Raw genomic sequence first — 72,089 nt, 5'->3', positions numbered from 1 at the left:
AAACCGTGCGCGATGACGTGAACGGCACGTACGACGGGACGAAAAATACGACGTCCTATACACTGCATTAGAACTTTCGGCGTGTAAATCCTTTCTGAGCATGCGCGGAACTTAGTTTGTCGAACAAGCCTACACACGAGGGGACTGTTCGCTGAAACGGAAAAACCTTGTTCAGCGGACTGTTCGCTGAAACTGTCCGCTGAACGCCCACACACGGGCGGACTGTCCGCCGAAACACTGTTCAGCGGACAAAGTTGGCCGAACAGTCCCCGCGTGTGTACGCGGCCTTATGTTGGACAAAAATGTTTGTGTCTAATCTGCTTGCAATGTTGATGTGTAAAACTGCAATTTTTTTTAAATTGTTTGACTCCACAGTTTCCTTCCACGCCACAGGAATGGCAGACTGTGGCCTCCCACTTTGCCACCCATTGGGACTTTGCCAATTGTGGAGGTGCAATTGATGGGAAACACGTCCGCATCGTCCCACCCCCCAACTCGGGGTCCTAATATTATAATTACATGGGGTATAATAGTATAGTGATGTTGGCAGTGGTGTCAGCTACCTACGAGTTCCTGTATGTGGACATGGGGAAAAATAGTTGGATGTCGGACGATGGTGTGATCGCTCAGACGGAGTTCTACTGGCGTCTCCAGAGTGGCAGTTTGGGCTTGCCTCCTCCAGAGGAGAATGTGGAAGGAGTCCCCTTCGTGTTCGTCCTGGATGAAGTGTTTGCGCTGGGGGGGCCATCTTATGCGGCCATTCCCGATGAGGACCCTCACCCCGGACCAGAGGATTTTTAATTACCGGCTGGCCAGAGCCAGAAGAGTGGTGGAGAACGCTTTCGGGATAATGGCCAGCCGGTTCCGCCTATTTTTGACACCCATGCACATAGTGGAATATAAACTATACCATATAGTGCTTTCCTGCTGCATTTTGCACAATTAAAAAAAAAAAAAAAAAAATATGTTACTTACCGGTAACGTTCTTTCGCAAAGTCTTTCAGGACAGCCACCTGAGAGACCTTGGCTCCTCCCCTCTGTAGAAACACCTGCGCCAGCCTTCTATAAATTTCCTCCTCCCCTGCTGCTCCTCAGTTCTTTAAAGAGCACCTCCAGTTTGCTGGGGAGACACAAGAACATATCATACACATAATTATATCACATTTCCTGTAAGGAAATCTTTATGTCTTGATATACATATGGGTGGGTACCCGGCTGTCCTGAAAGACTCCGGGAAAGAACGTTACCGGTAAGTAACTTTGTTTTTCCCCTAATCGTCTTTCAGGACAGCCACCTGAGAGGATAACCGAGCACTTACCCTTAGGGCGGGACCACAGCTTGCAAGACCTTGCGTCCAAAGGTCTGATCTTTAGCTGACCATAAGTCCACTCTATAGTATTTTACAAAAGTGGTAAAGCTGGACTATGTTGCCGCTTTACAAATCTGTTCAAGCGTTGCTCTAGCTCTCTCTGCCTGTGACGCTGCCATTGCCCTCGTGGAGTGTTCCCTGATTCCCTCTGGAATCTGCATACCTCCTAACTTGTAAGCCTGTTCTATGGCTTCTCTTAGCCATCTGGCTATTGTGCTTCTTGAAGCTTTGTGCCCTTGCCTAGCTCCAGAAAATAAAATAAATAAAGACACCACATCTTTCTAATTGTCTTTGTTGCTTCTAAAGAATGTAAGATGTATCTTCTGACGTCTAAATTATGGAATTTTACTTCTTGTTCCTGAGAAGGATTTGGACAAAATGATGGTAACACAATTTCTTGGCCTCTAGGAAATCTTGAGGCCACTTAAGGCAGAAATCCCGGGTCCATTTTAAAGACTATACGATCCGGGAAGATCTGGCAAAAGGGGGGTCTGATTGATAGTGCTTCTATCTCGCAGACCCTTTTGGCTGTAGTAAGTGCTACCAAGAAGATTGCTGTAAGTGTCAGCATCGTCAGGCTGCAATCCTTTAGTGGTTCAAAAGGGGTCTGCTGTTATAGTTTGCAACACTGGTGACAGGTCCCACTTTGGAAAGGCCATACCCCGTATCAGCCTCTGTCTGCTCACGGATTTAAAGAGTCTAATTATCCATGGATTTGAAGCTAAACTTCTTTCCTGGTAAACCAACAGTGCTGACACTTGACTCTTTAACGTACTTAGGCTTAGTCCTTGGTCTACACCACTCTGTAGAAATTCTAAGACTGCTACTGAGCTCTGTGTTTTGAAGTTGTTCTCTGTGCACCATCTGCTAAAACATTAGCATACTTTCTGGTATATATTACGTGTCTCAACCTTCCTACTTTTCAGCAGTGTTTCTACCAAACAGCTTGAGAACCCTTTTGCTTTTAGCAGCTGCTCCTCAGATACCAGGCGGCTAATTTCCACCTTTCCACCTGTGGACAGTACACTTGGCCCTGAGATAGTAGGTCCTCCTGGACTGGTAGCAACCAAGGGGGCTCTATGGCGAGTTCATTGAGCATAGAGAACCACGGTCTCCTGGGCCAGTGAGGTGCTATGAGAATTAATGATGTGTTTTCTGTACGTAGTTTTCTTATTACTGCTGGTAGTAGCACTGGTGGGGGAAAGGCATAACATTTTCCGAATGCCCACTTCTGCGCTAATGCGTCTACTCTGAGCGCTCCATCCTCTCTTCTCAGGGAGAAGAATGCTTGAACTTTCCTGCTTTCCCTTGAAGCAAATAAGTCTACCTGAGGTATTCCCCATTTTTTTGTAATCTGGTCGAATACCTCCTGTTTTAGTACCCAGTCTCCTTCTCTTACTTTCCTCCTGCTGAGGAAATCTGCCACTTTGTTTAAATCCCCTTTTAAGTGGACTGCTGAAAAAGAGTATGTTTTTCTCTCTCCATTTCAAGATTTCTTCTGCTAAAGACCATAGAGCTCTGCTTCTGGTTCTCCCGTTTGCTTTTGTAGGCTACTACTGACGAGTTGTCTGATCTGATATGTATATGATGTCCTCTCAACTCTTTCTGGAAGGACTGAAGTGCGAACCATACTGCCTTCAACTCTTTCCAGTTGGATGACCTCGTCCACTCTTCCTTCCCCCAAGTCCCTTGTGTTATCTGGGAGTCTAAATGTGCTCCCCACCCTGTGCCACTTACATTTGTGGTTAGGATTCGGAAAATGGGTAGGATCCATAGCTGTCCTTTGTTTATGTTTTTTGCCCTTCTCCAGTACCATAGGGTCTTTTTTACCTTTGCTGGCACTAACACCTGCATATCCAGCGACTCCTGCCTGTGATCCCATATCTTTAATAGGAACATCTGCAGTGGCCGAAAATGTAGACTTGCCCACTGTACCGCTGGGATTGCAGACATTAGCAACCCCAGTGTTGACATTATTTTTCTTCTTGAACATGGTAGATTGGCCTGCATTGTTCTTATTTCTTTTTGAATTTTCCCTATTTTTTCCTTGGGTAAAAAAAACTCTTTGTTGGACTGAGTTTATTATATATCTCAAATACTATTTGTTACGTGGGTTGCAAGTTTGATTTTTCTACATTTACCAACCAACCTTTCTAAGAATGTCCGTGTGTAATTAAGGTTTTCTAATAACCTCCCGGGAGTTTTTGCAAAAAAGGAGAAGGTTGTCTAAATAGGCAATGATGGATATTCCCTTTAGTCGCAATGGTGCCAGAGCTTCCTCTGGAATTTTTGTAAAAATTCTGGGCGAAGGTGATAGGCCGAAGGGTAGAGCCTGGAACTGAAGGTGTATGGTCTCCTTTCCTGTTTCTATTGCTAATCTTAGAAACTTCTGACAACTTTGATGTATCGGTATATGTTGGTACACATCCTTTAAATCTAATGAAGCCATATAACAGTCTGGGGGTAAAAGAGCTTTTACTGAGTATATGGAATCCATTCTGAATCTTTTGTAAGTTATGGATAAATTTAAGGTTTTGGAGGTTGAGGATTGGCCTGACCTTTCCTGAGGGTTTCTGTACTCCGAATATGTGGGAGTAGAAGCCTTGTCCTCTTTCTTATTTTGGTACTTTGATGATTACACCTTGTTTTCTGAGATCCTTTATGGACCTCCTTAAACCTCTGGCTTTTTCTCAGTTTTTTGGAAGTTTGGTGGTGTAAAGTCTTTTTGGGGGTATTTTGAGAACTCTAGAAAATACCCTTCTCTTATTGTCCTTAAAATAAACAGATTGGACGATATTTTTTCCCATTGTGAGATGAAGGCCCCCAGTCTTCCTCCCACTGAGACGACTATTGTTTTTTGCGAGTTTGCTCAGGAGGATAAAAAAATCGCTCCTCCCTTGCTTTTCCCTCTCTGGATCCAAGGTTTCCTTTGGTTATCTGCCTTGGGTGTTGAGAAACGGGATTTTGTGTTCCCTCTTTGCCTCTTTTTATTTTGTTGAGGCTGACTCCAAGCTGCTTTCTGCTTTAGCACCTTCTCTAATCCTGGCCCGAACAGCAGGTCCCCTGTAAATGGGATCCCGCACAGTTTGGCTTTGGAAGCGCAGTCCCCCTGCCATGTCTTTAGCCATAGGGCCCGTCTGGTAGAATTGGCTAGCGCCGAGGATCTGGCTGCCATGCGTACCAGCTCTGCCGATGCATCTGCAATATATGCGATGCCTCGTAGAAGAGTGGGAAAAAAGAGGATAAAATCTGCTCCTTTGCAGTTCCTTCCTCGATATGTGTCTGAATACTGTTTAACCAAAACTCTACATTTCTGGCCACCACCATGACTGCCATTGCTGGCTTTAGACTTCCCACTGTGGAGTCCCATGACTTTTTTTAATAGAGAGTCCATTCTCTTATCCATTGCTTCAGATAAGACTCCCATATCCTCAAAAGCTAAATCTGTGTGCCTGGAAACTTGTGAGAAGGCCACATCCAGCTTTGGGGTTTTGTTCCATACTGATGATTTGTCATCTGCAAATGGAAACCGTCTCTTTAAGGCCTTTTTAAAAATGGCTTCCACCTTTCTATACTGTCTATTGAACCCTGTAACGAAGGCTGTCGCTCCTTTATATTCAGGTTTAGCTTTTGGTATCAATAAAGATTTTCTATCCATCTGAGACACTTGTGTCAACACTTTTGTTAGAGTCTTTGAGGAATAGCCTTTTTCTAGGAACCTACTTGTTAATATCGGGGCTTGTGACTGGAAGTCATTTTCGTTTGCACAATTGCATTTTAATCGCATATATATTCTCCCTCCGGGACTGCTCCTACCCATTGTGGATGGTGACAGCTATGTGTGGGTACAAAGTCATTGCTATCAGTAGCTTTGAAATATGTTTTTGTAACAAAACACTTTTGGCTTTTGTGATAGTCAGGTCCAAATAGTTCACTTCTACGCTGCTGTGTTCAGCAGTGAACTTTAGGCCATAAAAATTATTATTCATCTGATTTAGAAATTTCTCAGGCTACCTTTCCAGAAGAGGATAACATCATCGATGTATCTTTTGTAAAAAAATAAGGGATTTGTTCACATTGTTATAGATGGTTTCAGACTCCCATTTATTCAAGACTACATTGGCTACACTGGGGGCATATCGTGCCCCCATGGCCACTCCTCCTATCTGATTATAGTACTCATTATTGGCCCAAAAAAAGTTGTTACTCATTGCTAACATTGACAACTGAAAATCAGAATTAATGAACATCTTGCGAATATTAAAAAGGGATTTCCCAACCATAGCGTATCAAGGCATTTCAAATCACATCATAATAGTGACCCCACTCTGTACAAATTCTGTGGGATTGATAAAATTACAATGCATTGGAGAGGGACATATATGAAAAGGGAAATATCAAAAAACTAAACGAAATGGATACATAGATAAAGAACAATGTGTCAGGGCTGGCTTAGCCCTTCCTTCTCTGGGCTTGCCGCTCAGCTGTCGGCTAATTGCCAGCTCTCTTCTCTCTCCACAGTTACCAGCTGTACCTGATGATGCTCATCTGACCTGCCTACTTAAAGCTGTCCAGCTCACTTCACCTCTGCCTTCGCCTTGGTCACATCACTGAATCCATCTCCTGCGGTTTGTTTTAAGACTGGCTTGCTGACATCCCTTCTGGCTCCTTATCCTGCTTGTTGTGCTCTACTTGGATCCCTGACTTCTGGCCTGGCTGACTACCCGATCTGGTTACTGGACATTTTTCTATTTAACTTTTTATTTTTATTAATAAACAAGTGGGATTTAATTGTACTTCTGTCTCAGCCTGATTCATGGTTTCTGACACAATGCAACCGTTAGGTATGAATATAGAGTGGGATTTAAATAGTTTTCTGTCCAATGATTAACGTTTCACCCTATGTTTGACATAGGTGAAAAATAGTTTTTCCCAAAATATAGGAAGACAATACTAATCTATATGCAAAATCATTTTTTTGCCATAAATGTATAAGTACAGTTGAAAGGGTTATTTCCATTCCAATTGGAAGATGGGGTGCCAAATTAGTATTTATGCACCCTCCCACTACAAAATATAAACAATTATTAAGTCATTTGAGATTTATTTATCCATGGGAATTCCAAACTTCCGGTGTGCCATTGTAATGCATATTTGAGATGGTGGAATCACCCATCGGAAGGGGGGAATACTAAGGAGAGGAAATTGGATGGAGATTCCCATTTCATATTTTACATTGAAGATAGGGATTATGGTTATTACATTTTAAATATGTTAATCAATTAAATCTTCAAGAAAGAGAGGAGAGACATATTTATAATGATAAAAAAACGTCATTAGTGTATACTAAAGATTTATCTAAAAAAACAAAAAAAAAAAAAAAAATTTCCTACTATTTTCTTTCATATCAAAATTAAGGAAACTAGTGGGGAATGAACTGATAATTTCCTAATCCACATCAGCTATATCAGTAGGGTATTATGAGAATACTATGTATGACCTATGTTTTATAGCTGAATATTCAAGATGATATCTAGAGGAATATCATGGTAATGATAGTTGGATAAACATTTTATACAGATCAAGATATTGTGATTTGTTAGCTAATGGCAACTAGAGTTTGTTTTGTTTTCTTTGGTATTAAAGTTGTTTTCAGAATTTGTAAAGGTATTTAATATGAACGATAATATAATTCTTAGTTGCTTTTTATTTATGGAGCATAGGAGAACTATGTAGTGAATGGTGGTTCGTTTTAAAGCACCTGAGTGGGACTGAGGCTGTGCACAAATCTATGTCTCCAATTGGCTTTTGACGGTGATTGGCACTATAAAAAACGGTGACCCCGTGATCAGGTACGCTTCCTGAGGCCGTGTAAACGAAATGTACGTCGGGCGGGTACCTGGTCATGTTTTTGACGCAATTTCTGGCCTGCCTGGTTGTCGGCTGCACCCGGTGGAAAGCACGCCGTATACAACAATGATTAACGAGGAAACCTAAAAGCGAGCAGCCCTAGTGCCAGGTCGGGCACTGTGCAATGTAAGCAGCCCTTTGGCTTTATGTTTTAAATAAACAATATTACGCTATGGCTATTTGTTCTTGTATGCCCTGTTTGAGTCTATGAGGAGGAAGTGATATCTATAGATTCCATGTCATACCATATTTGAGCAGGCATAAACCTGCTAAAGCGCAGCCGACTCTCTTTTTAATTAAAGAAGTAAAAGGCAAAAAAAATAAAAATAAAAACACACACCCTGTAAGGCAAAGGCATAATAAGCTAGTATGCATAGCATACTGCTCATTATGAATAACTTACCTGAGAACGAAGCCCCCGAAGAGGTCCTCCGTCTTCCTCTTCGCCACTGCCATGTATCCACATGCGCCGTAGACAGAGGTGGATGTCTTCGGGTAAACCGTGTAGGTTTAGGAGATATTTCTTGGACCTACAGGTAAGCCTTAATCTAGGCTTACCTGTAGGTCAAAGTGGTTTGTAGGGGTTTACAACCACTTTAAAGTAGTCAATGCAGTCTGGTTAGATCATCACTATTGGGTGCATGCGTGCTGAATTCTGTGGTAAAGGCATCTCTAAACATAGACTTTACTGTATTCTGGATACTATATGAATTGGAGTATATCACAATAATACCCTGTGGAGTTTAGTCATCTGCATGGACTTTTGATACATGTTTTTTTTCTAAATGATCTAAATGGCACTAGATTATTAATTTTTGTTTTTTGTTGCAATTGTTATTCGCTATATATACACGTATTATTGGTGCTAATATTTAGGTTGGTGATATTGTAGAAGGTGCTAATATTGCAGAAGTTTTTACAGTAATAATTATATGAATTAAATACTGTTCACAGGAGTGCCCCAAAAACCTTTAGTTCTTCGTCCGTGCCCTCTGTTCCCATGAGAGACTGTGTTATCGGATGTTACCATTGCAAAATAAAACCTCTCAAAAAGGACTTTGTCAGAATTCAAGTTGTTGGGTATCAGCCCTGGGAACCCCTAGACGTGGAAGAACCAGCCAAGCGGAGGTAACCGGTAAGCCCAATAAGTTAAGGCCGCCCTACAAAGGGTTATGGCCGCTACATATACAATTATATAGATCAGACCAAAATGAGGGACAATGGAGGAGGAAAGAGGGACAGGGGAACATTTTTCCAGATGAGGGACAGTCCCTCGAAATCAGGGACAGTTGGGAGCTATGCTTATGTCTGGTATTGACCGTGCCTACCGCTGAGTCAGCCCCATTCAGGCCAGAGAGGTGAGTGAGTCACGACTTGGCACCTGAATCTTTCCTGATGTAGATATAATATTCAGTACAAAGATCACAGCTCTGAGACATTCATAAGAGAACAACCGAGCCACTGAGAGCCAACACACAGGTACCGGGCACCAACTACCAGACATCGAGACACTGTGTCACCATATACAGGTAACAGGGCCTAAACTGCCAAATACCAAGATACCCCACCACCATATACAGGTACTGGGGCACAAACTGCCAGATATCAAGACACCCCACCACCATATACAGGTAATGGGGCACAAACTGCCAGATATCAAGACACCCCACCACCATATACAGGTACTGGGGCCCAAATTGCCAGATATCAAGACACCTCACCACCATACACAGGTACTGGGGCCCAAACTGCCAGATATCAAGACACTCCACCACCATATACAGGTACTGGGGCCCAATTTGCCAGCTATTAAGACACTCCACCGCCATACACAGGTACCAGGGTCCCAACTGCCAGATATCAAGACACTGCTGCACAATATACAGGTACTGGCGGCCCAACCGCCAAATAACTCTGGCAAATTGAATAGAGATCTGTACTCTGACTCAGATATTCCAGGACTTTATCATAGTATTTAAGCAGTTTGGGCTTTATGCTCACAATCATTGTCATGCTTGAAGACGAATCTTCTCTCTTGGCTCATGTTTCTTTTTGACTGGATGAGGTTTTTCCTTCAGGATTTTCTGGCAGTTTTCTGCATTCATTCGTCCCGTCTACTGGGCTGGGTCTGGGGGGGGTCTCTCTTTCCAAAGAAACACATGCACTACTCCACTTAGCAGTGCCAGGACCTAGGTACTCCCACTGCCAGTGAGTACCTGGGTCCTGGCCCTGCTGAGTGGAGTGGTGCATGTTTCTTTGGTAAGAAGGCCCAGCCCAGATGTATAAAGTGGCAGTGGGAGTACCTGGGTCCTGGCTCTGCATAATGACACACGTGTTTCTTTGGTTCAGTGTTAGGCCGCGTACACACGGGCGGACTGTTCGCCCAACTTTGTCCGCTGAACAGTGTTTGGGCGGACAGTCCGCTCGTGTGTGGGCTTTCAGCGGACAGTTTCAGCGGACAGTTTGACGAACAAGGTTTTTCGGAAATTCCGTAAAACTGTCCGCTGAAACCTTGTTTGAGCGAACAGTCCGCCCGTGTGTGTAGGCTTGTTCGTCAAACTAAGTTCCGCGCATGCTCAGAAAGGATTTACACGCCGAAAGTTATAATGCAGTGTATAGGACGTCGTATTTTTCGTCCCGTCGTACGTGCCGTTCACGTCATCGCGCACGGTTTCAGCAAACTGTTCGTTCGTCGTGTGTGGCCATGTCCATCCATGCTAATTTTGAGCGGACTGTTTGCCGAAACTGTTTGACGGACAAAGTTGGGCGAACAGTCCGCCCGTGTGTACGCGGCCTTAGAGCCGGTGGGGGACAGATGCAGCATCCACCTAGGTAAGTAGGATTCTGAAAAACCCATTCCCATGCTTCTCTTTTAACATTTTTTACTCAGGGGTGTGGAGTTTGCTAAGCATCACCACTTGTGATACTCACATATTGAATTAATTGGGGCCAAGCAGCAACCGCATGCAATTGTGCTGTGTTAGTGCAGCATTATAGGGTTAAAGGTTAAAGTGTTACTAAACCCAAAACAGTAAAATCAGTCTATATAGGCAGTAAAGCATGCTTGTTATACCCGCTGTGGAACCTAAGGGGTTAATCCTCCGCATTGTGTTAAAAGTCAGTTTGATCGCGTCTTCTCTTAACCACCCCTTCTTCCACAGTACCCAACCTATCTGCTGATAGTACAGAGCATTGGGGGCACTGTGCACATGCTCAGTTTGGTGTGTATTGCTAGACAGTTTGATCAGCACAGAGCCAATCAGCACTGTCCAGAGAGGGGGTGAGGGGTCCTGCAGCCTCATAGGTCAATCAAGGGAGAATAAAAACGCCTCCTACAAGCTTTAACCAGACACTGATAGAAGTCATAAGACTGCAATATATTGTTGATGAGAAAAGATATTTAGCAGTTAGTTTACTAAAACTATTGGATTTCCATATTCTGTGTACTGTGGGAGATCAGATATAGTGACTGCAGGCTCTTGGGTTTAGTAACACTTTAAATCAGAAGGTGAGGAAGCGATAGGACACCTCCTCACCGCCTGCCAAATTTCCTCTGGAAATCACTGACTGGAAGGAGAGTCTGAGATGGGTACAGCAGGGATTTCTGCAGTTGCTTGTCTGGAGTGAAGAACAGCTGCATGGCTACCGGGGTTTGCAGCGTGCAGGCGCTAACATAGGAAGAAGTTGGCCGGGTAGCATAGTGGCTGGAGATGGTGGACGTCTTGCAGACAACGCTCTCCTGCCAAAACCAAGCCTTCCTGCTGTTTCACTTAACTCCTTGGGCTCCCTTCCTCCAGTTCTTGCAGCTCTCTGCAGGGAAATCTGTCAGTGCGCCTCTCTGAGCCACCGAGGAAGCCAACAGGCTCAGAGAGGCAGACAGGGACAGCCCAGGGCCAGATGTGGCCCTGGGGCCGCAATTTGCCCAGAGCTGGTTTACACACTGATCTGATACACAATAATTAACCTTTCAGCTGGTCAGTACTTATTTCTTTTTTACTGTATGTTAAGTTTTTTTAATTTCACTCCACAGAGTACTGGATTTGTCACATGTCTCGATATTCATTCATCGGCTATCATTTCCTTCAGCACCATTGCTCATTTGGCAGCCAGTCACCTTTGAGGCTTGATGCTTTATGATCACATTTGTGCTTAATTTTTCCTGATGTTGCATTTTAGACCATGTTTTTTGGTGTTTTTGGAAATTTGGAGTCTCATGGGAAATTTCGAGGGGTGTTGATAACCTTGTCATATTTTTAGCTACATAGTGGGTTTTTCTTTTTTAGACCGAGGGTGTCATGCAAGTAGGGATTATTATGGTTGTCAGTTTGCCTCCCTAACTAGTCTCTGTCTTGGTTGCCTCTCTTACTGGTTTTCTTCTTGCTGGCCTCCCTCATTGGTTTCCCTATTGGTGGCTGCCCTCACTGGTCTCCAGGTTGATGGCCCCCCTCACTTGTCTCCCCCTTGGTAGCCTCCATCACTAGTTTCCCTCGTAGTGGCCTCCCTCAAAGGTTTCACTTTCTTGGTAACCTCCTCAGTAGTCCCCCTCTTGGTGGCCCCTTTCAATAGTCTCCTGCTTGGTGGCTTCTCTTGTTTGTCTTTTTCTTGGTGGCCTTATTCGCTTGTCGGCAGATTGGTGGTCTCCCTCAATAGTCTCCTCTTTGGTGTTTTCATTCATTAATCTCCTGCTTGGTGGCCTCCCTTAAAGCTGGGTTCACACCTATGCAAATTGAATGCGGGTTTCCCCATATCCAGTTTGCAAGACAGGAGAATGTGACTGGCTCTCTGTGGAGCTGGTTCACATACAGTATCTCACAAAAGTGAGTACACCCTTCACATTTTTGTCAATATTTTATTATATCTTTTCATGAGACAACACTAAAGAAATAAACAAAGATTTGGAGGGGACACCCTAAAAAAAAAATGCATAAAAGATGGTGCAGCCATAAAGCTGGCCATACACCTATTCTATAGAATATCTGCAGATTTTCTATGGTTAGATGTAAAAAGTGCAACAGATTTCTCCATGGATGTTAAACTATGTGGATGGAGGAATTTCCCACTGGGCCAAGCTTCAGTATCTTGCTAGTCGGCTCCGCTGGCTCTCAACCTAAACAATACCTGCACCCTATCAGAACGTTCAGGTATTGTGAGAGCCAGCGGGGCCGACCAGCAAGATATGGAAGCTTGGGCCAGTGGGAGATTCTTCCATCCACGCAGTTCAGCATAGATGGAGGAATCTGTTCCACTTTTTCCATCTGACCATAGAAAATCTTCAGATAATCTATAGGGTATGGCCAGTCTTAGACCATACAGACAGAAAAAAAAAGGATTACAGCACACACATACAAAAATGGCATTTAACTCCTGCAAGGCTATTTAAAAACACCTGAGCATATTCAGAAAATATGGGGATTTAGTTACACCATATGGCCATATAGTGCTAAGCCCACTACTACGTCAAAGCACCACAATAATCTTTTTCAACACTGAAGAAATTACACTTTGCTACAATGTAAAGTAGTGAGTGTACAGCTTGTATAACAGTGTAAATTTGCTGTCCCCTCAAAATAACTCAACACACACCCATTAATGTCTAAACCGCTGGCAACAAAAGTGAGTACACCCCCTAAGTGAAAATTTTCCAAATTCTGCCCAATTAGCCGTTTTCCCTCCTCGGTATCATGTGACTCTTTAGTGTTACAAGGTCTCAGGTGTGAATGGGGAGCAGGTGTGTTAAATTTGGTGTTATCACTCTCACTCTTTCATACTGGTCACTGGAAGGTCAACTTGGCACCTCATGGCAAAGAACTCTCTGAGGATATAAAAAAAAAAAAAATAATGTTTGCTCTACATAAAGATGGCATAAGCTATAAGAAGATTACCAAGACCCTGAAACTGAGCTGCAGCACGGTGACCAAGACCATACAGTGGTTGAACAGGACAGGTTCCACTCAGAACAGGCCTCGCCATGGTTGACCAAAGAAGTTGAGTGCACGTGCTCAGCGTCATATCCAGAGGTTGTCTTTGGAAAATAGACGTATGAGCAGGGCCGCTGATAGAAATCATTGGGCCCCCTACAGCCCACCTGACGGGGCCCCCTTTAGCCCCACCCCTGGTCCCTCCTTCAGCCCCACCCCTGGTCCTGCCCCTGGTCCCTCCTTCAGCCCCAGCCCTGGCTGCTTCCCAGTGAGTTAGGACACACAGGGGTCTCAATATAAGGAGTTAAATCTCCCCCATCCACATAACATGACAGGGGGTCGCCCATTATGAGCACACTGTTCGCAGGACACACAGGGGGCCCCCCATTATATGAAGTACAGTACACCTCTTCATACATGTTCTATCACTGTACACCTATTCACACATGTGCTGTCACTGTACACCTCTGCACACATGTTCTATCACTGTACACCTCTTCACACATGTTCTGTCACTGTACACCTCTTCATACATGTTCTATCACTGTATACCTTATCATACATGTTCTATCACTGTACACCTCTGCACACATCTTCTGTCACTGTACACCTCTTCACATATGTTCTATCACTGTACACCTCTTCACATATGTTCTATCACTGTACACCTCTTCATACATGTTCTATCACTGTACACCTCTTCATACATGTTCTATCACTGTACACCTCTTCATACATGTTCTATCACTGTATACCTTATCATACATGTTCTATCACTGTACACCTCTTCACACATGTTCTATCACTGTACACCTCTTCACACATGTTCTATCATTGTACACCTCTTCACACATGTTCTATCACTGTACACCTCTTCACACATGTTCTATCACTGTACACCTCTTCACACATGTTCTATCATTGTACACCTCTGCACACATGTTCTGTCACTGTACACATGTTCCATTGCTTTCCCCTCATGTCATGTGTCATCGCTACACATGTGTTCCCTCAGTGCACCCCTCTGCCCACATGTTCCATCACAGTACACCATTGATGGTAAACAGGGTTGAGTGTACAGCTATAACAAGTGAGGCCACTGGCTCTTACCACTCTTGCTTCAGCAGACATTTAAAGAGGAAGTAAACCCTGATGGGTTTACTTCCTCTTTTTTTCCCTGCAAAGGTAAAGCATAATGGACTACTATGCATCGCATAGTAGCTCATTATGTGTCACTTACCTGACACAGGAGCCAGCGAAGTCGCCGCTGTCACCTGTAGTCCGCCGCATCCATCTTGGTTGTGGCGTCTCTCGCAGCTCCGACGAATGACAGCGGAGAAGCCGCGATGACGTCACTCCCGCGCATGCGCACGGGAGTCGCGTCTCGGAGCTCCGACGCTGCCATTCGGCGGAGCCGCGATGACGTCACTCCCGCGCATGCGCACGGGAGTCGACAAATTAGGCAAATCCATTCTTGGACTTGCCGCATTTAGTGCGCCTGCGCGCCGCTGTCTACGGCGCATGCGCCGTAGACAGCGGTGCCCATTTTCGGGCAAATATCTCCTAAACCATATAGGTTTAGGAGATATTACTTGGACCTACAGGTAAGCCTTAATCTAGGCTTACCTGTAGGTCAAAGTTGTTTGGAAGGGTTTACTTCCATTTTAAATCTCCAGGCTGCACATTGTATTTCCTGCACAGACTGGAGGTCAGGAGGAGGCGGTGCAGCTCTGAATGACAGAGCAGCAGACCAATTGGTTTGACATCCTGCTGGGAGGCAAAAATCTGTAGATAGCAGTGTAGGAGAGGCTTCCATGGTGCTGTTCTCCTCACTGACACAAGGGACATGAGCAGAGATGTGAGTGGAATGTGAGCAAGTCACACATGCAGGCTACCTGCCGTCGGTGCTGTTAAACTGAAGTCAACCCCTGCCTTGAGTTTACTCACTGTCTGGAAAGTGTTCTCCTCCTCCTCTCCAGCCTCTGAGTGGCGCCTGCCGCTCCTCACCTCTCCGGTGGTCAGACTCATCTCGTGCTGGCTGGAGAAATATATATATATTTTTTTCTTTCATTCTCTGCTCAGATTGCCCGGGCCCCCCCTGCTGGCTGGGCCCGGTACAACAGGGCCAATTGTACTGGCTTATCAGCGGCCCTGCGTATGAGTGCTGCCAGCATTGCTGCAGAAGTTGAAGGGGTGGGGGGGGTCAGCCTGTCAGTGCTCAGACCATATGCCGCATGATGCATCAAATTGGTCTGCGTGTCTGTCATCCCTGAAGGAAGCCTCTTCTAAAGATGATACATAAGAAAGCCCGCAAACAGTTTTCTGAAGGCAAGCAGCCTAAGGACATGTATTACTGGAACCATGTCCTGTGGTCTGATGAGACCAAGATAAACTTATTTGGTTCAGATGGTGTGAAGCGTGTGTGGCAGCAACCAGGTGAGAAGTACAAAGACATGTGTGTCTTGTCTACAGTCAAGCATGGTGGTGGGAGTGTCATGGTCTGGAGCTGCATGAGTGCTACCGGCACTGGTGAGAGCTACAGATCATTGAGGGAACCATGAAAGCCAACATGTACTGTGCCATACTGAAGCAGAGCGTGATCACCTCCCTTCAGAGACTGGGCTGCAGGGCAGTATTCCAACATGATAACAACCCCAAACACACCTCCAAGACGACCACTGCCTTGCTAAAGAAGCTGAGGGTAAAGGTGATGGACTGGCCAAGCATGTCTCCAGACCTAAACCCTATTGAGCATCTGTGGGACATCCTCAAATGGAAAGTGGAGGAGCGCAAGGTCTCTAACATCCATCAGCTCCGTGACATTGTTGTGGAAGAGTGGGAGAGGACTCCAGTGGCAACTTGTGAAGCTCTAGTGAATGTCATGCCAAGAGGGTTAAGGCAGTGCTGGAAAATAATGGTGGCCACACAAAATATTGACACTTTGGGCCCATTTTGGACATTTTCACTTAGGGGTGTACTCACTTTTGTTGCCAGCGGTTTAGACATTAATGTCTGTGTGTTGAGTTATTTTGAGGGGACAGAAAATTTACACACTTTACATTGTAGCAAAGTGTCATTTCTTCAGTATTGTCACATGAAAAGATATAATAAAATATTTACAAAAATGTGAGGGGTGTACTTACTTTTGTGAGATACTGTATCTCCGGGGTGGCTTTTGGCTCAGTTTTAGGGCCGAATACAGGCAAAGATTTGGCCCTGATTCATCCCTGAAATAGAGAACAGGGATGCATGGCGCTCGTGTGGGATCCGCGGCCGTCTTAGGTGTGAACCCAGCCTTAGCCCTTGTACACACGATCGGCCGACTGTGTGTGGTCTCCATCGGACTGTTTCCGTCGGAGTATCCGACGGACCAAGTTTTCCAACAACATGATCCAATCGGACTTTGTCCGATCATGTGTAGAGAATTCCGATCGGACAAAGTGCCACGCATGCTCAGATCAAATTCCTACACCAAAGCTGAACGTAGTCCCGTCGTAATGAAACATTCGATCAATCATCACGTTCTGAACGATCGTATTTTCCAACAAATTTGTCCGACCGTGTGTATGCAACAGTGTCAGACAAAATCCGACGGATTTGGTTGTCGGAATGTCCGACCGTGTGTACAAGGGCTAAGAGTATTCCTCTTGGTGGCCTCCCTCACTTGTCTCCAGCTTGGTCATCTTTATCTCCTGTCTCTCTCTTGGCAGACTCCCCATTAGTTTCTTTCTCAAAGGCCACCTTCAAAGGCCACCTTCATTAGTCTCCTCCTTGGTGTTCTCTTTCATTAATCTCCAGCTTGGTGGCCTCCCTCACTTGTCTCCTACCCTCATTAATACGGAAAGGTTTCTTCACAGTAAGAGCTGTGAAAATGTGGAATAGACTCCCTCCAGAGGTGGTTCTGGCCAGCTCAGTAGATTGCTTTAAAAAAGGCCTGGATTCTTTCCTAAATGTACATAATATAACTGGGTACTGATATTTATAGGTAAAGTTGATCCGGGGAAAATCCGATTGCCTCTCGGGGGATCAGAAGGGAATTTTTTCCCCTGGTGTAGCAAATTGGATTATGCTCTGCTGGGGTTTTTCGCCTTCCTCTGGATTAACTGTGGGTGTAGGTTTGTGTATATGGGATTATATATTTTTTTTGGTTGAACTTGATGGTCTTTTCTAACCTGATTAACTATATATTAGTCTCCCTTATAGTGGTCTCTCTCTCTCCGGTACTTTCCTGAACATACCAGTACACACCAGTACATAGCAGTAATCACTGGTACGGACCAGTACATAGCAGCACACATTATTAAGGCCCGTACACACGGTCGGACTTTTTGACAACAAACATGCAAATTAGCTGTTTTGGAGCAACATCCGACTGTGTGTACGCTCCATCGGACAAACTTTTTCTGTTTTCATCGGACTTTTGTTGGCTCTGCGAACGGACAAACTTTTTGACAACAGAAGTCCGATGGAGCAAAGTCCGACCGTGTGTATGCAAAAGCATCGGACTTTTGTACAAGGTACAAACACGCATGCTCAGAACCATTGCAAACGATCAGACTACAATACAGAAGTTGACCAAAGGTGGCGCTGGAGTCATTGAACGTCCTCTTTTGAAGCGGCGTCAGTACGTTGTGACGTCATTACGTTCGTGTTTGTTGTCAAAAAGTCCGACCGTGTGTATGCAATACAAACTTGTGGACAACACACTTTGTACAAAAGTCCACGGAAAAGTTTGTACAAGTCCGACCGTGTGTATGGGGCTTTACTTACCAGTAAGCACCAGTGCATACAGGAATACACCAATATATACGTACCTGAATATACCAGTATACTCCAGCACACTGCAGTATTTATCAGTACAGAACATGGGTACATACAGGTATACAGTGGTATTTACCAGTACATATCAGTATACACAATTAGATATCAGCATAAATCAGTATACAACAGTACATAGCAGCAGCATATATATAATTTCATATCAGTATACACAAGTACTTATAGAGGTACAGTTCAGGACATATCCTCACACAACATTACATACCAGAACAAATCACTACATACCAGTACCTACCACTGTCCAGCATACACTAGAACAGTGGTGTCCAACCAGTAGCAACGCGGAGCCCTCTTAAGTGGCCCGCGACCTCCTGCTCTGGGATAGAATAGAAAGAATATGGTTATTAACCACTTAAGGACCGAGCCTCTTTTTCAGATTCAGTGTTTTCTAGCAAAAAAAAAAACAGTTTTAAACATGTAAATTACTTAGAACCCCCAAATATTATATATTGTTTTTTTTTCTAACACCTTAGAGCAGGGGTAGGGAACCTTTTTGGCTGAGAGCCATGAACGCCACATATTTTAAAATATAATTCCGCGAGAGCCATACAATATGTTTCGATTAATCGACTAATTTCAATTATAACTGTAATATCCACGTCATCTCCCCCACTGTAATATCCACATCTCCCCTACGATTGTCTGCTTGCTTACCACTACACAGGCAGGCAGATCCACGAGCAGTTGAGGCGGGTGACGATGAGGTCAGCGCGCCACTCAGCTAGGCCGCCGCAGGGTGTACCAAGATGGCCGCAGCTCCGGAGCTAGGCTGAAGCTGCGGCCTTTTCTATGGGCTCAATCCACGGATCGGCACACCACGCAATCCGCGAATTGAGAGGTGAGAGCCAGATGCAGCCATCAAAAGAGCCACATCTGGCTCGAGAGCCATAGGTTCCCTACCCCTGCCTTAGAGAATAAAATGGCGGTCATTGCAATACTTTTTTTCACACTGTATTTTCGTGGCGGTCTTACAAGCGCACTTTTTTGGAAAAAAATTCACTTTTTTGAATAAAAAAAATAAGACAACAGTAAAATTAGCCCAATTTCTTTTTATATTGTGAAAGATAATGTTACGCCGAGTAAATTGATACCCAACATGTCACACTTCAAAATTGCATCGCGTGGAATGGCGTCAAACTTTCGCCCTCAAAAATCTCCATAAGCGACATTTAAAAAAAATGTACAGGTTGCATGTTTTTTACAGAGGAGTTCTAGGGCTAGAATTATTGCTCTCGCTCTAGCAATCGGGGTGTGTGGTTTGACTACCGTTTTGCAGATGCGGACATGGACATGCCATCCACTCGGTCCGCTAATTGTGGCCCTGCGACTGGTTACCAAGTCGCTTAAGTGGCCCTCGCTCTTCAAAAGATTGGGCACCCCTGCACTAGAACATACCAGTGCCCCCAGTACATACTAGGGTGACCACAAAAGATTATTTTTGAAATTTTTTTTGCCAATTTTTGAGGCAGGGGTGTATGAAATCAGCGGGATGCACATGGGGATGCATGGGGGGACAGGGGGATGCATGGGGGGACAGGGGGATGCACGGGGGGACAGGGGGATGGACAAACACTCTGAGTTTCTTTGAAGTGCTGAAAGTTCAGCACAGAACTCTGCCTGCTGGGGGAGAGCTGATAGGATTATAACCCCGATGGATCTGTCATGTTGGCGAGTGCTCTGCATTTTACTTGCCTTTCTACCATCTCTCCTTTTCCTTTGTGCACTGCAGTCTGTCTTAGAAGTTTCTTCTATATGCCGCTGCCTGGCTGGACTCGAGAACATACAGGCAGGAGATGGGTGGGGCTAAATCTCCTCTGCTGTTTTAGGTCTCTGCCTCTCTCCTGCTCGTGACATCACTGGTTGTTACACGCCAAGCAGGCGGCAGGTATAGGGTTGCCACCTTTTCTTCAAGCCCTACCTGAACACTTTAGCGGCGCACGGGCATTGGCGAAATGCTGCAGACTCTGGTGTAAAGGGGAATTCTGATGAAAGGGGGTTTCTGCTCACCAAATCTCCCACTTACTTTAGAGTTCCCAGCATTCCCCCTTAAATCATAGTTTCCAAATCCCCCTTACAGCAGAGTCTCCCTTACCTTAGTGTACTATCTCGCTCAGAGGCAGGAGAGAGAAGGGAGGAATGGGGGAGAATTCAGTCACAGACAATGGAGGGTGATCTCACTCTCACTGGAGGCTCAGGTACCGACAACTTTCATCCACAATGTATCTGCCGGCTACTGAGCTTCACATTTCTAGCTCATCCATCCCTTTCCTGAGGCACAGAACACTGGGGATTGGAGTGTGGGTGGGCAGACAGAGGGGTAAGGGTGGGAGGAGGAGAAGCAGATTGAGCCCCCTCTTCTCTCCTGTCTGTGTATGGGGGTGGGGCCCGTGTGCACATCTATGTACATGGCGGTTGTGGTACTCAGTTATTTGGGGAACGTGCAGTCCATTCTGAATAGTGTTTCCGGGTTTCAGGCGGTCTGAAACCTGTACTGTCCGGGTCAATCCCGGACAGGTGGCAAACCAGCAACCAGTTTGGGCACTGAGCCAACGGCGGTGGTGAAGGGTCTCTGCCAGCTAGGGGTCCACCACAGGCTGAGACAGTGACAGACAGAGACCATGCAAAGACTATTTTAGGGGGCATTAGATCGGCCCAGGGCCGGGTGCAATTCCGGGACACTGTAATGTCCTGGAATGAGGGTGCCCGGGACCGGGACAGAGCTGGCAATTGCGGGATTGTCGCAGGACATGTGGGCACCCCAGTGCATACCAGTATACACACCAGTAGAGCTGGAGGGCAGGCTTGGTATTAAGGATGAGCTCCGGCGCGTTCGTATGCTCCACGTGCAGAGCCTGCCAGGAAGTCGGCGCATCGCTAATCACAGGCAGACATTGTCCTGATACGTGGCTGCAGAGATCGGGCAATGTCTCACTGCCTGTGATTAGCGCAGCACTGCGCCGTCTTCCTGGCGAGCTCTGCAGGTGGAGCATGCGAACACTCCTGAGCTCATCCCTACTTGGTATATGACAAGCATTTTCATTATTTTTAAACATTCAGCTTTCATTAAATGAATCCCTGGTGATCCTGCCATGAAGGTCCTTGTTTCCCAATTGTTCTCCTGAATTGTCACCCCGTCACACAGGCTTCTAACGGAGATTACTAGTGGCCATTTCAATACACATGACGCAGGCATGGCTCACTGTTGTCACCATCAGGAAAACTGCTCTGAGAAATGCCATACAGACTTTGCTGGGGTGCATGTAGATATGAAATGGCTGAAAAAAGCCAGCTGCCGGAGATCGGTATCACCGATATGTAACAAGGAGTGGAAAAAAGTTCAAACAACAATTTTATATATATATATATATATATATATATATATATATATATATATATATATATATATATATATATATATATATATATATATATATATATATATATATTTTTATACATTTAAATTATTTATGGCTGAAAAAAATGACAATTCTTTACAATACACAGAGACAGAGCAAGCAAAAACGTCAGCCAGTTGATGTTTACAGTTCCCAGCCATTGCACACACTGACCTCCGCCCTGTAGATGTCGCCTATCATTTCGCAGCTCCCTTTCTCATTCGTGCGGACGCTCTGTACTCGGCTCCTCTCTATGATTAGCCACATGTCCGTGCGTTTTCCTGTCCCCGGGAAACGTTTCTCCCATGATTGGTTCCGCTTCCCGACGATGCTCTTTTGGCAGGAAAGGGAGTGAGGTGAGGGCACACAAGCAGTTGGTGGGGGGTTTCTCAGCACACAGGCAGTTTTATATGTCAAATTTCGGCCAGTCGCAGCTTATTTTGAGCTCCATACTAATAGGAGGTAAAATCCTATTGGTTGCTGCACTTCCAGTTTTGATTTGCATACAAATTCATTCTGATAATGTCTAATACATGGGTAAGCCCAATTCAAGGCTACATTACAGTTTGAGGTGGGGTGGAGAAGCATAGGGTCTCGGTTAGGTTCTTACTGCTGCCCCTTCTGGAGAGATTTCCCCTCACTTCCTGTTTCAATGATGGCTGCCAGACAGAACAGGAAGAGGAGAGAAATCTCTTTCGATAGACTGCAGATCCAGCCTTCCTTGTCCCACCCCAAACTGACAAGACGATTTGGCTGGAGTCAGGCTCCGCTATGGCACAGGAAGTCATGGTCCAGGCCGTATAATAACCATATAATGCCTATAGATCAGGGATATGCAATTAGAGGACCTCCATCTGTTGCAGAACTACAAGTCCCATGAGGCATAGTGAGACTCTGACAGCCACAATAATGACACCCAGAGGCGGAGGCATGATGGGAGTTGTAGTTTTGCAACAGCTGGAGGTCCGCCAATTGCACATCCCTGCCTCATAGTGTCATGCTGCCTATGAGCAGTAGAGATGGGCTCAGGGGAATGCTCAAAATCCCGCCCGGAAGCCGACACCACACGCGGCTAATCACAGGCGGTGAGTGAGACATTACCCGATTGGCAGCTGCACAAGTCGGGAAATGTCTCACTTCGGGTTGCCACCTTTTCTTTCAGCAAAAAGCTGGGAGTAATTGTAACTGCCAGCCTTGCAATGCCTCATGGGAAATGTAGTTCCCCAACAGCTGGAGGGCCCCAGGTTGTCTACTAGGGATGAGCTCTGGCGTGTTCGCATGCTCCACGTGCAGAGCCCGCCAGGAAGTCGGCGCTGCGCTAATCACAGGCAGTGAGACATTGTCCCGATCTCTGCAGCCGCGCATCGGGGCAATATCTCACTGCCTGTGATTGGCGCGGCGTGGCGCTGCGCCCACTTCCTGGCGGGCTCTGCACGTGGAGCATGCGAACACAGCATGCCGGAGCCCATGCTTATTGCCTACCCCTGCACTATAGTATTATGAAAGACCTGGGACACCTTTGGGTGGCCCAAGGATAGAAGTACTGCAGCTCGCGTAGTATGCTGTGGCGAACAGTACTTGTGACCAAATTGCTCTTGCTGACTTAATACTTAATTGCCCCCCCCCCCTCCAGTGATGCTGAAGCTGCCCGCAGACAGCTGCCCACAGCTCTCAGATGGCAACACATTTTTATGCGACTATCTGGGTTACTTGGGGAGCCACAGCCCTGTCTGAATAATAATGTGTCCGGGTTTCAAGCGGACTAAAATCCCGGACACATGATTCAAAACCCGGTGAATCCTGGATAGGTGGCAACTAGAGCTTCGCGATTAATCACTAAGAATCGTTGTAGCAATATTTTTTTTTCCCTGTTGCGATTTTGACAAAGTATTTTGGCGAAAGAAAGGAAAACAAAAACAAAAACGGGCAGTCTGCCAAGAATCACAACATTCTTTAGCAGTGGAACTTAAAGACGGATTCCACTGGAAAAAAAATTATTAAAAGCCAGCAGCTACAAATACTACAGCTGCTGACTTTTAATAAATGGACACTCACCTGTCCCAGGGTCCAGCGATGTCGGCAGCCGAGGCCGATCGATCGCTCGGCTCTCGCCTGCTGCCGCCGCCATTTTCGGTAAGGGAATCAGGAAGTGAAGCATTGCGGCTTCACTTCCCCGTTTTCTACTGCGCATGCGCGAGTCGCGCAGCGCAATGGGAATGGTCCGCGCTGTCTCTGGGACCCGTGTGTGTCCCAGCAGGCAGTGCGGGGGGACAGGAAGAGTCTATGCCTGGAAGTGGGTGCAAATACCTGTCTTAGACAGGTATCTGCACCCCCCTCCCCCCTTAAAGTTGCCAACTGTGACACCGGAGGGGGGGAGGGTTCCAATGAGCGGAAGTTCCACTTTAGGGTGGAACCCCGCTTTAAGTATAAACATTGTAACAATTTATCCTTTACATCAAAGGAATAGACTTTGGGGTGTAAATGAGGGAAACACTAAACCTTTTTCTGACATTTATTGGTTTCAAGTTAAAATCATTTTTGTTTTGCTAGAAAATTACTTGGAACCCCCAAACATTATATATTTTAGTAGAGACCCTAGAGAATAAAATGGTGGTTGTTGCACTATTTCATGTCACACTGTATTTGCACAGCAGTTGTTCAAATGCAATTTTTGGGGAAAAAACACTTTAAAGCGGGAGTCCCGCAAATTTTTTATTTTTTTTTAAGTCAGCAGCAATACTGCAGCTACTGACTATTAAAATAAGGAAACTCACCTGTCCCAGGGTCCAGTGATGTCGGCACCCGAAGCCGAACTGTCCCTCGGTCCCCGGATGCTGCCGCCGCCATCTTCGGTATGGGAATCAGGAAATTAAGCCTTGCTCCCTGCTGTCTCTGGGACCCGTGTGTGTCCCAGAAGACAGTGCAGCGGGCAGGAAGAGGCATAGACTGCCGTGGGAGTCTATGGCCAGAAGTGGGTGCAAATACCTGTCTAAGACAGGTATTTGCACCCCCTTCCCACCGAAAGGTGCCAAATGGGACACGGGGGGGGGGGGTCCGAAAAGCAGAGGTTCAATTTTTGTGTGAACCTCCGCTTTTGAATAATGAATAAAAAAACTAACCAGTAAAGTTAGCCCAATTTTTTTTGCATATTTTTATGCTGCGAGAATCGTGGTCTTTTTATTCTAAGCAAAAAAATTGTGATTCTCATTTTGCCCAGAATCGTGCAGCTCTAGTGGCAACCCTAGTCTCACTGCCTGTGATTAGCCGTGCGCAGTGTTGGCCTCCTGGCAGGATCAAGCATGCCGGATTTCGAGCCCTCTAATGAGCAGGCCGATCAGAAAGAATAATTTAATTTATATGCCGCATCCCTGAATTTGATGCTTCAATTATATTTATTGTATAATTATGGGGCTTTTGAGGCATAGCATTTAGTAGAAAAATAACATTTATTTCATTCGGTTAAAATTAGACAATATTGCATATGCAGTAGCATACTATACTAAAATATACTACAATTGTAAAACAACCGATCTCAAATACTGTGATAATTGCATATAATAGTCTTTCAAGCTAAATGACACGTTTTAATGATATATTAAAAAATATATATATAGCAAAATGTCACAATGCGGAAATCCCTTAGGAAATGCTATTACACAAAGTATTACATTTTGTTACATTTTCTCTTTTATATATATATATATATATATATATATACGGTATATATTATATATCATTAAAACTTTCATTTCATTTAGATTGCACAAATAAAGTCTACACTGATAGCTCCTGATGAAGAGGACCATGTCCAAGAAACGTGTTTTTGAGCTTGAAAGACTATTATATGCAATTATCACAGTATTTGAGATCGATTCTTTTACAATTGTAGTATATTTTAGTATAGTATGCTACTGTATATAGACTAATATTGTCTAATTTTAACTGACTGAAATAAATGTCATTTTTTTTTCTACTAAATGCTATGCCTCAACAGTCCCATAATTATACTATAAACATAGTTTTGATGCATCTAATGAGCAGGCGCTGTTTATCGTACCCGCCTTCACAAAAAAAAAAAAAAAATCGGTTTGATCTGCAATACTGAGCTGTGATTGGTCGAAATTGGAGGCTATCTTTTATAATGGTTGCATCTGGTGAGCCAAAGATTCCCGAAGTCTCTATTGGCCGGAATTAGGGTTGCCACCTCATCCCTTTAAAACCGAACACATATGAATTACACAGGTTCTGTGGCTGATTAAGGTGGTAATTGAACTCACTTGGTGCCTCATCTGCATTAAATTAGCTTCAGAACCCGTGTAATTCATATGTGTTCAGGTTAAAAGGGATGAGGTGGCAACCCTAGCCGGAATCCTTCCGTGTTGATGTGTCTGACTTGCAGAGTGTTGTACCATTCCAGAATTGTATGATTGTCTGCAGGTTGGTCAGATCTTCATTGCCAGTTACAATCTGACCACACACAGACTTAGAAACTCAGTGGGCAGAAAACATTTGTTTCCGTTTTCGAATGTGGCATTCATCCATTGGCCCTCGGGGACACAAGAAGGATGGCCAATATCAGGAGGAGATTTGCACCAAGGATAGAGAACCCAGGGCTGGGGAAAAAATCGATTTAAATCTTGAATCGAAACGATAAAAAATTTCAGCAAATCGATTTTTTTTTTCACCAGGATTGGCACTGACACCGCGTCAGTCCTGAGGTGCTACGGCCAGGAGTTTTTAGGAGAGGCCGCGGCTTCGCCTAAAAACTCCTGCCCGCAGCTCCTCAGGACCAGCATGGTGTCCATCAAAAAAAAAAAGAAACTCAATTCGAATCATTTTTTTTTTTTTAGAAAATCGCCCAGCTCTAAGCGAACCCCCGCCACAATCATGTCTCCTCTGCTTGCGTCCTGCAGGTTCTGCTCATTGGATGGGATGGAAGATGTCGTCTCCCAGCTGTGCGGATCTCCCCCATCAGACCCGTTACCTGTCTGGGTCAATGGCCATGTTGGCGTCTGCTTTAATCAGCTGATCCTTAGCACCGTTCCTCACGTATTATTTGCTGCAAGCAGTGCCTGCCATGCCGGAGCCTCCAGGTAATCCATCTAAGGTTTGGTCCTCTTCCAATGCTGGGATTGGGATTTCCCAGAATAGTTATGATGGAATATTATGAGAGGGTGGCAGTGAAGTGAGTTGATTCTTATAAGAAAGGATGGAGGTGAAGGGAGATGGTCCTTATAAGAGAGAGTTGTGGTAAAGTGAGATGATCCTTATAAGGTTAGGTGGAGGTGAAGGGAGATGGTCCTTATAAGAAAGGGGGGGGCATGGTCCTTTATAAGAAAGAGGGTCGAGATGAACAGAAATTGACCTTATAAAGAAGGTTAGTGGTAAACGGAGCTAGTCCTTATGAAGGAGGGTGGAGGTGAAGGGAGACGGTCCTTGTAAGGAAGGGGAGAGATGGCCCTTTTGATGGAGGTGAAGGTTCATGGTCCTTATTAGTGAGGGTGAAGGTGAAAGGAGATGGACCTTATAAAGGAGGATGGAGTTGAAGGAAGATGCTTGTTATAAAGGGGGGGGGGGGGGATGGCCTTTATGGGGGAGGGTGTGGGTATCGGAAGATGGTCCTTATAGGAAAGGGTTGAGATGAACAGAAATTGACCTTATAAAGAAGGTTAGTGGTAAATGGAGCTAGTCCTTATGAAGGAGGGTGGAGGTGAAGGGAGACGGTCCTTGTAAGGAACGGGGGAGATGGCCCTTTTGATGGATGTGAAGGTAGATGGTCCTTATTAGTGAGGGTAGAGATGAAAGGAGATGGTCCTTATAATGGAGGGTGAAATTAAAGGAAGATGATTGTTATAAAGGAGGGTGAAGGATCGTCTTTATGAGGGAGGGTGTAGGTATTGGAAGATGGTCCTTATAAGAAAGGGTTGAGATGTACAGAAATTGACCTTATAAAGAAGGTTAGTGGTAAACAGAGCTAGTCCTTATGAAGGAGGGTGGAGGTGAAGGGAGATGGTCTTTATCAGAAAGGGTGGAGGTGAATTGAGTTTGTCCTTATAAGAGAGGTTGAAGGTGAAGGGAGATGGCCCATATAAAGAAGAATTGAGGTAAATGGAGATTGTTCTTTTAAGAGTGGGTGGAAGTGATATTGTTCTTCTGAGGTGGGTAAAGGTGAAGGGAGATGGTCCTTTTCAGGGTGAGCGGGGGTAAATGTGCATAGTCCCTATAAGGGAGGGTAAAGGTTAAGGAAAATTGTCCTTATGAAGAATAGTGATGGTAAAAGATGGTCCTTGTGACGAAGGGTGGAGGTAAGAGACATGGTCTTGTCAAGGAGGGTGGATGTGAAAATAAGCGGTCCTTATGAGGGTGGGTGGGGTATAGGAGAGAAGAGACAGTCTTTTTTTTAAGGGAGGGTGGAGATGAAGGGAAATTGTTCTTATGAGGGACGTTGCGGGTAAAAGAAGATGGTTCTTATAAGAAAGGGTGGAGTCGAAGGGGTTGATATTTTTTAGTTGGATGAAGGTGAAGGTAGATGGTCCTTTTAAGAGTCGGTGGAGGGTATGGTCCCTATAAGCATGGCTGGAGGTGAAGGAAGATGTCCCTTATGAGAGAGTGTGTGAGTAAATATAGATGGTTCTTAGCCCTTGTACACACGGTCGGAGATTCCGTCGGAATGTTTCCTATCAGACCGTTTTGTCGGATATTACGACTGTGTGTGGTCTGCATCGGACTGTTTCCGTCGGAATATCCGACGGACCAATTTTTCCAACTTGCCGGTAAAATTTTCCGACAAAATGCTCCTATCGGACATACTCTGATCATGTGTAGCCTACTCCGACGGACAAAATGCCACGCATGCTCAGATCAAATTCCTAGACCAAAGCTATTGGCTACTAGCCTGAACGTAGTCCCGTCGTAACGAAATAACATCATCGCGTTATGTACAATCTGATTATCCGACAACTTAGTCCGACCGTGTGTATGCCACATCACTTCCGGATCTCTTCCGGAATTAATCCGTCGGAATTACTCTGACGGATTTGGTTGTCGGACTCTCCGACCGTGTGTACAAGGGCTTAGAAGAAAGGGTTGAGGTGAACGGGAATTATGAAGGGATGTGAACCTTTTGAGGTGGGTGAAGGGAGATGGTCCTTTTTAAGGGTGGGTAGAGGTAAATGGGTATGATCAATATAAGGGAGGGTGAAGGTAAAGGGAGGTTGTCCTTATGAGGGTGGGTGCAAGTGACGGGAGATGGTCCTTATGAGAGAGAGTGGAGGTGAAGGGAGATGGCCCTTATGAGAGAGAGTGGAGGTGAAGGGAGATGGCCCTTATGAGAGAGAGTGGAGGTGAAGGGAGATGGTCCTTATGAGAGAGGGTGGAAGAGAAGGGAGATGGTCCTCATGAGAGAAGGGTGGCGGTGAAGGGAGATGGTCCTTATATGAGAGGGTGGCGGTGAAGGGAGATGGTCCTCATGAGGGTAGATGGAGGTGAAGGCAGATAGTCCCTAGACTGGAATGTCTAGGTTGTGTCTTTTTTTCCTAATGATAATATAAGGTTTTTCTTCCAGGAACTCCCAATTTACCTCCCTGTCTCCAGCCTGGCGCTGTCGGGTTATATTCTCATTCCTCCTCACCCTGTTCTGTGCTGCAGAGTTGGCCTTGGGGGCCAGCTTTCCACGTGAAGTCCCCTCCTTATTAGAAGTTCTTTCAGGAGGAGTGTGTTGCTTGTCATGGTTTACACATTTCCTGGTGCTACTCAACCTTCGGAAGAAAGTGTACACGATTTCTAGAGGACCTCTGAGTTTGGTGTTGCCGGTCCTCCTCTTGATTCCCTCTTCGGTGATCAGAATAGTTTGGTTATTCCAGGAAGGGGCTGTGACGTCACCCGTGAACTCTGTTCTTGTGTCTCGTTTTTCTCTCTCATGTCTGCGGCTTTGCTTCGTAGCTTTGTATTTTGTAGCTTTTCTTGTTCCTTCTCAACCCCAAAGATTTCCCATCAACGTCTCCATAAATGAAGGCGACGAAGAGGTCTCTCCGCTGTTCTCCTCTGCCCACAGTTTCAGTGAAGGGACCTCAGAGGACAATGAAAGTTTTCTTTCACAGTTGTTCTACTTTTGGATAAAGCCACTTATGCAAAGGGGAGCACGTGGAGATTTGAAGCAACCCCAGGATGTACCCATCCTGCCATATGGTCTCCGAACTGCAAGAGTCCGCCAAAAATTTCTGTCCAAGAGTCCACCCGGAACATTGCGCCTCTTATCAGCGTTGCATGCAAGCTTTGGAAGCCGTTTTTACTCTTTAGGGTTGATAAAACTTTGCTGCATCATCCTTGGGTTCATGGGCCCGGTGCTGCTAAATCTTCTGGTGAATTTCATGGAGACCAGAGAGGAGCCTCTCAGCTGGGGGGTGATCTACACTGCTGGGCTCTTCTGCAGTGGCATTCTGGGAGCTCTTTTACAGAACCAGTACACACATCAGATCAATAAGGTGATGCTGGCTGTGAGAACATCTGTACTGACTACTGTTTACCGTAAGGCCATTCATGGTGAAGGGACAGGACTTGCTGGGTTCTCTCCAGGGGAAGTAATGAACCTGATGAGCACAGATGCAGATCGAATAAGCAATTTTTACCGGAGCTTACATGAGTTGTGGAGCCTTCCCCTACAGTTCGCCATCACGCTTTACCTATTGTACCAACAGATGGGCATTGCTTTCCTCGGGGGCCTTGGACTGGCATTTCTGTTGGTACCCCTGAATAAAGTTGTTGCCACTCGCATCATGAACAACAATAAAGAATTGTTGCAACATAAGGACGCCCGAGTCAAGGTACCCCCATCACTGTGTGTCTGGACATTTCCCATCTCATTCAAATGTGTATTCTGTGTTACTTCCTGTTCCCTCTCTTCTCTTCCTTCCTTCTTTCCTTCATTCATTACCTTCCTCCTTTATTCTTTTCTTTTTTTTGCTTTCCCTTTCTTTCTTTTTTCTTAGACCCTTTCTTTCCTTCTATTCATTTCTTCTTTTCCTCCCTTCTCTCTTCATTCCATTCTCCACTTTCTTCTTTATTAATTTCTTTCACCATTCCTTTCTCTCTTCATTCCTTTCTTCCCCTCCCTTCCATCTACATCCCTTCCCCCCCCCCCCCCCCCAATCTACTAATAATCTCTTCCCTTCCCTTCTCTCAATTCTTTCCCCTCTCCCTACACTCCACAATTCTTCCTCCCCTTGTTTCTCTCTACATTCCTTGCTCCTTTCCCTTCTCTTATGATTGCTTACTCCATTCTGTCTTAAAGCCGTCCTTCCCTCCCTCATCTTTTTATTTTTTTCTCCCTCTTCCTTGTTTCTTCATTCTTTCTTCTCTTCATTGCTTCCTTCCCTTCTCTCTTCATTCCTCCCTATCCTCCCAACTCTCTTCATTCCTCCCTATCCTCCCAACTCTCTTCATTCCACACCACCCTCCCATCTCACTTCCTTCCTTCCCTACATTCTCTCTTCATTCTTTCTTTGCCTTCCTTCTCTCTTCATTCCTCCCTATCCTCACAACTCTCTTCATTCTATACTCCCCTCCCATCTCACTTTATTCCTTTCTTCCTTCCTTCCCTCCTTTCTCTCTTCATTCCTCCCTATCCTTGCAACTCTCTTCATTCTATACTCCCCGCCCATCCCACATTCCTTCCTTCCTTCCCTCACTTCTCTCTTCATTCTCTCCCTCCCTTCTCTATTCATTCCTCCCTATCCTCACAACTCTCTTCATTCTATACTCCCCGCCCATCCCAATTTATTCCTTCCTTCCCTCATTTCTCTCTTCATTCTCTCCCTCCCTTCTCTATTCATTTTTCACTATCCCCACAACTCTCTTCAGTCTATACTCCCCTCCCATCTCACTTTATTCCTTCCTTCCCTCCTTTCTCTCTTCATTCCTCCCTATCCTTGCAACTCTCTTCATTCTATACTCCCCGCCCATCCCACTTTATTCCTTCCTTCCCTCACTTCTCTCTTCATTCCTCCCTATCCTCACAACTCTCTTAATTTTATACCCCCCCCCCCCCCCCCCATCTCGCTTCATTCCTTCCCTCCCTTCTCACTTCATTCTTCCTTTCCCTGCCTTCCCTTTTTTTTCCTCCCTCCCCTCCATTCTGTCATAGTTCTCTTTACTATTCATTCCTTCCCTTCTCTCTTTGTTCCTTCCTCCTATCCCTTCTCTATTCCTTCCTATCCTTTAAGTATGTTTTCACGGTCACTTCCTCATCTACTGATGGCTCTCCCTTTCCTTTTCGTGTGTCATTCAGTCCCTTGTTTGTTCTTTCTTCCCTTCCCTCCCCATTACCTTTCTTTCTCACCTATTTTTTTTTTTCTTATTTTAACTTTCTTTACTTTCTTCCTTTTCTTCTTCTCCTTTCCTTTCCATTTTCTTTATTTTCTTCCCATTTCCTTCTTCTACCCATTTCTCCCTTCCTTTCCTTTCCCTTCCATTCTTTTCTTCTTCTTCCTCTTTTTCTTTCCTTCCCCTCCTTCTTTGGCTCTATATTGCCCCCCTATAGTTGCTGAGATTCTTCCCTGTCTGATTCCCCAGCTGGTGACGGAGTTGTTGTCTGGGATGCGAGTGGTGAAGTTTTACACATGGGAAGAACATTTTGCACGTCAGCTGACCATCCTACGGAGGAAGGAATTGCGCAGCCTTCGGGCCATTAAACTACTGGACGCTGTTTGTGTGTATCTGTGGGCAGCTTTACCTGTCCTCGTTTGCATCATCACCTTTGTTACCTATGTACTACTTGGGAACCAGCTTACTGCAGCCAAGGTCAGTCAAGAGGTTGGCAGTCCCAGTAGACACCTCCATCTCTTCTGCACACTTATCTCTTTAGAATTGTACTTCTTTGTTGAGATGTCTCCTCCAGCCCTGACCGAGCTGTATGTTCTCCTCCGTAGGTGTTCACAACTCTGGCTCTTGTGGGAATGCTAATTTTGCCATTGAACAATTTCCCCTGGGTGCTGAATGGAGTCTTAGAGGCCAAGGTTTCATTGGATCGGATTCAGAGCTTCCTGGAGTTCCCAGACCAAAACCTGCTGACATATTACAAAACGGAAGGTGAGAATTGGGGGGAAAGGGAGCGTTTATCTTCAGCAAGCCGAAAGTTGTAGTCCCACCACATCTGGATGAAGGACAGTGTCCTGTGCTGTGGGTGTTTAGTGTCTGTCATTATGACTTGCGTTACATTACAGTGAGGAAAATAATGATTTGATCCCCTGCAGATTTTGTAAGTTTGCCTACTTACAAAGAAAAGAAGGATCTATATTTTTTATGTATTGTAAAAAAATTTTTTTGGACGGGGCCATGTATTTTAAAATCTTGGATGAGAACATTCTTCCCTCAGCCAGAACACTGAAGATGGGTCGTGGATGGGTCTTCCAGTATGACAATGACCCAAAACATACCAAAGGAGTGGATCAAGAAGAAGCATATTAAGGTCATGGAATGGCCTAGCCAGTCTCCAGACCTTAATCCAGACCTTAATATAGAAAATTTATAGAGGGGGTGGAATCTTCGAGTTGCCAAGAGACAGCCAGGAAACCTTAAAGAGGAGCTGCACCTTTAAAAAAAAAATTAAAAGCCAGCAGCTACAAATATTGCAGCTGCTGACTTTTAATAAATTGACACTTACCTGTCCCAGGGTCCAGCGATGTCGGCGGCAGATGACGAGCAATCACTCGTCTCTCCGCCGCCCCTGCTGCCATCCTCTGTCAGGGAATCGGGAAGTGAAGCATTGCGGCTTCACTGCCCGGTTCCCTACTGCTCACGCGCGAGTCGCGCTGCGCGTCTGTACTGGTCCCCGCTGTGTCCTGGGAACTGTGTTTTCCAGAACACAACGGGGGGGCGGGGCATCTGCGGCGAGCTTGTCCCGGAAGTGATAAAGTGATAATCCAGGTATCTGCACCCCCCTGCCCCCTGAAAGGTGCCGATTGTGGCACCGGAGGGGGTAGGGATCAGATGAGCGGAACTTCCACTTCAGGGTGGAGGTCCGCTTTAAGGATTTAGAGAAGATCTGAAAAGAAGAGTGGATCAAAATCCCTCCTGAGTTGTGTGCAAACCTGATCACCAACTACAAGAAACGTCTTACCTCTGTGCTTGTCAACAAGGGTTTCTCCACCAACTACTAAGTCATGTTTGGCTTGGGGATCAAAATAATACTTATTTTACTCACTGAATTACAACTCAATCTATAACATTTGTATCGTGTTTTTTTTCTGGATTTTTGGTTAATATTCTGTCACTTTCATTTAAAATACACCTATGATAACAATTATAGATCCTTCCTTTGTTTGTAAGTGGGCAAACTTACACAATCTGCAGGGATCAAGTAATTATTTTCCCCTCTATAGATGTCTTTGAATCTTTTTAGTATTTTTATTGATGTTATTTACAGCTAAGCTCCGGGCAGGTTCAAAATGCACAGTTAAAATGCATATCTGGGAAGGGTTCTGCCTTCTGAAGGATTTGTACTTCTGTGCAACCAGTTTTGTGATCCTGGGACTCTGCTAGACATGACAGCCCAAGCAACAGCAGTACAACTTGGTTAAAGTATAATTCCAGGTGAAACCAAACTAAGCTAAACTCTACTCTCAAGCCCAGTAGGAGCCTAGTCTTGCTACCCTGGGAAAGGAAAGATGTCTGTACTTGCCTATTCTGAGGGCTCTCCGGTCTGGTCAGATGATCGGGTCCCAGCAACAGCTTCAGTGTAGAGGAGGGACAGCCGACAACTCATGTACCGCAGTAAACCTATGGGTGATCTCATTGCCCAGGCTCTGTGACTGTTGTCGCTGTTCTCTCCTCTACGTTGACACCGCTGGAGAGGTCATGTAACCAGACCGGAGCTGCTTCAGAAAAGATAATTATAGACCTCTTTCCTTTTACAAGATAGAATAGGCTTAGAATGGGAGTAGATTTTTAGCTAAGTTAGGTTTTGACTGGAATTACACTTTAACCACATCCCACCAGGCCTACAGCAAAATGACGGCTGGGAGGTGGATCAGTTATCCTGATCGGACATCATATGATGTCCTTCAGGATCTGCCACTAGTGCGCACCCTCCCCAGGGGGTGCGCGGCCGATCGGTGGTGTGGGGTGTGTCACCCTGATAAACCGCATCTCCAATCTCACTAAAGAGTCTATGACGCAGGCTCTTTACCATGTGATGAGCTGTGCCCAATCAAAGCTGATCACTTTGTAACTTGGAAGCGCTGGTTGTGGGCATTCCTCTATTCGCGATTACAGCACATGAATGGACGAGAGCGGATAAGTGGCTCTCCTGACGGGGGATCTGCACTGATGATCAGTGCAGTGATTATCAGTGATGCCCACCAGTGAGGCCAATCAGTGCACATCAATAATGACTTTCAGTGCCCATCGGAGATGCCTGTCAGTGTCTCCTCATCAGTGCCACCCCTCTGTGCTCCCTTCAGTGCCCATAAAGGTGTCAGAAACCATGAAATCAGACTGAGACAGAAGTACAGTTAAATCACACTTGTTTAATAATAAAAGTAAAAAGAACAAATGTAGTCAAAACATAGCCAAAGTTCAGTAACTGGAATGGATAGTCAGCCAAGCCAGAAGTCAGGGATCAATGTAGTGGAACAGCAAGCAGGATCTGGAGAAATGGATGTCAGCCAAGCAAGTCTTTACACAGGAACGCAGGAGAACGTAGGCTCTGTGATGTTGACCAAGGCGAAGGCAGAGATCCTTTGGGCTTAAGTAGGCAGGACTGACGAGCAGGATATCATCAACAGCTTAGTAACTGTGGAGAGATAGGAGCTGGCAATTAGCCGACAGGTGAGTGGCCAGCTCTAAGAAAGAAGGGCTGAGCCCAGCCCTGTCAAAAGGCTGCCCATCAGTGCCGCCTATCAGTCCCGCCTCATCAGTGCAGCCTCCTTTGTGCACATCAGTGAAGGAGAAAACGTACTTACTTACAAAATTTTATAACAGAAACAAAAAAACTTTTTTTTTGTTTCAAAATTTTCAGTCTTTTTTTCATTTGTTTAGCAAAAAATAAAACCCAGTGGTGATTAAATACCACCAAAAGAAAGCTCTGTTTGTCTTCAAAAAATGATAAACATTTAGTTTGGGTACAGCGCTGCATGACTGCGTAATTGTCATTCAAAGTGCGACAGCGCCAAAAGCTGACAATTGGCCTGGGCAGGAAGTAAGTGAAAGTGTACGGTAGACAAGTGGCTGAGAACACGCCCCCAGATTGTGATTGGACAATGAAGGAAATGCAGCACACAGATAAAGTCTTCCGTCTACTCACACTGTGCTTTCTTTCTGTCAGCAAGTTCCTGGGCAGCAGACAGTGTGTGCAGTGCAGAAGAAGCCTATGGGGTCCTGCCGCATTTGACCTCAGCACAGGTGCAATGCAGCAAGACCTGATTGGCTCCCACTGCTGCGTCTCCCTCTCTTCCCTACAGGGTTTAATTCATGTTTTTCCTTTCTGCCTAGAGTTCAGCTCTGAGAGGTCTAGTGATTAACCCCCCCCCCCATAGCCAGTGATATCCGCTTTGAGATCCATGATCCATGACAGTGATGGCAAACCTTGGCACCCCAGATGTTTTGGAACTACATTTCCCATGATGCTCATGCACTCTGCAGTGTAGTTGAGCATCATGGGAAATGTAGTTCCAAAACATCTGGGGTGCTAAGGTTTGCCAAAACTGATCTATGACCTCTGGCAGTGAAGACCAATGGCAAATTACAGTTTGGAAATATCAAACATCCCCAAATTCTGCCGATTATAAAAGTCTGACTTTGCTCCAGCCTGATAAATATCCTTCTTATCGTGTCTTAGCGCCCCCTAAAGGAGGAGCCACAGCGGTGGAGATACAGAATGGCTTATTTTCCTGGGGGGCAGCGTTTAAGGACGATATGGAGAGATCCAAATCGCTGCAAGTCTCCATCGGTCATCTGTCTGTTCCCAAGGTAAGACATCAATCTTATTTTGTTTTTATGTATGATTTTATACATCTCACACTGCAGACTGACCGATCCTATCCTCATTACATGTTTGCTCTTGGGTTTGGATACACATTAATAGTGCTTCACCAAAATTAGAATTCCAGTGCTGAAATGAAAACAGAAACGGAAATGGACAGTTTAAAAAAAAAAAAAAATTGTAATTAATGTGACTGCCGTTTTTGCATTGAAGTCAATAGGGGTTGTTTTTGCATGAAAGTCAACGGGATGCATTTTTGCATTGAAGTCAGTGAGACACAGCATGCCATTATAGGCACAACGCCGGTAACCCTATTTTCAGACAATATATCGGTGCATCCCTACACATTACCGATAGGACACTGCTATGGCCGTTTCAATCTGGTGCCAGGTACTTTTTTCGCTCAATCTCCCATTAAAGAGGGATTCCACCTAAAAAAAAAAAAAAATATTAAAAGCCAGCAGCTATAAATACTACAGCTGCTGACTTTTAATAAATGGACACTCACCTGTCCCGGGTTCCAGCGATGCCGGCAGCCGAGGCCGATCGATCGCTCGGCCCTCGGCTGCTGCCGCCACCATTCTCGGTGAGGGAATCAGGAAGTGAAGCGAATCGGCTTCACTTCCCGGTTCCCTACTGCGCATGCGCGACTTGCGCCGCGCAATAGGAAATCTCTGCGCTGTCACTGGGACCCGTGTGTGTCCCAGCAGACAGCGCGGCAGAACAGGAAATGGCGTAGACTCCCACGGGAGTCTATGCCCGGAAGTGGGTGTAAATACCTGTCTTTTACAGGTATCTCCACCCCCCTCCCCCCTGAAAGGTGCCAATTGTGACACCGGAGGGGGGGAGGGATCCGATCAGCGGAGGTTCCACTTTAGGGTGGAATCCCGCTTTAATGACTAAAAATGTGAACATCACACCAAAAATGCCCAATTTTAGCCAAACTTTTTCCTTTTACTTCTGGATAGATTGGGCAAGAGGTCATAGTTCTGTCTGGTTACCCTCTTATTGACAATTTGGAGATGTAAATATGTGAAAAAATTGACTTTGAAGGCACATATAAAAATTAACAAAATGTGTTTATTAATGTACAAATATCACAATACATATAATATGTTAAACATAAAAATAGAACTAATTGTGGTTCCCCTGATGAAAGAACCGGATAATACTTCCTGTGTGAAAATAGTCTTATTTTTATGTTTAACGTATTATATGTATTGTGATATTGTGATATCTCTACATTAATAAATACATTTTGTTAATTTTTCCAAATATTTACATCTCCATATATTCTGTGGGACGTGCCACCTACAGGCACCAAAAAAACAAATGTTCTTATTGACAGTTGTAAGATTTTGGATTCCTCTCTTTAGTGCCAGTATGACAAGACGTTAAAGAGGTTGTATAGGTTAGTTTTTTTTTTTTTTAAATAACAAGCATATCATACCTCCACTGTGCGGTTCGTTTTTGCACACAGTGGCCCCGATCCTCGTCTTCTGGGGTACTTCGGCGGCTGTCTCGGGTCCTCCCTGCAAGAGCTAATCCCCCTCTGGGAAGCGCTCTCCCAGGGGGCTTAGCTTGCAGGCACGCTCCCCTGTGATACAGTCGGCGGCCATGTATCACCCGGCCCCCGTGCGCCACGTCATTGATTTGACTGACAGCAGCGGGAGCCAATGGCTGCTCTGTTATCATTCAATGAAGAGCCCACAGGAGCTGGGGGAAAGCAACGCGGGATCGCGCCCATGGAGATTCGGGGCTCAGGTAAGTAAAACGGGGGTTCGGGGGGGGGGGGGCAAGGTGTTCTTTCACCTTAATATATAGGAGGCATTAAAGGGAAAAAAAGGCATGAATGTTCCTAAAAAAAATAAAATAAAAATTTTGATTTTTTTTTTCTTTTTACTCACCTCTAAATAGCTGTTGCTAGGGGGTCCCTAGTAGTCTGCCTCCTTCAGTGCCTGGTCTGGTGACAGCACTTCCCCTCGGCACAGGAGGGGGTCAGCTCTGCCCCCTCCCTCTTGCCAATCATCTGGGACACATGACAAGTCCCAGACGACTGCGCGGCCAATCGCAGCGCCACTCGCGCATGCGCAGTGGGTGCCCGGCTGTGAAGCCACAGCCGGGTGCCCACAGTTACAATGCCGCTGAACGGAGGGGGAGGCGAGCGGGGCTTCGATCCCCCGCATCGTTGGACCCTGGGACAGGTAAGTGTCCGATTTATTAAAAGTCATCAGCTGCAGTATTTGTAGCTGCTGACTTTTATTTTTATTTTTTTTAAATGGGAACTCCTCTTTATTTTTTTAACAGAAACGTTTTTATTAGTAAAAATATAAAACATATATAAAGTGTCATTATATCTGAGTTATTCATTGTCAAGGCATACATTTGCACAGATTGAGATATCACATTTTGAGAGTACATGGATGAGTTATACTTAGGTCAGGCTTGGAGACGCTTGGCAGAATAGTATTGTTCAAACCTGGCATTAATGCCAGCCGGCGCCGAGATTAAGGTGCCGTCTTCCGCCTGTATATTTGCTATACAAGGGCTCCCCCAACCTCTCCTTTGCCAGCCTGGCTAAAAGTCTGCCGGGACGCTCACCCTGCTCGAATATGCGGTGGGTCTGTGAGAGAAGGAAGCGACGGCATGAGTCAATGCGGATCAAAGCCAGTTCTCTATAGGCTGTAAGCATATCCGTATGGGCACCAGGATCTGGGGAGCTAGCATAATGATCCTCTAGCCTCAAGGCCTTAAGTTCAGCCGCTGAGAGCTCAAGTCTTGCCTCCTTTCTGACTTTTGCAATGTTAAATTGATATCTGCCCCTGGCATAGGCCTTGAATGCATCCCAGATCGAGGCCTGGGATGCAGTATTTTCGTTATGGGTCCAGTAGTCCCTCAACTCAGACAGCATCAACGGTTCCAGCTTCTCGTCCGTGACCCAGTATCTGGAGAGCCTCCAAAGCCCAGACTCGACCAGTGTGTCAGTATTCAGTGTCACCATAACTGGGCCGTGGTCAGTGATGCCACGTGAAAGGATGGAGACCGCAGAGACCCTGCTCAGTAGGGAGTCACTCACATAAATTAAATCAATGTGTGACATGGTAGCATGTGTAGCCAAGTGACATGTATATTGTCTCATATCTGGGTGTTTCCATCTCCACACATCATGCAGACCAAACGTCTCCGCCCCTTTTTGCCAAGTCCGGGTCTGTCGTCTGACTCGGGCTTAGCCTGTCAGTTCTAGGGTTAGGGGTCATGTTAAAGTCACCCGCCATGATAATATTTGTTGTGGAGTACTTGGCGATTACGTTGGGGATCTGTGCTGGTGGAGGGATATAGAGGCTTACAATCACCATTTCTACTCGGTCACACATCGCATGTAAAATTACATATCGTCCCTCCAGGTATAAGTGGAGGTCCATCAGCACAAAGGGAAGCGTCTTATGTACCAGAACACTAACCCCTCGGGAATGAGAGGAGAAAGTGGAATGGTAGTAAGACCCCACCCATGCCTTCTTTAATGAGAATGTTCTGGACCCCATGAGGTGTGTCTCCTGGAGAACGCTTGATTTCACAGTTAATCCCCCGCACATTCCACGAGAGTAGCCTCAGGGGAGCCATATTAGAATCAGTAAGATAAATCCCAGCCCCCCACCCTGGTCTAGCAGCAGTGTAAGAGACAAGAGCAATCCGTGCATCCTTCTAAGGGCCCTCAACAGATCAGAGCATAATGACGTGCATAAAATAAGAACAGTAGTAATGCAAAACCATAACTAGGAAACCCCCCTTTTCCCCCTCCCCCCTCCCTTCGCTACCCACCAAACTTGGGCGCGTTTGGTAACCCAAATAAAGTAAGACCATCAGTCTTTGAGAGGCAGTGTAACAACAAGGCCCTTAAAAAGGCAAAGTGCAAAGGCACCCGTCTCCCAGTCAGTAACTGCACTACCGACAATTGCCTGTTAAATAAAGGAAGTATTAGAAAATCGTCCTCCCTGCGGGAAGGTATTCACCCGGATAGGTCCGGGGGCACAAATCTTGAAGTTGCATAGAAGCACCCATAGGTGTAAACAGATCGAACTGGTATGAGTCATAGAGGTCCCCTCTCCCCAGGTCCACACATCTCGGATGAGGCATCATGTCCAGCAGAAGTAGCCCCAGTAGCTGTCCGTGCAGTGGAGCCCACAACACGTCCCTAGCAATATCAGGTTGAGTATGGGCATTTAAGGGTTCCCCCTTACCATAAGCGGAGGTCCTTGGGGTGTAGGGAAGCAGAGAACAAATAAAGATGGCAGAAAATCAAAAAGCAAGTCATCTCCCCCCCACAGGCAGAGGAAGATAGAGGGGTTCCCGGGGTTCGGAGTGACTATCAAAGGGACAGGAAGCTAATTCCGTTCTGCCAGACGATACATCCACGGGTCAGCAGTACCTGGGTAAATGAGCAGTAGAAAAATGTCTCACCCATCCGCTATGGTAGAAGTGAGGAGCAGGATCCCACCGCAAGCTTCAGGGTTTATCTGCGTGGCAGCGACTCCAGCCAGTTAGAAGCATCCTCGGGCGAGGTAAAGAACTTCAGTGTCTCGCTGTCTTGGACTCTGAGGTGAGCAGCAAAAAGCATGCTATATTTCAGGCCTTTCTGTCGCAGGGCAAGCTTTACCTGGTCAAAGGTTTTTCTCAGTTTTTGAGTTTTGACCGAGAAATCTGGGAAGATCATGAGCCGCGCTCCCTCAACACACAGGGCTTCAAGTTTCCTGCTCTCCCTCAAAACTGTGTCTCTGTCCCTATAGCTTAGTAGGCGAAGGATAAGCGTGCGCGGAGGGGCTCCAGGAGGGCCGCGAGTTGCCGGCATTCTATGGGCTCGTTCGACCGTAAAGAATGGGGAGAACGTCGCTTGAGGGGGCAATTGCTGGAGAAGGCGTTCAATGTAGGTGACAGGATTGGAGTCTTCCGATCTCTCCGGGAGTGCAACGATGCTGAGGTTGTTCCGCCTGTTGTGGTTCTCCACGTCCTCAGCTCGGTGTTCAAGAGTTCGGACCCCGGTGGTGAGGGTGCGGAGGGAAGTGGTATGATCTCAGAGCACATCCTCAGCGTCACCCACCCGCTGTTCAGCCTCCGATCTAAACTTATCCATGTCCTTGCGAATCAGCCCCATCTCCATTTGCATGGCATCGTTCTTACCAGTCAGCATAGTTTGGCAAGTATTAATGGCTTGCATCAGGGCGTAAAGTTGTCCTGGTCCTGTATCACCGGATCTGCTTCCTCGGTCTGGGACACCATATTGGACAGCGTGCAGGCCCGGGTCTCCTCACCACGAGGTTGCGCGCGTTGTGTGGAGGCTTTCGGGTGTGCCGCCGACCTGCGCTTGTAGGGCATACCAGTCCAGGGAACCTCAAGCAGGGTCTTGGTGACTTCAAATGGGCAAATGTCCGCAGGGAATCAGGATTTTGGCAGGCAGGATAGCGGAGCTCTCACACTATGCCTCTGCTCTGGTCGCCATCTTGGACACACCCCCCCGGGAACTCCTCTTTAAGGTGAAAAAACACAAAGCTTTACAACCCCTTTAATGTTGAAAATTCATCCAAAATAAATGATTAAAGGGGTTGTAAAGGTGCATTCTATGCATTAAGATAAAAAGCCTTCTGTGTGTAGCAGCCTCTCCAGCACCCCCTAATTACTTACCTGAGAGTCCCATCTCTCTCCAGCTATGTCCACGAATGTCTAAGCCATCTGGGACACTCCTGATTGGCTGAGACACAGCAGCAGCGCCATTGGCTCCAGCAGCTGTCAGTTAGCCAATCAGGGGAGAGATGGGCGGGATCAGGGCTCCATGCAGGTCTGGCCCAAGACATTTTGCTGCTTGGGTCCAAGAATGAAATGCTGCCCCTCCCCCCAAAAAAATCATGCCCACCAAAAGGCCCCCGCATCCATTATTTTTTATCATGATAATTAAAACTTTTATTTATTAGGACGTCAGATTTACATGCAACGGCACCTTGTCTATATGCAAAATGATATGACATACCATTATGTTCAATTCCAAGGGGCAGGCTAGGGTAGTATATAGACAGGTTAGGGTAGTATATGGACCAGCTAAGGCAGTATAGGGCCATGCTAGGGTAGTATATAGACAGGTTAGGGTAGTATATGGACAGGCTAACTAAGGCAGTATAGGGGTAGACTGTGGTAGTATATAGACAGGCTAGGGCAGTATAGGGACAACTATGGTAGTATAGGGGCAGGTGGAGCGGCCGGGGGGCGGTTGTCATCATGACAAACAAAAAGCTGGAAAAAAAATCTTGGTCGTTAATTTGCTGGGTAAATAGAAGTGAAGGAGAGGTGGCTGTGGTTCAATTTGCTGCCCCTCCCAAAGTGCTGCCTGGGTCCAATGAACCCACTGGGACCCATGGTAGGGCCGGACCTGGCTCCGTGTCTGAATGGACAGATGGAGTTCTGACTCGGCTCCAGTGCCCTCATAGGAAGCTGCTGGCAGAGGGAGAACTCAATAGGAGGGAGAGGCCAGGAGCAGCAAAGAGGGACCCAAAAAAAGGAGGATCCAGGTTACTCTCTGCAAAACCAGCTGCACAGAGGAATATAACATGTTTGTTGTTTTAAAAAAAAAAAAGTCTTTACAATCACTTTAAGAAATGTTCACCTATGAAGTCAGAGGCTGCTCGACTAAATTTGACAGAATCTGGGGTTAGCGGATTTCTCGTTCTGACTCATGCAAACACCAAGTTAATCTTCTTTTACTGATCATCTTTAGATGCATGAGTAAATAAAGTTAATGCTACATCTCATACCTTTGTATCCTACCCAGTGATAATACTGGCATATTTTTCCTTTCCTTTACTCAATCTTGGTACAATATGACTTTGAATAATATGTACAATGCTAAATCAGTTCAATAAACTTTACTAAAAAAAGACAAAGGTTGGATTCTGCTTGAGCTTTGTATTTAGACATGCATTGGACAGATTGGGCAGGGGGCTGCCTTAGTGGTAGTATGTACAACTAACAACCTCTGTTATAATACAGATAAAGGCAGATTGGATGAGAGTACTAGGGTTTCACTAATAGACCTGTGGGAGCAGAAGACTACATGAAATACTGAGAGTTCACCGATAGACCTGAGAGGGGCACCAGATTGGATGAGTGTACTAAGGGTTCACTGATAGGCCTGCAGGGGCCACCAGATTGGATGAGAGTACTGCATGCTCACTGATAAGCCTGCAGGGGCCAGCGGATTGGATGAAAGTACTGAGGGCTCACTGATAGGTCTGCAAAGGGCACCAGTTTGGATGAGAGTACTGGGAGTTCACTGATAGACTTGCAGGGGCCACCAGATTTGGATGAGAGTACTGGATGCTCACTGATAGGTCTGCAGGGGGCACCAGTTTGGATGAGAGTACTGGGTGCTCACTGATAGGTCTGCAGGGGGCACCAGATTGGATGAGAGTACTGGGTGCTCACTGATGGGCCTGCAGAGGCCACCAGATTGGATGAGAGTACTGGCGGTTCACTGATAAGTCTGCAGGGGGCACCAGATTGGATGAGAGTACTGGGGGTTCATTGATAGGCCTGCAGGGGGTACCAGATTGGATGAGAGTACTGGGTGCGCACTGATGGTTCTGCAGGGGCCATCAGATTGGATGAGAGTACTGGGGGCTCATTGATAGGTCTGCAGGGGGCACCAGATTGGATGACAGTACTGGGGGCTCACTGGTAGGCCTGCAGGTGCCATCAGATTGGATGAGAGTATTGGGGGCTCACTGATAGGTCTGCAGGGGGCACCAGATTGGATGAGAGTTACTGGGGGTTCATTGATAGGCCTGCAGGGGGCATCAGATTGGATGAGAGTACTGGGGGCTCACGGATAGGTCTGCAGGGGCCACCAGATTGGATGAAAGTACTAGGGGCTCACTGATAGGCCTGCAGGGGCCATCAGATTGGATGAGAGTACTGGGGGCTCACTGATGGGCCTGCAGGGGGCACCAGATTTGATGAGACTACTAGGGGTTCGCTGACGGGCTTTGAGTTTCCTATTTATTACTTCTGTAAAAAAAACCTGCTTGGCGGCCTGACCAGGCCGCCAAGACACATCCATGTTGTGTAGGATGGAGATGTTATCCACAAACTGCTACTGGAGTGATTGTCCATGAGCATCATAGCTCGCAGCATTTTACTGAGCCATGGCACCTTCATACAGCGACAGTCTCTGGCTACTCACCTGCCACTTGACAGCAGATATGATATATGTGAATAATTGTGAATATTTGTGTCTCTGTTTCATTCACAGGGAGCGCTGGTGGCCATTGTTGGAAAAGTTGGGTGTGGAAAAAGCTCTCTTTTGGCCGCAATAACTGGAGAACTGACCAGGTAATGATGAACCACCTTACCAGTTAATGTCACACCCCTCTTCACTTGACCAGGTAACACCAAAGCCCTGCTTTCACCAAATAGTCCTTGTGTTAATGAGCCCTAAAATTAATGCGATTAACCCCTATGAGATGCCGCCTCCTGGCCCTTTAAGGGGTTTTGGATGCCAGAAGGTGGGGTCGGGTTTGTGAACATGTGACTGCTGTGATTGGCAGTCACATGATCAGAAAGTTCCCGATCGCAAGCAGTGATTGTGAGCTTTCCATTAGCTGCTGGTAACTGTGCCGGGAGCTGAGAGCTGTATGGCTGTATTCCACCAATTCACGCACATATACGGCGGCTTGGCGCCAAGGCCCATCTGCCCAGAGGCTGCATATTTGTGTTTGGCTGGCGCCAAAAAATACTTAGCAAAGCTCACCCAGTCTTTGGTTCAGTGTAAAGTCATATTCGCTTGCAGAGTAAGTCCAATCAGGTGTATCAGAGTCAGCGGCTCTCATAAATTAGCATTCCTTTATAGGAATTACAGCTCAGAGCTGCAAATGCAGCCATCTTTTTTTGGTCCCTGGAGAGGGCATTACAAAAATAACACATCAATCAAAGGGTCTGATGGTTGTGCTGTGTTGGAGAGTTTTTTATAACGCTTCAGCAGACAAACCCTTACTGCCAACTGTTCGAAATGCATCGATATTTGCACCTGACAAGGTTACACAATTGTCAACCAACATAATATTGCACTAATGCAATTAAGATTTATTAGCCATCATATATGATATGGATCTGGGTGCATATTTCTTTTGGGAAAAGTAATGTTTTATCAGCTGCTAGAGCCTTTTTAATATAGTTGTATTTGGTGTCAAACTGGTTGGCATCTTCCCATAACTTTCGTTTTTTATGAAGGTAATTCCATCACAGTAAAAATTATGGAATATGAATTGAGTTTGGTACTTTTTAGTTACAAAAAAAAAAAAAAAAATGTGTAATTGCTCAAACATTTCCTTCTCAAAATTTGAAACACGAGAAAAAAGGTAATGCTTATACATGATCACTTGACCAGCTGACATCTCCCACATCTGATCACCTGCCCAGGTGACACCAAACCCCTGATCACCTGCCCAGGTGACTCCAGACCCCTGATCACCTGCCCAGGTGACACCAGACCCCTGATCACCTGCCCAGGTGACACCAGACCCCTGATCACCTGCCCAGGTGACACCAGACCCCCTGATCACCTGCCCAGGTGACACCAGACCCCCTGATCACCTGTCCAGGTGACACCAGACCCCCTAAACACCTGCCCCGATGACACCAAACCCTTGAACGCCTAAACAGGTAACGCCAAACCCCTGATCACCTGAACAGGTAACGCCAAACCCCTGAACAGGTAATGCCAACCCCCTGATCGTCTGAACAGGTAATGCCAAACCCCCAATCGCCTGAATAGGTAACGCCAACCCCCGATCACCTGAACAGGTAACGCCAACCCCCTGATCGCCTGAACAGGTAACGCCAGACCCCCTGATCACCTGCCCAGGTGACACCAGACCCCCTGATCACCTGTCCAGGTGACACCGGACCCCCTAAACACCTGCCCCGATGACACCAAACCCTTGAACGCCTAAACAGGTAACGCCAAACCCCTGATCACATGAACAGGTAACGCCAAACCCCTGAACAGGTAATGCCAACCCCCTGATCGCCTGAACAGGTAACGCCAAACCCCTGATCGCCTGAACAGGTAACGCCAAACCCCTGATCGCCTGAACAGGTAACGCCAAACCCCTGATCGCCTGAACAGGTAACGCCAAACCCCTGATCGCCTGAACAGGTAACGCCAAACCCCCGATCGCCTGAACAGGTAACGCCAAACCCCCGATCGCCTGAATATAGGTAACGCCAACCCCCTGAACAGGTAATGCCAACCCCCTGATCGTCTGAACAGGTAATGCCAACCCCCGATCGTCTGAACAGGTAATGCCAAACCCCCAATCGCCTGAATAGGTAACGCCAACCCCCGATCGCCTGAACAGGTAACGCCAACCCCTTGATCGCCTGAAAAGGTAACGCCAACCCTCTGATCGCCTGAACAGGTAACGCCAACCCCCTGATCGCCTGAAGAGGTAACGCCAACCCCCTGATCGCCTGAAGAGGTAACGCCAACCCCCTGATCGCCTGAACCGGTAACGCCAACCCCCTGATCGCCTGAACAGGTAACGCCAACCCCCTGATCGCCTGAAGAGGTAACGCCAACCCCCTGATCGCCTGAAGAGGTAACGCCAACCCCCTGATCGCCTGAAGAGGTAACGCCTACCCCCTGATCGCCTGAAGAGGTAACGCCAACCCCCTGATCGCCTGAAGAGGTAACGCCAACCCCCTGATCGCCTGAAGAGGTAACGCCAACCCCCTGATCGCCTGAAGAGGTAACGCCAACCCCCTGATCGCCTGAAGAGGTAACGCCTACCCCCTGATCGCCTGAAGAGGTAACGCCAACCCCCTGATCGCCTGAAGAGGTAACGCCAACCCCCTGATCGCCTGAAGAGGTAACGCCAACCCCCTGATCGCCTGAAGAGGTAACGCCAACCCCCTGATCGCCTGCAGAGGTAACGCCAACCCCCTGATCGCCTGCAGAGGTAACGCCAACCCCCTGATCGCCTGCAGAGGTAACGCCAACCCCCTGATCGCCTGAAGAGGTAACGCCAACCCCCTGATCGCCTGAAGAGGTAACGCCAACCCCCTGATCGCCTGAAGAGGTAACGCCAACCCCCTGATCGCCTGAACCGGTAACGCCAACCCCCTGATCGCCTAAACAGGTAACGCCAACCCCCTGATCGCCTGAAGAGGTAACGCCAACCCCTTGATCGCCTGAACAGGTAACGCCAACCCCTTGATCGCCTGAACAGGTAACGCCAACCCCCTGATCGCCTGAACAGGTAACGCCAACCCCCTGATCGCCTGAACAGGTAACGCCAACTCCCTGATCGCCTGAACAGGTAACGCCAACTCCCTGATCGCCTGAACAGGTAACGCCAACCCCCTGATCGCCTGAACAGGTAACGCCAACCCCCTGATCGCCTGAACAGGTAACGCCAACCCCCTGATCGCCTGAACAGGTAACGCCAACCCCCTGATCGCCTGAACAGGTAACGCCAACCCCCTGATCGCCTGAACAGGTAACGCCAACCCCCTGATCGCTTGAACAGGTAACGCCAACCCCCTGATCGCCTGAACAGGTAACGCCAACCCCCTGATCGCCTGAACAGGTAACGCCAACCCCCTGATCGCCTGAACAGGTAACGCCAACCCCCTGATCGCCTGAACAGGTAACGCCAACCCCCTGATCGCCTGAACAGGTAACGCCAACCCCCTGATCGCCTGAACAGGTAACGCCAACCCCCTGATCGCCTGAACAGGTAACGCCAACCCCCTGATCGCCTGAACAGGTAACGCCAACCCCCTGATCGCCTGAACAGGTAACGCCAACCCCCTGATCGCCTGAACAGGTAACGCCAACCCCCTGAACAGGTAACGCCAACCGCCTGAACAGGTAACGCCAACCGCCTGAACAGGTAACGCCAACCGCCTGAACAGGTAACGCCAACCGCCTGAACAGGTAACGCCAACCCCCTGAACAGGTAACGCCAAACCCCTGAACAGGTAACGCCAAACCCCTGATCACCTGACCAGGTAACTGCTAAGACTTTCATGCAGCTTTCCGTGCACACAGCTTGTGTTTTGTAGATTTCAACTATCAGTGAACCCAGCTGCACAGAACTATGACAAATACCCATGAAGATATTGTTAAAGGAGCAGGATCTGGAGGTGTCATCCTCATCCTAGCTCAAAAGGAATTAAAACTAGGATGACAGAGCTGGCGCTGGCACCTGCCATATTTTCATCCTTTTAGTGTACAGTAGTTTCAGTAATGAATGTGTAAATGTTTCCAGCATTTCAGTGTCAAAGGAAGATATTTTCATCACAACTCACTTTCAGTCCACTGGTGGATTCTGAATGTACACTATATTGTCTGTGAATGGCATCCAGTCTTAGTCTGTAGGGGTTCAATATTGCGTTGGCCCACCCTTTGCAGCTATGACAGCTTCAACTCTTCTGGGAAGGCCGTCCACAAGGTTTAGGAGATGTGTCTATGGGAATGTTTGACCACTCTGCCAGAATTGCATTCGTGAGGTCAGGCACTGACGTTGGATGAGAAGGCCTTGCTCGCAGTTTCCGCTCTAATTCATCACAAAGGTGTTCTGTCGGGTTTAGGTCAGGACTCAGTCTCCTTTGGGATGAATTAGAGTGGAGACTGTGAACCAGGCATTATCATCCAACATCAGTGTCTGACCTCACAAATGCGCTTCTGGAAGAATGGTCAAACATTCCCATAGACACACTCCTAAACCTTGTGGACAGCCTTCCCGGAAGAGTTGAAGCTGTTATAGCTGCAAAGGGTGGGCCAACGCAATACTGACCCCTACAGACTAAGACTAGGATGCCATTAAAGTTCATGTGCGTGTAAAGGCAGGTGTCCCAATACTTTTGACAATATAGTTTATATCTGTGATCTATTGAGTTATCTTTCTTGATGGAGCGCTCTGTTTCCCTTCCACATACATTTCTCCTATGTTGTTGCAGGTGCGGTGGAACGTTGTACGTGTCGCGCCAGGAAGCCGGCTTTGGTTTTGTGGCGCAGGAGCCGTGGATTCAGTTTGCCACCATCAGGGATAATATCCTGTTTGGGAAGGAATATAATGACCATCTATATAAGGAGGTTGTGGAGGCCTGCGCCCTGACCGATGACCTGAGTGTGAGTGTCTGATGGGTTATGGGCAGGCAGGGTTTACTTCAAAGGGAACGTGTGAGAGTAGCTATGCGGGAGCTGCCATGGCTGACATCATGCTTCATCTTCATCCACATCCTGGCTTCAGTAAGGAGTCCGTAACCTGGAAGATGTATGCAGGATGGAGCTCAAACTTTTCGGGCTTCACTGGTTGCATGCTTATTCCAGGTCAGCGATTCATATGATGGATCAGGATGACAGCCCCAGAGTCTGCACCTCTAAAACCAGTTATGGCAGCCAAAATAATGCAGCATTTGCTCTACATGTGTGCCAGTAGGGGACAGTAATGCCGCGTACACACACGATCGGAATTTCGGCCAGAAAAAGACAGATGAGAGCTTTTCATCTGAAAATGCGACCTCGTGTATGCTCCATCGGAATTTAGCTGTCCGAATTTCCGCCAGCCAAAAATTGAGAGCATGTTCTCAATTTTCCCGACGGAAAAACTTTCTATCGGAAATTCCGATCGTGTGTATGCAATTCCGACACGCCAAAACTCACGCATGCTCAGATTCAACTACGAGACGGAAGCTATTGTCTACTGGCTATTGAACTTCCTTTTTCTAGTCCCGTCGTACGTGTTGTACGTCACCGCGTTCTAAACGATTGGAATTTGGTGTGACCGTGTGTAGGCAAGACAGCTTGAGCCGAATTCCGTTGGGAAAACCATCAGAGCTTTTTCCAACGAGAATTCCGATCGTGTGTACGCGGCATAAGGGATGTTGGGCTCCGTAGTTCTGCTTACAGTTGTACATTTTAGGTGTCCCTTTTTTTTTTTTTTTTTTTTTTTTTTTTATCGCATACATTTTTATTACATTTTTTTTCATTGTACAACAAAAATACATTACAACGTAAAGCATTTCCATCAAATACCCCAGTTTAACAAAACAGTAAAAAAAACAAAAAAAACACATATTTACACCCACCAGATATTTCAATCATCACTCAGATCTCTCCATCACTTCAGAACCATCAATCACCCTTTGGCTTGACAGAATTAGCAGCAATTATAAACCTAAATATCCCAATTAAATTATTGCATTTTAACAGTGTCTATATACATATGCAATTATCCTCCACAAATGTTCTCATTATTAACTTTCCTCATTATCATTAATATTCTCAACTGACTGCTCAGACAAGTCAGAAACTAGCCACCAATTTAAAAAAAATTTTTTTGGGGGGGTGGGGTCTCCTCTGTTTATATATCAGTTCCTCTCGTCTTAAATTAACCACTTCAGCCCCGGAAGAATTTCCCCCCTACCTGACCAGAGCACTTTTTTTGCGATTCGGCACTGCGTCGCTCTAACTGACAATTGCGCGGTCGTGCGACGTGGCTCCCAAACAAAATTGACGTTCTTTTTTTCCCCACAAATAGAGCTTTCTTTTGGCGGTATTTGATCACCTCTGTGGTTTTTTAATTTTTGCGTTATAAACAAAAAAGAGCGACAATTTTGAAAAAAAACACATTCTTTTTTACTTTTTGCTATAATAAATATCCCCCAAAAATATATTAAAAAAAAAAACATTTTTTTTCCGATGTATATTCCTCTACATATTTTTGGTAAAAAAAATATCGCAATAAGCGTTTATTGATTGGTTTGCGCAAAAATTATAGCGTCTACAAAATAGTGGATAGTTTAATTGGCATTTTTATTAAAAATTTTTTTTTTTTTACTAGTAATGGCGAAGATCATCGTTTTTTTTTTTTTTTTTTTTTTTTTATCGTGACTGCGACATTATTGCAGACACATCGGACAATTTTGACACATTTTTGGGACCATTGGCATTAATACAGCGATCAATGCTATAAAATTGCATTGATTGCTGTAAAAATGTCACTGGCAGTGAAGGGGTTAACCACTAGGGGGCGGGGAGGGGTTAAGTGTGTCCTGGGGGAGTGTTTCTAACTGTCTGGGGGATGGGCTAGCAGTGACATGACACTGATCGCTGCTCCCGATGACAGGGATCAGACGGTCAGTATCCTGTCACTAGGCAGAACGGGGAGATGCTGTTTACATCGGCATCTCCCCGTTCTTCAGCTCCATGACACGATCGCGGATATCCCCGTGGCGATCGAGTCCGCGGGTCCAGCAGGCATGGTCATAGAGTTTGTGGCAGGCGTGTACACGCACGGCGGGAATTTTTAAGTGACGTACGGGACGTTACTTTGCCCAGCCGTGCCATTCTGCCGACGTATATATGCTGACAGCGGTCGGCAAGTGGTTAAGATTAATTGCTTTAATCCATTGTTCTATTGTTGGCGGGTGGTTTGATATCCATTTTTGTAATATCATTTTACGAGCCCTATACATAGTTCTTCGCCACATCACGTGCATTTCAGCTGGGAGAGTGGCCTCCAGTACAATCCCTAACAATGCTATCTTTGGATTAAAATGAACCTGTGTAAAACACAAGGAAATTCAAAGTATCAAATACACATTCCCAGTAACGGTGCAGTTCAGGGCAACGCCACAACATATGTATGAGTGTCCCTACATCAGTAGTACATCTTGGACAATTTGATGTAGTTGCTTTTGCCCCAAGAATGCAGCTTCAAAGGAGTATAATGAGCTTTATGAATAATATACACCTGTGTCAAACACTGTGAGGAGGATAAGGATACCCCAAATAAGTTCTCAATAGGGCCTACAAATAGATAAATAGATAGACACACAGATAGAGATGGTTAGATAGATAGAGAGATGAGTGACTGATGACAGGGAAGAGGAGATGTGTATTAGGATGTAGATGCCATGGGGGGGGGGGGGGGGGAGCCGGAATCAGAGCTGGGGGAATAAATCACTGATAGCAGGGAGAGCAGTAGTGAGCTGGAGTTGTCAGTGGTGGAGAAGAGCAGATGAGCTGGACTGAGAGGAGAGCTTGCAGGGAGGAGAAAGTGTGTAGGTACAGGGGAGGCAGAGAGAGATCACCTACCTCACTCTTCACCAGACAATGCAGAGTGCCCTGCTCGTGCCATGGATTCCATGGAGCTGTGACATCATTTCCGGTTTATCAGTGGCACAGGGAAAACCGGAAGTGATGTCATAACTGGGATGAAAAGCACCACCCATGTCCTAGGGCGGTGCCAAGGTCAATCAAAGCACCCGGTTGTAATGATACGCACTACGGGCACCGGGCGGAAGTTGTACGGCGCGATGGAATGCGCCACAAGGTGGGACAAAAGCCTGCAAATGAAGCTCTTTGTCTGCAATCTCGTGATTGCATAGACATGGCGCTTCCCATAGTGCACTATGTCCGGCGCTCGGCACACTTAAAGACCTTTTTTTTTTTTTTTGCACCCTTTATGGACGGGCCGCCTCTGGTCTCCAGATCTCTACCTCACTGTCTAGAGCTATCCTCTATTAGATTTGTTCTAGTTATCTCTTGTAGAGAAGAATATATGTTTCCTATGAGTCCCTGTTTAGATCGTCTTACAGTTACTGCCATAGCTAGAATTGATGAAGGGTTAGATTTTAGTAAAAAAGTATTTGGTTGACTCTGCAGAGCATGTCACAGCTGTAAATATTGAACAAATTTCTTATTAGGCAAATTATATTTCTCTACCAGTTTGTCAAATGGTTGCAAAACCTCATCAAAAAGTTGTCAATTCCCTGTGTCCTTACCTGTAAAAGTGAGCACAGTATATGATGTCATTACAGATATTTCCATATGGAGACCAGACTGAGGTCGGGGAGAACGGTGTCACTCTCAGTGGGGGACAGAAAGCTCGAGTCAGCCTTGCCCGGGCTGTGTATCAAGTAAGGCAACAATGAACTGTATAGACATTGTTAAAGCAAATCTAAACTGTATCGGAGCAACACAGACTGAATACACATTCACAGTTCAGCATTTCTAGCTGCGGCCATCTTGAATGAGGGCAGATAATTCATGTAGGATGTACTTCCTGGAGTCCATCTGCCCTTAGCTCAGGGGTACAGGGAGGAGGGCATGCTTAGTTGAGAAAGCCCCTCCTCCATATGAAAGAAAAAAAGGCCCATGAAGACTCCTGGTATGTATGACATTATTTGGCCTAGGCCAAAAACCAGGAAGCAGCTAAAGAAATTAAGAAAAAAAAAAGTTAAAGCAAGAAAATATGATATACCTTGCTATCTATTTACTAATGCTAGTAGCATAAGGATTAAAAATAGTTAATGTTGATTGAGAGAGTTTAGTTTTGATGTAATGTAATAAGCCCCATCCACCAGACTCCTCCCAATCCACCTTAGACCCCACCCCTCATCCTGCTTAGCAGGACTGGATTGTAAAGAAGATGTGGTTGTGGGAGGGGCTATTCTATGATTTTCAGAGCCCCGCCTCCTCATGTACACAGCTCTGCATTTTAATGTACACCAGAGGATGTGGAGGGTCGGTAAATTGATGTGGATCCATCTTTACCCTCTCAGGAGAAGGACATATATCTGCTGGATGACCCCCTGGCTGCAGTAGATGCGGACGTGGCCTCCCATCTCATGGACAAATGCATCCTGGGTATTTTGCGACACAAGACCCGGATCCTCTGCACTCACCGGACTGAGCTGCTGGAGAAAGCTGATCTTCTTGTCCTGATGGATGATGGGAAAATTATCCAGACTGGTAAGAGACACAGGTGTGCAGCCTCTAATATTGTACTTTGCTAGGTACTAAATATATTGTTCTTGTAACATTCTAGGACCACCGGAAGAGATCATGGCTTTGCTTAAAGCTTCTCCCAAACTCAAAGACTCCAAAAGTGAAACTCAAGAAAAGGGTAATCTCTATACATGATCTCTTGACCAGCTGACACCTCCCACATCCAATCACTTGACCAGCTGCATCCCCCTCATCCATGACCATCTGATACCTCACTCCTCCAGTCACCTGACCCTCTGACACATCGCTCCTCCAGTCACCTGACCATATGACACCTCACTCCTCCAATCACCTGACCATCTGACCTCTCACTTCTCCAATCACCTGACCATCTGACCTCTCACTTCTCCAATCACCTGACCATCTGACCTCTCACTTCTCCAATCACCTGACCATTTGACCTCTCACTTCTCCAATCAGCTGACCATCTGACCTCTCACTCCTCCAATCACCTAACCAGCAGACACCTTCCACGTCCCATCACTTGACTAGCTTACATCTCCCCCATCCAATCACCTGACCAACTGCTGCCACTTTCCCCCTCCTTACCTGATCACCTGAGCAGCTGTCACCTCCCTTATCCAATCACTTGATCAGCTGACACCTGCCACATCCAATCACCAAATTATCTTACACCTCACCCATCCAATCACCTGACCAGCCTACCTCATCTACGCCCCATCACCTGACCAGCCTACCTCGTCTACACCCCATCACCTGACCAGCCTACCTTGTCTATACCCCATCACCTGACCAGCCTACCTTGTCTATACCCCATCACCTGACCAGCCTACCTTGTCTACACCCCATCACCTGACCAGCCTACCTCATCTACGCCCGATCACCTGACCAGCCTACCTCATCTACGCCCCATCACCTGACCAGCCTACCTCATCTACGCCCCATCGCCTGACCAGCCTACCTCATCTACGCCCCATCACCTGACCAGCCTACCTCGTCTACACCCCATCACCTGACCAGCCTACCTCGTCTATACCCCATCACCTGACCAGCCTACCTCGTCTATACCCCATCACCTGACCAGCCTACCTCATCTACGCCCGATCACCTGACCAGCCTACCTCGTCTACACCCCATCACCTGACCAGCCTACCTCACCTACGCCCCATCACCTGACCAGCCTACCTCACCTACGCCCCATCACCTGACCAGCATACCTCGTCTACGCCCCATCACCTGACCAGCCTACCTCGTCTACGCCCCATCACCTGACCAGCCTACCTCGTCTACGCCCCATCACCTGACCAGCCTACCTCGTCTACGCCCCATCACCTGACCAGCCTACCTCGTCTACGCCCCATCACCTGACCAGCCTACCTCGTCTACGCCCCATCACCTGACCAGCCTACCTCACCTACGCCCCATCACCTGACCAGCCTACCTCACCTACGCCCCATGACCTGACCAGCATACCTCGTCTACGCCCCATCACCTGACCAGCCTACCTCGTCTACGCCCCATCACCTGACCAGCCTACCTCGTCTACGCCCCATCACCTGACCAGCCTACCTCGTCTACGCCCCATCACCTGACCAGCCTACCTCGTCTACGCCCCATCACCTGACCAGCCTACCTCGTCTACGCCCCATCACCTGACCAGCCTACCTCGTCTACGCCCCATCACCTGACCAGCCTACCTCGTCTACGCCCCATCACCTGACCAGCCTACCTCGTCTACGCCCCATCACCTGACCAGCCTACCTCGTCTACGCCCCATCACCTGACCAGCCTACCTCGTCTACGCCCCATCACCTGACCAGCCTACCTCGTCTACGCCCCATCACCTGACCAGCCTACCTCGTCTACGCCCCATCACCTGACCAGCCTACCTCGTCTACGCCCCATCACCTGACCAGCCTACCTCGTCTACGCCCCATCACCTGACCAGCCTACCTCGTCTACGCCCCATCACCTGACCAGCCTACCTCGTCTACGCCCCATCACCTGACCAGCCTACCTCGTCTACGCCCCATCACCTGACCAGCCTACCTCGTCTACGCCCCATCACCTGACCAGCCTACCTCGTCTACGCCCCATCACCTGACCAGCCTACCTCTTCTACGCCCCATCACCTGACCAGCCTACCTCGTCTACGCCCCATCACCTGACCAGCCTACCTCGTCTACGCCCCATCACCTGACCAGCCTACCTCGTCTACGCCCCATCACCTGACCAGCCTACCTCGTCTACGCCCCATCACCTGACCAGCCTACCTCGTCTACGCCCCATCACCTGACCAGCCTACCTCGTCTACGCCCCATCACCTGACCAGCCTACCTCGTCTACGCCCCATCACCTGACCAGCCTACCTCGTCTACGCCCCATCACCTGACCAGCCTACCTCGTCTACGCCCCATCACCTGACCAGCCTACCTCGTCTACGCCCCATCACCTGACCAGCCTACCTCGTCTACGCCCCATCACCTGACCAGCCTACCTCGTCTACGCCCCATCACCTGACCAGCCTACCTCGTCTACGCCCCATCACCTGACCAGCCTACCTCGTCTACGCCCCATCACCTGACCAGCCTACCTCGTCTACGCCCCATCACCTGACCAGCCTACCTCGTCTACGCCCCATCACCTGACCAGCCTACCTCGTCTACGCCCCATCACCTGACCAGCCTACCTCGTCTACGCCCCATCACCTGACCAGCCTACCTCGTCTACGCCCCATCACCTGACCAGCCTACCTCGTCTACGCCCCATCACCTGACCAGCCTACCTCGTCTACGCCCCATCACCTGACCAGCCTACCTCGTCTACGCCCCATCACCTGACCAGCCTACCTCGTCTACGCCCCATCACCTGACCAGCCTACCTCGTCTACGCCCCATCACCTGACCAGCCTACCTCGTCTACGCCCCATCACCTGACCAGCCTACCTCGTCTACGCCCCATCACCTGACCAGCCTACCTCGTCTACGCCCCATCACCTGACCAGCCTACCTCGTCTACGCCCCATCACCTGACCAGCCTACCTCGTCTACGCCCCATCACCTGACCAGCTTACCTCGTCTACGCCCCATCGCCTGACCAGTCTACCCCTTCTGTGTTCCATCACCTGACAAGTCTACACCTTCCATGTCCCATCACCTAACCAGCTTACATCTCCTCCATCTAATCACCTGACCAGCTTACATCTCCTCCATCTAATCACCTGACCAGCTTACATCTCCTCCATCCAATCACCTGAATGCTGACACCTCCCGTGTACAATCCTCTGACCAGCTTACAACTAGAGGTTTGACCCATATCTGACCACCTGACCAGGTACATTCCTGTGGTTGCTGGAGGCATGTCATATATCTCACCACCTGACCCGATACCATCCTGTGGGAGCTTGAGATGTCCCAAATCTGACCACCTGACCCGATACCCTCCTGTGCGAGCTGGAGTAATATCCTATAGCCGATCACCTGATCCGCTACTCTCCTGTGGTTGCAGAGAATGGAGGCAATGTTGATGAAGAGGATGCTGGAAAGGAGGTCCTGTTCCTTGGCTCTGCGATGGGGGAAGAGGAGAAGAAGGAGGGGGCGGTCTCCCTACAGGTGTATGCGGCATATTGGAGGGCAGTGGGGAGCTGCCTGGCCGGATTGGTGCTGCTGGCCTTATTCTTCATGCAGGGTAGGTGCATTGCTAGTGGGCTTATATAGTATTTATCTCCTCAAAGTTGAACCAGGCTGAGCCAACCTCCTGTTACTGATCTACCAGCAGGCAGTAGTGCGTGATGGGACTTTTACGTTATTTGTCACTGATACATCATCTGAACTTTGTATTTCAGCTTCCAGGAACGTGTCTGATTGGTGGCTGTCACACTGGATTTCCAGTTTGTCAGACAAGTCAAGAAATGTTTCAGTGTCAGTGCTGGACCCTCCGGTACTGTCACCTGCACTGCTTCTCTTCTCCTCCAGAACGCTTGTGTGAGTATAACAGTCAGGGGCTCCCCAGCTGGGCACTCAAGTCACAGGAAAACAAATAGTGACATGATAAGTGGCATACCAGTGTCACCGCACATGGTACAGTACAGCTATCAGATAGGATCTCTTTCCAATAATCATTGTATTTGACAGATAATGGAGTGTGTAATGCCGAGTGCCTTCTTCCTGCCTAACCCCCATATGATGCTGCTTATACTCCTCAGCTTTACCCCACCCTGCTGTATAATGCTGCATGCATCGCTCCCCACTACCTCTCCTCCCCCACCCTGCTGTATAATGCTGCATGCATCGCTCCCCACGACCTCTCCTCCCCCACCCTGCTGTATAATGCTGCATGCCTCGCTCCCCACTACCTCTCCTCCCCCACCCTGCTGTATAATGCTGCATGCATCGCTCCCCACTACCTCTCCTCCCCCACCCTGCTGTATAATGCTGTGTGCAGTGCTTACCTCTACCTCCCCTTATATCCGACCCCAATATAGGATGTTGTGTGCATCACTACATTTTACCCTGGGTTGTAATGCTTTGTATATCAATCTCCTCAACCTCTGTGCATAAGACTGTGTGATCCCCTCCCAAATCTAGTGTGTAATGCTCCCCTCTACCCTTGCTAACGTAAGCTGTAAGAGTGATCACATCTCAGTGGAAGAGTGCCACTCACCCTTCCGCTGTGATGTGATCACTCTGAATAAAATCGTTTGGATGTTATTTGAAGTCTCTTGGTGTGCTGGCAATAATATACAGTATCTCACAAAAGTGAGTACACCCCTCACGTTTTTGTAAATATTTTATTCTATCTTTTCATGTGACAACACTGAAGAAATTACACTTTACTACATTGTAAAGTAGTGAGTGTACAGCTTGTATAGCAGTGTAAATTTGCTGTCCCCTCAAAATAACTCAACACACAACCATTAATCTCTAAACTGCTGGCAACAAAAGTGAGTACACCCCCTAAGTGAAAATGTCCAATTTGGGCCCAAAGTGTGAATATTTTGTGTGGCCACCATTATTTTTCTGCACTGGGTTAACCACCTTGGGCATGGAGGTCACCAGAGCTTCACAGGTTGCCACTGGAGTCCTCTAATACGTTTATCTTGGTCTCATCAGGCCACAGGACATGGTCCCAGTAATCCATGTCCTTAGTCTGCTCGTCTTCAGCAAACTGTTTGCAGGCTTTCTTGTGCATCTTTACAAGAGGCTTCCTTCTGGGACGACAGTCATGCAGACCAATTTTATGCAGTGTGCGGTGTATGGTCTGAGCACTGACAGGCTGACCTCCCACCTCTTCAACCTCTGCAGCAATGCTGGCAGCACTCATACATCTATTTCCCAAAGACACCCTCTGGATATGACGCTGAGCATGTGCACTCAACTTCTTTGGTCGACCGTGCCAAGGCCTGTTCTGAGTGGAACCTGTCCTGTTATACTGCTGTATGGTCTTGGATACGGTGCTGCAGCTCAGTTTTAGGGTTTTGGAAATCTTCTTATAGCATAGGCCATCTTTATGTAGAGCAACAATTCTTTTTTTCAGATCCTCGGAGAGTTCTTTGCCCTGAGCTGCCATGTTGAACTTCCAGTGACTAGTATGAGAGAGTGAGAGCGATCACACCAAATTTAACACATCTGCTCCCCATTCACACCTTAGACCTTGTAACACTAACTAGTCGCGTGACACAGGGGAGGGAAAATGGCTAATTGGGCCCAATTTGGACATGTTCACTTAGGGGTGTACTCACTTTTGTTGCCAGCGGTTTAGACATTAATGGCTGTGTGTTGAATTATTTTGAGGGGACAGCAAATTGACACTGTTATACAAGCTGTACACTCACTACTTTACATTGTAGACAAGTGTCATTTCTTCAGTGTTGTCACATGAAAAGATATCAAATATTTACAAAAATGTGAGGGGTGTACTCACTTTTGTGAGATACTGTATGTTAATCTGTGATGTTACCAGTTTCCAGCTGGCAGTTGTTGCAGCACCCATCCATCTCTTAGGCTACGTCAGGAACGTGTGCGATGGGAATATTGTTTGTTGTTCTCTACACTGGCTGGTAATATTTATTGCATGTCTCCTTTCTGTTTCCTCTTATCCAACCCGGTGTATAATGCTGTGCGCACCCCTTTGCTCCTCTATACCTTCCCTCTTCCACCCTGATGAATAATGCTGGGTGCTTCCCACCCCTACCCTAGGGGCTGTGTTCACCCCTTATCTCCCTTTGTCTTCTTCTCCACCCTGGTGTATAATGCTGGGTGCTCCCCTTTGCTCCACCATTTCCTCCCCTTCTCCACCCTGGTGTATAGTGCTGGGAACACCTTTCCAGTCCTTTATCTCCTCCCCTACCCTGGTGTATAATATTGTGTGCACTGCTCCACTGCCCCCTTCCTCCTCTCCCCAGTTGGGTATATAATGATGTGTGCACCCTTCTGCTCCCAATCCAGTAACATATTATATTATTTGTCCTCTTCCAGGTCTCCAGTGAGATGGGCCGAGTCTGCAGGTCAGAACAGTTCTGGAAATTTAACCTTCTATCTCTCAGTGTATGGTGGGATTGCAGCAGCCAATTCCATTTTCACTGCCTTGCGTGCATTGCTCTTTGCACTGGGAACTGTGCACGCGGCCACCGCAATCCACAGGCGCTTATTGCAGAGAGTGCTGCGGGTGAGTAGACTTTTTGATTTGTGTTGTGTGATCGGTCAGTGTCCTCCGTCCCCCCTCTCTATCATCCTAACTCACTATCCTCATGCCATCATCCTCCATTCATCTCAGTCCTCCCTCCATTTGAGTTCTGCTATCTCTCTTTCTTCAGGTCAGTATTCCTATCCCCTCTCCCACCTCCTAACTCTCTCTCCTCTGTTATGTGTCTTCTGTCTCCTCTCCATCCTCCTCGCTCACCTCACCTCAGTGTCTTCTGTCTCCTCTCCATTTTCCTAACTCTCCACAGCCCAGTGTCTCTAATCCCCTCTCCATCCCTTTAACTCTCTATCCTCAGGTCAGTGTCCCCCATCCCCTCTTGATCCTCCTAACTCTAAGGCTGCATTCACACCTGAGCGCAGCGTGTTTGAGCGTTTTTACCGACGTTTTGTCGCGCGACAACGAGCGTTTTGTCACACTACAACGCGCGACAACGAGCGTTTTTTAACTTCGGCGTTTTTTTTCAGCCAATAGGAAAAATATTTTTCATCTGCTTATTTTTTCTTGAGCAGATACAGCGTCAAAACGCCCGTAGAAACGCTCGTTGTCGCGTTAAACGCTCGAATCGAGCGTTTCCATTAGTTTCTATGGGAATGAAAACGCCCAAATCAGCCCAATTCGCGCGACAAAAAAGGGTCCGGAACTTGTTTGAGCTTCAGGCGTAGGGCTTCAGGCGACATGGAGTGGAGATGTGAACCATCTCCATTGAGAATAATGGATTTTTTACCCTCCAGCGTTTTGTAGCTTCAGGCGTAGGGCTACAAAACGTTCAGGTGTGAACGGGCTGTCACTCCTCAGGTTACTGTCCTCTGCCCCTTTTCATTTTCCTAATGCTCTCTCTATTTTCCTATCTGTCTCTCCACATTAGGCCACGGTAACTTTCTTTGACAGCACACCAGTTGGACGCATCATCAATCGATTCTCTTCTGATATGTACTGCGTGGATGATTTCCTGCCCTTCATGCTCAATATATTCTTGGCCAACATCTTTGGTCTGCTGGGCATGCTGGTGATGATCAGTTACGGCCTGCCTATGATCCTGCCTGTCCTCCTTCCTCTGGGTCTTTTGTACTATTCCATCCAGAGATATTACCGCCACACTTCACGCGAGCTCAAGCGGCTGCAGAGCATCACCCTGTCCCCGATCTACAGCCACTTCTCTGAGACTTTGTCCGGCCTGAGTACCATCCGCGCCACGCGAAATGCTGACAGGTGAGCTGACCCGCCTTTGAATAGAACTGCAGTAAACCCTGTGGAGCTTATTCTTAGAAGCCTTAACTACAGAAATTAAACGAGGGGTGTCTAAAAAGTTTGGTGAATGGTATCAGAAAGCCAACAAAATAGAAGATACAAATAAATTACCTTTATTGGCCGTCAAAATATTTGCCATCCTTCACAACACACTTTTAGCAACATTCATAAAGCTTCTGGAAACCGCTGGGTCTGCTGCCACATGCGCAAAATGTGTGCCTTTCATGACGCTTTTCAGATGGAGAAGCGGTACGCAACTCTGAGCCAAGAATTGGCAGCACCAGGTCTCATGCCCTGTGATGATGGTTGGCAGAATGGATGGATCCTGGTCATGCATGGTAATGAAGTCTCCAGAGGTGTCCACCCGTTTTGCTTTCTGTTAGTCTGTCAGCTTGTTTGGCACCAGAGGCATAACTAGAACCTTCAGGGCCTGGGTGCAAGAAACCATGAAGGGCCCTCTGACCTCTGGTCCTGGGGGGCCCTTTCTAATGATCCTGATGTCCTTTTCTCCCATCACAGGGCCCCTGATTATGGTCCTGCAGCAGGACCCCTTTCTGGCGTCTTTTACACATTTGAACCGATCGGACCACCCATTGTTTTGTATGGGGAGGCGGATGTAAACAGACGTGTCCATTTACACCTGCCTGCATCCGCTCCAATGAAAACGGATGGATGGAGATCCATTTCCCATCTGTCTAGTGGATTGGATGACAGACTGGTCCATAGAGAACAGCAGTCTGTGTCCACTCTGCACAAGTGGAGCAGACATGGACCTGTCGTCCGCCTGCTCAGCTGAGAGATCCCCCCCCCCCCCCCCGAGCAGGTGGATTTGCTTGGTAGAGTCCGCCCATGCGAAAGGTCTCCAAAGGGGAGCTCTGTGGACTGTAATGTAAAGGGAAACTGATGTAAGGGGGTCTCTGCTCACCAAAGCCCCCACGTACATCAGAGTCTCCCTTTACCACCAGATGCAGATTGTCACTTACTGTGTCACTTGCCTGCTACAGCTACACAGTGCAGATTCTCACTTGCTGTGTCCCAGCTTGAAGGCAGGCAGCAGAGAGATGATGTAATCTCTCTGCTGCCCATGGCTGCACAATGAGTGCAGGAGAACGGTGATGCAGGGCGGGCGGTGAGAGATGATGTCATCCCTCTGCTCCCCTGCCCGCCCATTCGCCTGCCGACTGGCCTGTTCAGCCGCTCACCCGCCAGTCCACCTACTTAACCCCCCGGCTCTCCCGCCAGCCCGATAATTGATTCGCCTGGAGCCAGCTCACCTGCTTGCCCCACTAACTGATCCACTGGCTCCCCCGCTGACTGATCCACCCGCCTGCCGTTCACTACTTTCTTGGGGGGGGGGGGGGGGTTGGGCAATTGCCCCTGCCCCTGGTGTAATAGACACACTCTACTCATAACTGCATCCAGCAACCCTGGAGCCAAATCCCCAGGCTTTTGTCCTTGCTAATGTCCAATTCCTCTGCCATCAATCGCAGAGTCGGTCGCTGATCTCGTGCCAGCATTTGTTGAAGTCGCTCAATCACGTCTGGGGTTCTGCTTGTCGGCAGCCATCCCGAAGTGGCTCATCGTCAGTAATTTCCTTCCCATCACAAAAGCTTTTGAACCAGTCCTAAACACATTTTTCTACTCGTGGGCCTACGTCCCATTCACTCGCACCAGCATTTCAGATGTCTCCTTTGCCCCCAATTTGTAGCAGAACTTGATGTTCACTCGTATGCTCCATTACACTGTGACCCTTTCTCTCACACTGACTACGTTCCACTGCCCGTGGTGGGATTACCCTGATGGTCACGTGTATTCCACGCTAGGTGGCAATTCTCAACATGTCTCTGGATGGCCATGTGCATGCATGCGCACCTGGCCCATGTTGCTGTTATCGGACCATTCACTGAATTTTTTAGACACGCCTCGTATTTCCTTGTTTAATTTTGATTTTATTGTCTCATGAATAGTGTTTCAGGCATTTCAGGCATTTCAGGCACTCCAAAGACATGCAGGTAGGTTAATTGGCTTCTGTCTATGAATCTGTCTACTATATGGGAATGGGGACCTTGGCTTGTGGGCTTCTTGAGGGTAGGGATGGATGTGAGTGTGCAATGTACAGGGATAGGGACAATTGTAGACACTCGCTCAGGTTGAACTGGATGGACTGGTGTCTTTATTCAACTGTACTAACTATGTAACTATTTATACAGTTAAGAAGATCTCACTCACAGAAGTACAGTAAAACCTTGGATTGCGAGCATAATTCGTTCCGGAAACATGCTTGTGATCCAAAGCACTTGTATAGCAAAGCATTTCCCCATAAGAACTAATAGAATCTCAAATTATTCGTTCCACAACCATTTATTCGTAAGTCCTTCAGTTAACAGTCCATCTAAAAAGTTCAAAGCAATGTATTAGGTTGTAAAAATAAAATGTCCATCCACAAATGGAAGCCTCCACAAGGGGATTAGAAGCAAAATCCAGCAGGAGCTCCAGAGTATAAAAGAGAAGAGCGGCGCCTCTAAGTGTAGCAATATGGTTACATTTAATGAAGGTACAATATTTAGCAACTCACATGGTTGATAATTAAAAGAGGCACATCTAAGTATGGAGGCATCCGGGGTAAAGCTGTCCACATAGACCATCCCCCGCACTGCTGGCTCTCACTGCTATCAGTCTGCAATATGACCAGGAAAACTACCCTGCACTAGAGAGATCTGAAGGCGAGGCTTGAATCGCTTGTGTAGCCCAGCGTGGAAGGGATGACATCGATGGAAGTGTTTAGGATGGTCTATGTGGACAGCTTTCCCCCGGATGCCTGCATACTTAGATGTGCCTCTTTTAATCATCAACCATGTGAGTTGCTAAATGTTGTAAAAATAAATGTTAGCGGTCAGTGCTTCTTTTGTTTGGCTGCAGGTTCAAACTCGAATGTGAGTCTCGTCTAGACGTGAACCAGCGTTGTGTGTTCGCCAGTAATACCGCCGTCCAGTGGCTGGACATCCGCCTGCAGATGATTGGCGTAGTAGTTGTTACCGCCATCGCTGTTATCGCTATAATCCAACACCAGAGGAGAGCCGGTGATCCAGGTGAGAATATTGTTAGGGGTGCAGTCATGATAGAATAATGGAATGGGGTGATAGACTATCGGTCCTCTTCTCTCGCAGGCTATCTCTCCCCTTCTCTCGCAGGCTGTCTCTCTCAGGCTGTCTCTCCCCTTCCCTTGCATGCTGTCTCTCCCCTTCTCTCGCAGGCTGTCTCTCCCCTTCTCTCGCAGGCTGTCTCTCCCCTTCTCTCGCAGGCTGTCTCTCCCCTTCCCTCGCAGGCGGTCTCTCCCCTTCCCTCGCAGGCGGTCTCTCCCCTTCCCTCGCAGGCGGTCTCTCCCCTTCCCTCGCAGGCGGTCTCTCCCCTTCCCTCGCAGGCGGTCTCTCCCCTTCCCTCGCAGGCGGTCTCTCCCCTTCCCTCGCAGGCGGTCTCTCCCCTTCCCTCGCAGGCGGTCTCTCCCCTTCCCTCGCAGGCGGTCTCTCCCCTTCCCTCGCAGGCGGTCTCTCCCCTTCCCTCGCAGGCGGTCTCTCCCCTTCCCTCGCAGGCGGTCTCTCCCCTTCCCTCGCAGGCGGTCTCTCCCCTTCCCTCGCAGGCGTTCTCTCCCCTTCCCTCGCAGGCTGTCTCTCCCCTTCCCTCGCAGGCGGTCTCTCCCCTTCCCTCGCAGGCGTTCTCTCCCCTTCCCTCGCAGGCTGTCTCTCCCCTTCCCTCGCAGGCTGCCTCTCCCCTTCCCTCGCAGGCTGCCTCTCTGCTCTCTCAAGCTGTCTCTCTGTCCCTTGCAGTCTCTCTCTTTTCTTCTCTAGGAGGCTGCCTCTATTTCCCTGTCTCTTGTTCTCATTGATCTACTCTTCTCTGTAGGTCTAGTTGGCTTGTCTCTGTCCTATGCACTCTCCATCACGGGATTGTTGTCCGGTCTCATCTCCAGCTTTACTCAGACAGAAGCCATGATGGTGAGTGTGGAGAGAGCTGAAGAGTACTCCACCACGCTGCCATGTGAACCAAGAGAGGGGATAGTGACGGTAAGTGACTTCCTGGCTGACACCAACATAGTTGTCACTGGATTTCAGCTTTTGATTGTCTGGTCCTGCAATTTATGGAGCACGGGAGTGTTATTAACAGGTCCTCTTTGATTCCGCATTGGAATATACTACTAATTCTCAATATAATGAAGGAGGATATCACAGCCTGTCGTCCCTTCTACCTCTAACCAGGGAGGGAACCCCTTCCTCAGATTGCCAATGATAGAAGCCCAGGACTCTCAAAGGGTATATTTCTGAGACACTTTGTTCATATTACCTGTGTCTTTCTTCCAGGTAGAGCCGGACTGGCCCAAACATGGGCGTATTGAGTTTAGAGATGCTATTTTGTGTTACCGCCCTGGCCTTCCCAATGCTTTGGATGGTGTGAACTTCACCATATCCCCTGGGGAGAAGATTGGAATTGTGGGTCGGACAGGCTCTGGAAAGTCCTCTTTGTTCCTGGTGCTCTTCCGCATGATGGAGCTGAATTCTGGACAAATTCTTATTGATGGCACTTTAACACGAGAGCTGAATTTGGAAGACTTGAGGTGAGTGCCAGTGAAGACTGGGATTAATGTCCCATGGACCTTCTTTGCGTGATTTCTGTGTTTCTCTGTCAGGTCACGACTTGCCATCATCCCTCAGGATCCCTTCCTGTTCAGTGGTAGTGTCAGGGAGAACCTGGATCCTTTGTCTCGCCACATGGATTCTGATCTGATGGATGTTCTCTCCCAGTGTCATCTGCAGGATTTGGTGGAGCGTATTGGTGAGTTATCTCACAGAGTTTGGGCTGTGAGTCTTTTATACTTTGTGTCACTTATTGTCCCATGTCCTTGTCTTGCAGGGGGTCTGGATGCAGATGTTGGTGACAAAGGGAAGAATTTCTCCCTTGGACAGAGGCAGCTCTTGTGTCTGGCCAGAGCTCTACTAACTCATGCCAAGGTGAGTCTCATGGTAGGCCGTAAGTTGACAACAGACTGCAAAGGGCAGTCAGATGAGTGTCCATGGTCTCACCGTGGAAAAGTCAGTTGGGAATGGGAGATTTTGAAAGGTGAGGGATAGTAAGGGGGGTGGGGGGTTTGTACAAGGTGGAGATGAGAAGGGGACTTTGATACCAGCTAAGGTGAATCTCTCAGGTCTTATTAGGTAAAGTCTGTTCTTACTCCACTCGCTGTCATCTGCTATTTTTTTTTTGTGTAATTATATGCCTCTAATTCATTACCAGCGCCAAAGGATGCCATGTCAGTCAACATGGTGGTGGAGGGTTGGTGTTTGGGTGCAGTAGGTGTTTGTGTACCTAAAGCCCAACTCCAGGCACAAGAACAAAACTACCCTTGCAGTGGGATCCCCACACTACAAGGGCTAAATGCTCATTTTTGCAGAGGGGTAAAGGAACAAGGTGTAATGCTTACCTTATTCATGACTCCAGAAGGATCCTGTCCCACAAAGCCCCCCCCATCTACGACGCCAACTTCCCATTTGTGGTTGCACTTCTGCCTCCCCCATGTGTAATTCGGGGGTTAATAAAATAAGGAATGGCTCACCGACACTCAGGAAATCCATCCATAGTTTGCTCCTCTTTCAGATTTTGTGCATCGATGAAGCTACGGCCAGTGTTGACCATCAGACTGACCAGCTGCTGCAGCAGACCATCCGCAAAAGATTCAGAGAGCGCACAGTCCTCACTATCGCACACAGGTACCCCTAATCCCTGACTTTTCCATCCATAACTGTAAATGAACCATGTGATGTCATTGCTGACTTTGCAGGATGGAGATTCTGCCCTGTCGATATCTCACTAACACATCTGTGAATTTTCTCTCGCAGGTTGAACACCATTATGGACTCAGACCGCGTGCTGGTGATGCATGCTGGGAGGGTGGCTGAAATGGATTCTCCCAAAACTCTCAGCGACAAGAGAGATTCTCACTTTTACCGGCTAATAAACAGCGGGCAGAGCGGAAGTACTGAGGATTAGAATGACGTCTTTTGTCTCCACTCCCTGCACTGCTGTGACAGGTCCTCTTATTTTAGATGTGGCCATTTGTATCAAACGGTTACATGTGAATCTGAGGAAATGAACACTACTAAAAGAATCCTGACGTGTGGTGTAAACCTGGGGGATGGGGATGTGGTACCTTCCCTTGTGTTACCTGGGGTTCCCCCACATCCTCAGCTCCCTACCCTTTTTTTTGGCGTCTTGGTGGAGGTCAGGGGTCCTCTCCCTCCCTTGCTCCCATCTCCACCTCCCTCACTCTCTCTCTATTCTTCATGTGCCCCCCATTTCCACCTCCTTCCCACTCTATTGTTCCCCAACCCCAAACCTTCTATGCCTCCATTCCAGCCTCCCTCCCACTTTGTCCTTCCCCTAGCTCCACCACCCTTTCTCTGCTCTTTCTATGCCCCCATCTCCACCTCCCTCTCTCTCTGCCTTCCTTCTTTTCTTTTCTTCCCTACCCCCTGTATCCACCTCCCATCTCTCTCTCTATACTTTTCCATTTCTCGCCTGCTCTATTCTACCCCCACCTTCCCCCCCTCTCTCGTTATCCTTTCCCTGCCCCCCCCCCCATTTCCACCTGCCTGCATCCCTCTCTTTTCTTCCCCTAACCTAAGGTGACCAGATTTTTAAAATGAAATATGGGGCCATTTTTTTATTTTTTACTGGTAATGGCGCCAATCAGGGACTCTCTGCCCACCGTTGTCGCCGCCCACCTCAAGTCAAGTCTTACTCTTCGGGCCCCTGGTACTACTGGGTGGGGAGCAGAGGAAGATCACTCTGCCAGGGAAGGTAAGGAGATAAGCAGGCAGGCGGTTGGCCGTTACTTGAGCCAAGGCAGAAGAACATGCGAGCAGAGCTGAATGGGCATGCGCCCGAAACTGAAGAAATATTCCATCTGCTCTGACCAGCACATGATCATCAGAAAGGGGCACAGATAATGGGAAAAAAATACACCCCCCCCCCCCCCAAGCTAGTAGGAGTGGCGGAACGGAGGTGTGTAATTCTAATTTTTTTTATTTTTTTATTTTTTTATTCTGCACTGACTGTCTTTGAAATTGCCCCAGTCCCTGTTCAAATCCAATCCGGGGACAAAACCGGGGACAGACTTGGTCCGGGGACAGTGTCCTCAATCCAGAGACTGTCCCCGGAAACCGGGGATGTCTGGTCACCCTACCCTAACCCCCATCTCCACCACTGTACATCTTTCTTTTCATTCCCCCACCAATCTTTGCTTCCTCCCTCAATATTTCCCCCTCCCCCCCCCCCCTTCTCTGCCTTCCTCCTTCTCTATCCTTCCCTATGTCGTCCATCCCGGCCTCCCTCTCTCTTTAAACGGAACTGACATTAGGTGTCTCTCTATGGAGACGCCCCCCTTTTTCTGGTATGGTAGCGGTGCCACCGGGTTCCTCGGCCCGGTCTCTGCCTTTCTTATGCAATATTTAAAGTATACTATAATTGAAAGCAAAACTTTTTTTTTTTTGTTTTGAATATGGGACAGGAAGTGAAGGGAAATCTCCCCAATAAAACACAGATGGCAAAAATGTAACTGCCAGAGGTTATAACCCTCCCTTTCTCTATACAAAATGAAAAAAAAAAAAAAGGTTTTGCCTTCATTTTAATGCTGCGGGTTTTCGATTGTTTTATGGGGACAGAAATGTATGAGTTGTATATATTTCTCATCCTTTACTTCTTAGAAACTTTTTTTTTTTTACAGAAGATGATTTTGATGTTTAGTATATCCAGATTTAACTACGGATATAGGAGTGTATGAAAATACTGTATGGTGTGGATAATAGGTGGAAGAAAATGGTGACCATAGTATGGATGTGAGGGAATGGCATGAGAGTCAAGAATGGGTGAAGATGAAAAAAGAAGTAAATGTAAATTAAATTTTAAGATATTAAAACAAAACAAAATGAAAAATTATGTAAATTAATATGTAAGAAAAATTTGTAATAAAGAGTATAAAAAAAACAAAAACAAAAAAATAGTATATCCAGATTCCGGTGTACAGTGAATGCTGGGAGCTCTGTGTTGTTGGCCGTATTATCCTGTGTGCAGGGGATGCTGGGAATTCTGTGTTAATTAATAAGTGTGCCGAGCTGTACATACCAATCCCAATGTGTAAGATATACACTAAAAAAATTGTGCTCATTAATCAGCAATGAGCACTGAGAAAAAATGTTGAAAAATAATACACACAATTATGTGCAAACAATAGCAAAAGAATAGTAATAGCATGCAGTGAAAAGTGCTGAATATAGTCCATACAAATGCAAAAAATATGTCCCATATGTGACTTCACTCTTTAGATGAATCACATTCATGGAAATAATTCTGTGATCCAATATCAAGCAATCCAACAAACACTGTGCCACCTCACACGTTCTCCCCCTATTAGGTGTATCCTCACCTCAAGGCATGCGACTCCCTCACTTAAGCTGCGTCAAAAAACGCTTATGAGCCCCTCCAGTGCTCAGTAGGTGGATATACATCCGCTGACTCCAGCGCGCCTCCTTTTGACATTCTCCCCATCAATGAACAGCATGCAAGTGCATATAGATGTCAAAAACTCCAATAGTGCTTATATTGTTTAAAACATGGATGTTTAATTAAAATCTAAAACTGGGTGTTCACAAGTACCTGGTGCCTGCAGCTCTCCAGGCTAAATAAGGCAGTGGTATAGTGATAACCTCCAAAACCGCACAACCACTATCTCCCTGCTGGCCTCTTACGCCTCATAAGGGCCCAGGTGTCTTCACCATCCTCACCCCTCCCCTACGTGTGTCGACACAGGGTGACATGTCTTCCTCAGGGGTATTTGTGTGTGATTGGCAGTTTCGTGTATGCAGGGGATGCTGAAAGTTCTGTGTGATTGGCAGTCTTGCATGTGCAGGCGATGCTGGGAATTCTGTGTGATTGGCGATTTCCTGCGTGCAGGGGATGCTGGGAGTTTTGTGTGATTGCAGTTTCCTTGAGTGCAGGGAATGATGGGTGTTCCATGTGATTGTTAGTCTTGCATGTGCAGGGGATATGGGAAGCTCTGTGTGATTGGCAGTTTTGTGTATGCAGGGAATGCTGGGAATTCTGTGTTATTGGCAGTTTCCTGTGTGCAGGGAATGCTGGGCGTTCCATGTGATTGTCAGTCTTGCACGTGCAGGAGATGCTGGGAATTCTATGTGATTGGCAGTCATCCATGTGCAGGGCATGTTGGGAATTCTGTGTGATTGGTGGTATCCCATGTGCCAGGGTTGCTGGGAGTTGTATGTGATTAGCAGTATCCTGTGTTTGAGGGATGCTGGAAGATGTGCGTGATTAGCAGTATCCTGTGTTTGAGGAATGCTGGGAGATGTGCGTGATTAGCAGTATCCTGTGTGTGAGGGATGCTGGGAGATGTGCGTGATTAGCAGTATCCTGTGTGAGAGGGATGCTGGGAGATGTGCGTGGTTAGCAGTATCCTGTGTGAGAGGGATGCTGGAAGATGTGCATGATTAGCAGTCTTCTGTGTGCAAGAGATGCTGGGAGATGTGCGTGATTAGTAGTCTACTGTGTGTGAGGGATGCTGGGAGATGTGTGTGATTAACAGTCTTATGTGTGCGAGGGATGCTGGGAGATGTGCGTGATTAGCAGTCTCCTGTGTGCGAGGGATGCTGTGAGATGTGCGTGATTAGCAGTCTCTTTTGTGTAAGTATGCTGGGAGATGTGCGTGATTAGCAGTCTCCTGTTTGAGGGATGCTGGGAGATGTGCATGATTAGCAGTCTCCTGTGTGCGAGGGATGCTGGGAGATGTGCGTGATTAGCAGTATCCTGTGTGAGGGATGCTGGGAGATGTGCGTGATTAGCAGTATCCTGTGTGAGGGATGCTGGG

General features: G+C 47.2%; 1 protein-coding gene across 2 annotated transcripts; it reads left to right on the top strand.

Moving 5' to 3' along the window:
- The first annotated feature begins 21,699 nt into the window (after positions 1-21,699).
- ABCC10 (ATP binding cassette subfamily C member 10) lies at positions 21,700-70,214 on the top strand. 2 transcript variants are annotated; one of them, XM_077485454.1, is made up of 22 exons: positions 21,700-21,787; positions 26,345-26,524; positions 28,996-30,253; positions 32,001-32,228; positions 32,357-32,516; positions 36,265-36,395; positions 44,702-44,781; positions 49,414-49,585; positions 53,281-53,379; positions 54,025-54,214; positions 54,291-54,368; positions 57,719-57,898; positions 58,056-58,194; positions 60,688-60,877; positions 61,779-62,122; positions 65,081-65,250; positions 66,062-66,222; positions 66,517-66,770; positions 66,843-66,988; positions 67,067-67,164; positions 67,808-67,920; positions 68,050-70,214. In XM_077485454.1, exons 2-22 carry the CDS (start codon positions 26,364-26,366, stop codon positions 68,198-68,200), a joined length of 4,503 nt encoding a protein of 1,500 aa, XP_077341580.1. In that variant the 5' UTR covers positions 21,700-21,787; positions 26,345-26,363; the 3' UTR covers positions 68,201-70,214. The 2 variants fall into 2 exon arrangements, with proteins under 2 accessions (XP_077341580.1, XP_077341579.1); XM_077485453.1 differs by having other exon boundaries at positions 66,843-67,164.
- Positions 70,215-72,089: the final 1,875 nt, after the last annotated feature.

Source organism: Lithobates pipiens, unplaced genomic scaffold (genome assembly GCF_037356315.1).
Source record: "Lithobates pipiens isolate NorthernLeopardFrog02 unplaced genomic scaffold, aLitPip1_a1.2 Scaffold_18, whole genome shotgun sequence".
In the NCBI taxonomy this organism is placed as follows: Eukaryota; Metazoa; Chordata; class Amphibia; order Anura; family Ranidae; genus Lithobates; species Lithobates pipiens.
Note: the sequence above shows the minus strand (reverse complement) of the source record. Positions and strands in the feature narration are given on the sequence as shown.

What these genes read in the sequence shown, in the direction of transcription:
- ABCC10 (XM_077485453.1), top strand. Translation starts at nt 26,364, where the DNA reads ATGGAAGATGTCGTCTCCCAGCTGTGCGGATCTCCCCCATCAGACCCG. An exon ending in TGCCATGCCGGAGCCTCCAG is followed by an intron (nt 26,525 to 28,995) that starts GTAATCCATCTA and finishes TTTTTCTTCCAG; the next exon opens with GAACTCCCAATTTACCTCCC. An exon ending in TTGCCCGGGCTGTGTATCAA is followed by an intron (nt 53,380 to 54,024) that starts GTAAGGCAACAA and finishes TTACCCTCTCAG; the next exon opens with GAGAAGGACATATATCTGCT.